Source organism: Arachis hypogaea, chromosome 14, assembly GCF_003086295.3.
Source record: "Arachis hypogaea cultivar Tifrunner chromosome 14, arahy.Tifrunner.gnm2.J5K5, whole genome shotgun sequence".
Classification (NCBI taxonomy): Eukaryota; Viridiplantae; Streptophyta; class Magnoliopsida; order Fabales; family Fabaceae; genus Arachis; species Arachis hypogaea.
Genome location: NC_092049.1, coordinates 83,913,999 through 83,986,087, shown reverse-complemented (window position 1 = coordinate 83,986,087; position 72,089 = coordinate 83,913,999). Strand labels below are relative to the sequence as shown.

Below are 72,089 nucleotides of genomic sequence, written 5' to 3'. Positions count from 1 at the left end.
TCACAAGCCCCTTTCCACCAAACACCACCATATGACCCTAACCTATATCCACCATACCAACCACCTTATGAGCCATATGAACCATATCTAGAACCATCCCAATTTCAACCCAATTACTTCCAGGAGCCACCACCTCCATATACACCATATCCATATCCATCTACCCAAGAGCCATATGATCCTAATCATGCAATCCAAGCGGAACAAGAATCAATGGATCATCTCAAGGAAGTAGCGGATCGATTTCATTCAACTCTATATCAACTAAATCAAGCACTACGTCGATTAGCTTCCCAACGCTCGGACACTCAAAGTGCTCCCATGGCTACATGTGAAGAATCAATAAAAGAGCGTAGCATAAAGGAGACACTAGAAACTCCAATGGACAATGAGGAACATGGCTTTGTATTGGAACAAGTGGAGGAAGCCATAATAGTTACAGAGGAAGAAGTGGTTGCAGACTTAGGAGATGCTGAACCTCCATGGGAAAGTCAGGTTATAGAACCTCCTTCCAAGGCAATTGAAATTGATGCTGAGGAGGGTGTACAACCTCCAAGGCATATCATAGTTAAAGACTTGGAAGAGGTTGGTCAAGAGATGGAGATTAAAGAAGAAGAAGCACAACCTCCCATGCCCATGGTGAGCAATGAAGAAGAGATTGAATTGGAAGAAAGCTACCAAGAAGAAGAGGTTGATATTGAAGAAACCTGCAAAGAGGTGGAAGTTGTCAGAGAAGAGCACAAGGGAGTGGAGCTTGCAAATTCGTTAGAAATACCTCCCCCTAAGTTGCCATCATCCTTCACAACATTCAAGTGGGTAAAATTCATATCCCTTAGCTTTCTAATTCCACTTGAATATGGGCTACTGGAGACGGATGGTCAACTTAGAGCTGTTTGTGGCATTAAGAGTAAGAGGAAGATGGTTAGTGGTTGGAGTTTTCAAGCAAGGTTCAACATGATTGTGTGCTCAAAGTTTAAATGCAAAGGTTGTCTAGAAAGTTGTTTGGCCGCTTTAGTGAGAATTCAGATTGCTTGCTACCCGGATGGAATCATAATGATAAAAAAGAAGACGGGTGCAAAAGCAAGATTTGGGACCCCGGAATTCATTCTGGCAATCAACACTCTTGGGGCCTTGTCACTTGCTTTATCTTACTTGAAGGCTTTCTGCGCCTAGTTTGGGACCCCGGAGGCCATTGGAATCACAAACATTGGTGGAGATTCCTGGATGAGTTCAAGCATAAGCCACCATAACAAAGGACTCCCCAAATGTCCAACTTAAGGATAATAACTAAAAGTGCTAGGTGGGAGACAACCCACCATGGTATGATCGTCCCTTTTTCAGTTTTAATTCTAGTCTGTTTTGTTTGTTTTTGAGTTTTGATTGGACCTAGAATCATGCATAAAATTCATATTAGCATTGCATTCTGCATACTACATTATTATTAAAAAAAAAAAAAACACACGCGACGCGTAAGCGTCGTCGACGCGTCCGCGTCACCAGTGCGTTGGGAAGAAAACAAGATTGAACAGAGAGTCACGCGAGAGCGTGGCTGGAGGCGTGCCTTTGGCACAAATTGATCCACGCGACCGCGTGTACCACGCGTCCGCGTCATGTGCAAAATAGCCTCCCACGCATCCGCGTCACCCATGCGAACGTGTCCTCCAACAAATCGACATAAAAGGGGGTGTATGGCAGAAAGTTATGATGAAGTGGGGCAGGAATGGTGCTAGCAGCACAAGCCCCACCACACGAACGCATCACCCACGCGTTCGCGTCCTTTTGGAAGTGTAGCCATTCACGCGATCGCGTCAACCACGCGATCGCGTCACCCAAATTTATGGCAAAATGAGTATCAAACAAAGAGTTGTGCGAACGTGAGGCTGCACTCGCGCCAATCGCACAAATCAAATCACGCGATCGCGTGACCCACACGTCCGCGTCACCTGACCTTATCGCGCACCACGCAACTGCGTCACACATGCGTCCGCGTCACATGCGGCGCACAGCTTATCCAGATCAGCCAAATATCTTATCTTTTCTTCCCCAATCCTAACTTCTTCTATCTTTTCTTCTTTCTTCTTTCTTTCTTACTTTATTTCTTTCACTTCTCATTCCTTTTCACCTTCATTCTATTTTACTTAATTTATTTGCATATTTCATTCATTGCATTTTAATTTTGTACATATTTTTATTTTTCTTTTCTAAATTTCTTATTTTACCATTGGTGTTAAATGTTCTTATTCAACTGTTGCATCTTTTCTTGAATTATTTTGGTGCTAAGTGACTTGTTTTACACTATGGGATGATATTAATTATCTGTCAATGCCAATCTTTTATGATACTTGCACTTCATTTGCATTGACATGAACTTATATTGATATTTTCATTACCCACACTCCTCCCCTTTGTTGTAAATTTTGCACCACTGGTATGCCATGTGCTTCTATTATTTTCTCACGTACATGTTGAAGCTTCCATGTAAATGAGACCCTTATCAGTTGGCATTAACCCACCCATACTTCATTTATCTTCTTATCTTTATTTCTGGGTTACTGTTCTTCTTTTTCTCTTCTTTCAGGCTGGCCACCGAAGACGGAAAAAGGGAGAAACTTCTAAAAGGAGAGACAAACAAGTCCATCTGTACAATCCTTGAAGAAAAGCATCAGTTGGAATAACCTATCCACCTGCACATCTCAGCATGCACCGAGGACGGTGAAATCTTTAAGTGTGGGGAGGTCGATACCGATCTCCATGGGTTAGTTACCTTCTTCTCAACACCAATGTTTTATTTTCTCTGTTAATTCATTGTCGCATTTGCATATTTAATTACATGTTTGTTTGATTTTATGCATTTAGTTACTACCTGGTTGAAGTAATATTTTCTTTTTCAAGAAATTTTTAAAGTATTTCACTAATTTAAATTGAAAAAAAAATTTTTTTTTGTGTTAAACTTGTTTGAAGTTGTATTTGGAACATGAATTATAGCTAAGAACACACAACCTGTGAGATTTTGAGCTTATTTACATGGTTACATTATTTAACCATAAAATTTTTATTCTTGTGTGTTTTCTTCTTTATGATTGCAATCTTTGCTTTGTTCCATTCTATATGTCCACTATTTAGTGTATTTACATGCTTGCATATGATTGAGGCTATTATTTGTTATTAGCTCACTTATCCCAAATAAGCCTACCTTTTACATCATCCTTGTTAGCCACTTTAAACTTTTTAACCCCCTTATATTTCATAACCACATTACTGACCTTAAGCAGAAAAATAAATTAATTATCCCAAATTGAATCTTTGGTTAGCTTAAGTTAGAGATTGTGCATCAACTAAGTGTGGGGAAACTGTGGGAACATGGGTTGATGAGGGAATGTATCATGTTTTTAATTTATTTGAATTTTGGGAATTCGGGAACCTAGTCATGTAAAACCAGAAAAAAAAATTAAAACTCCATGTGCATTAATAAGTTATGTTTGCTTTTATGATTCAAAAAAAAATCCAAAAAAAAATATATTCAATAAATAAGTGAATAAATAAGGGGACAAAATTACCCCAATGCTAAGTTGGCGAAAAATCAATGCACATGTGATAAAAATTAAAAGAAAAATTGGTACATGAGTATGGGAATTATACAAAAGTGGGAATTATGGGTAGCTAGGTATGATTTTAAAGTTACATAATGTGTGTGTTAGGTAAGAGCTTAGGTTAGTCAAAGATTCATATTCTAGCTCACTTGGCCATACATGCATCTTTACCTTTACCTCAGCCCCATTACAACCCTGAAAAGACCTCATGATGTTTTCATTGGTACATTAAATATTTGTTGATTGGTTAGATGAAGAACAAAGTTTAGAAAGCATGATTAGAGAAGAGTAGAGTGATTAACCCTAGATACTTGAGAGATTAGAGTGATATACACTACCAGTAAGGGTTCAGTGCTTAATTCTATGTTCCCTGCTTTCATGAGCTATCTTCTTACAAGTTTACTTGTCTTTTATTGTATGATTTAAATTAGTGAAACCTGATTTATGTTTGTCTTGAAAAGCTTATTTACTTTTAACCAAGTAGATAGAAATATTTTGCATGTAGTTGCATTCATAGGTTGCATCTCATACATTCTACCATTTCTCTTCACCCCTTTATAACTTCTCTTGAGCTTAACATGAGGACATGCTAATGTTTAAGTGTGGGGAGGTTGATAAATCACTATTTTATGGTTTATCTTGTGCTCAATTGAGTGGTTTTTATCAACTCTTTACCCACTTATTCATACTAATCGCATGTTTTACAATTCCTTCCTGATTTTGTGCCATGATTGAAAACATGTTTCCTGAGCCTTTAAATTACCAAATATTAATTCTCCCTTTATACCATTCGATGTCTTGATATGTATGTTAAGTATTTTTAGAGATTACAGAGCAGGAATGGCTTGGAGAATGGAAAGGAAGCATGCAAAAGTGGAAGGAATACAAGAAGTTGAAGGAACTGCAAAGCTGTCAACCTGACCCTCTTGCACTAAAACAATCATAACTTGAGCTACAGAGGTCCAAACAATGTGATTCCAGTTGCGTTAGAAAGCTAACGTCCGGGGCTTTGATTTGATATATAATATGCCATAGTTTCCCTGACACTAGGCAACGCGAATGTGTGCTCCACGCGGACGCGTCGCAGTGACGAAAATCAGCGTGGCAGATTTCTTCTCCAGCGATTTCTGGGCTGTTTTTGACCCATTTTTCGGCCCAGAAAATACAGAGTAGAGGATATAAAGTGGGAGAATCCATTCATTCATAAACATAAGCTCATAATTCACTTTTCATAATTTAGATGTAGTTTTTAGAGAGAGAGGTTCTCTCCTCTCTCTTAGGATTAGGATTAGGATTTATATTAGGATTTAGGATTTCAACTTCTTCTCAGGTTCAATATTCCTTTTATATTTTTATTTATTCTAATGCTTTTATTTGTATCTGACTCATGTTACCAATTTGGCTTATGAATTCTTCGTATTTAGATTTGAATGTTTTATTTAATATAATTTGAGGTATTTCAGATTTGACTTTGCTTTGCTTTATTTATATAAATGCTTTCGATTTATCCAAATTATTTTCATTCGAGTAGATTCTCTTCCCTTTTGGCTCTGGTTAAGTAATTGGTGACGCTTGAGTTATCAAATAAAGCAGTGGTTGAAATTGGCAGATTACTCTAAAGCTAGTCTTCCCACAGGGATTGACTAGGACTTGAGGATCAAACTAATTAGTCCACTTGACTTCCCTTTGCTTTAGTAAAGGTTAACTAAGTGGGGTTAAAATCCAATTCTCATCACAATTGATAAGGATAGGACTTCCAGTTCTTGTACCTTGCCAAGAGTTTTATTATTTATTTAAATTAATTCCTTACAATTTACTTTCTTGCCATTTACTATTCTTTCTTTTTATCTTATACATTAAAAACCCAAAATTCTACCTTTTTCATAGCTAATAATAAGTCACACCTCCCTGCAATTCCTTGAGAAGACGACCCGAGATTTAAATACTCGGTTATCAATTTTATTGGGTTTGCTTAAGTGACAAACAAAACTTTTGTAAGAAAGGAATTCTTGTCGGTCTAGAAGCTATACTTACAACGCGAATTTATTGGGAAAATTCTAGATCGCGCGAGAGTTCCGTTCTTCAAGATGCTCATGGGGACGGTTAAGTTTGGCGCCTCGGGTTCCGCCGGAGGGTAAAGATATCTCCCGTTGGGAACAACATTGCCATCCGCCGGGATCATGGCCCTTCTATCCTTGGTCTCCCGGGGAACACCGGCTGCGGTGACTAAGTCGGTCACTAGAGCGGGGAAAGGTAGGTTCCCCTTAGCGTGGATGCGGCCCATAGATTGGCGGATGAGATGGCGAATGTGCACCGGTCTCTCTGTGAGGACACACCAAACCAATAAGGCTAACTCGGCAGTGATAGATGAGCCATGGGTGCTTGGGAGCACATAGTGGGCTAGAATTTGGGCCCATGCTTGAGCCTCTCTAGTGAGAAAACATGCGGTGATGCCCTTGGGCTGGGGTCTCATCCTTCCTCGAATCCAGAATGATTCGGGTATAGCAATGATCTTGAGGATGGCATCCCAATTAAACGAATATTGGCACGGTGCCGACAAAATCTCTTGATAAGCGTCAATCCCTTCCGCTAATGGTCCGGTTTTAAGCACACTTTGAATAGCCTGCTCCGTGACGGAAACTTGCCTTCAGCACACAAATACCGATGTAAGGGAAGAGGAATGGTAGTTAGTGTAGAATTCTACCACCCAGGATAAGTTTGCTTCCCGTGGCTTCCTCAATAGGAACTCCCATTGCCGCCGTTCGATGCGGGGCATGATAAGCGGAATGACATGAGCCGGAGGGGCTAGTAGAGGCTCCGCATGATAGTTCCTTGGTTTGATCAAGGGGTAGACAAGTTCGCAATAGCGGTTGGGGAACTTGTTCGGATCCCTCGCCGGATTGTCCTTTTCCGAAACTTCAATGTTGGCAACGCTCCTTGTCTTATTGGGGAGGGACTTAGCTCTAGGTTCTTGTTGTGCTTTGCTAGTGGACCGTGAGGGTGCCTTCTTGGGCGCCTTTCTGTTGTCTCTTTTGATCACCATCTTAGAAAAGAGGGAAAGATGGTGAAATTAAGCTTAAAGAGGCACAAAGAAAGAATAATCATGCAAGTGATAAAGCATAAAAGATCAGTAGCTTAGACACATGACAGCTGCAACATGAGACTAAGGCTATAATGAAAATCTTGGCTAATCACTAGCATGTGACGCATGAGTGGTATAGGCATGCAAACAAGAAGCATGAGAAGCACACACTCTTAATCATCAATAACTAGAAGTGAGAGTTAGGGGATGAGCACGTAGGAATGAAATAAGAAACAGAGTAAGCTCAATGTACATATGAACAAGCAAGTGAAAGAGAAAGAACACTAAGATAGAAAACACTAAGTTAAAGTAACTCCAAGAAGTCATGTGGGTCTTTCATCAAATACTTGGTGTGCATCCCTTGTTTTGATAAAAATTGAGTAAGGGAGCCAATGTAACATCCCATAGAGCATCATCAATCATCATACCACACCACAAATTTCAAAATAAAGCAAGTAAATCAAACAAACTCATCAATGCAAGAGTAATTTCCACTTGTAACACCCATAAGAAAATGAAAAGAAAGAGAGAAAGAAAACATGAATGAAACTAACTAAGAAGAAGAGTAAGAAAATGTAACTAAGGGAAGGAAAAAGGAAAAAGGAAAAAAAACAAGCAAAAGTGGAAATGAAGAGTACCTTGAGAGGAGGAAGAGAGATGGGGTATGGAGGTGAGAGAAAAGAGGGAAAAGAGAGGTGTGGGTCCACCGGAGGTGGTAGTTGCCACCGGTGGTGGCAGAGAAGGGATGGTAGAGATGGTAAAAGAGGGTAGAAGTGAAGAGGAGGGATGGTGGTAAGAAGAGAGAAAGAAAATCGAAGAAGAGAGGCGCGCGCTAAAGCAATTGGTTCGCGGAACCGACGCGCGCGCGCCATGCACACGTGCGCGTGCATGGGCGAAAATCAGTAAGGGCGCGGACACGCACGGTGCGCGGACGCGCGAAGTAGCGAAATATAGGTGTGCGCACGAGCGCCAAGTGCGCATGCGCGTGCATGTGAGTTGTGCCCTTAGCATAGGTTGGGCACAACTTTGGCTCAACTCTCGAGAAAGAGTACCAGAAAATAAAATTTGATGATCGACGCGGGCGCGCATGGTGCGCTTGCGCGTCGATTTGCAATATGATAGAGGTGCGCGTGCGCGCCTGGTGCGCGTACGCATGAGTTGAGCTGGGCCAGTGGCATGGAATTGGCCCAACCAGGGCACAACTCTCGGGAGGAATGGCCCAGGGTCGCAAATCGCAGTAGTGACGTGTACGCGACTAGTGCGCGTACGCGTGCTTTTGCGCGAATGGCCATGGACGCGTACGCGCATTGTGCGTGCACGCGTGATGCAGGTTATGCCCAGGGCCCGAAGCTGGCTCAGAATTTGCACAACTCTCTAGAAGATGGCCCAGGAGCTGCGAAGACCTATGGACGCGTACGCGCACAGTGCGCGCACACGTGCCCCCCCCCCTCTTTTTTTTCTTTTTTTTTGAATGAACATGAAAGATGCCTGATTATTATGAATTTAATGGCCAATCTAGCCAAAGAGGCCAAAAACACCCAAAACTCAAAGTAAAACCTAAAGAAGGGGTGTTCTTCTACCAAACAATCAATTCATTCATTGAAAAATCAATGCAAGCCTTCATGAACAAATTATCCAGGGTATTCACAATTAATTCGAATCAATGAAGACTATATCTAAGCAATTGCAAACCAATCAAGAGTTTAAGAACTATATACAAAAGGGTAAAAAGGATAGATCTCACCATGGTGGGGTGTCTCCCACCTAGCACTTTTGTTTAATGTCCTTAAGATGAACTTCCACTAGCTCATTGCTTTTTGCCAAGAGGTGCATCTTCCAAAAGGATATACCTCAATCTCTTTGTTGCTCTTCATTTGCTCACCATGATACAACTTGAGACGGTGCCCATTGACCTTGAAGATAACCGAACTTGAGGGATGGCGCAAATGGTAAACCCCATAGGGTTCCGCTTTTACTACTTGATAAGGGCCTTCCCATTTCGACCTTAGTTTTTTGGGCAATAATCTCAATCTAGAAATGTAAAGAAGGACTAGATCACCGGCTTTAAATTCTTTGCCTCTTATGTTCCTATCATGTATGGCTTTCATTTTCTCCTTGTAAAGTCTAGAGTTCTCATAAGTTTCAAGCCTCAAACATTCCAACTCCGCTAGTTGTAGCTTCCTCTCAACTCCGGCTCCATCCAAACTTGGATTACACTCCTTGATGGCCCAATATGCCTTGTGCTCTACCTCAACCGGTAAGTGGCAAGCTTTGCCATATACCAACCGAAAGGGACTCATGCCAATTGACGTTTTGTATGCCGTTCGGTAGGCCCATAATGCATTGGTGAGCTTAGCACTCCAATCTTTCCTATTGGATTTCACAATCCTTTCCAAGATGCATTTAATTTCCCGATTGGAAACCTCGGCTTGACCGTTTGTTTGTGGGTGGTAGGCCGTGGCTACTTTATGCATGATGCTATATTTCTTCATGAGCCCTTCCATTCTTTTATTGCAAAAATGTGAACCTTGGTCGCTCACGATTGCTCGTGGTGATCCAAATCTACAAATGATATTGTTTCTCACAAAAGAAAGGACCACATTAGCATCATCCGTCTGGGTGGGTATCGCTTCCACCCATTTGGACACATATCAATTCCCCACACATTAAAAATCTCACAAAATAGCATGGTTTGTTGGGGGATTTCATCCTTCTTGGAGATGTTACCAAATCTAATGCATTGAGAACAAGATTTACAAAAATGAGAAGAGTCCTTGAAGAGAGTTGGCCACCAAAAGCCACAACCTAGGATTTTCCTTGCCGTTCTTTGAGGTCTAAAATGGCCTCCTCCTTCGGAGGAGTGGCAAGATTCCAAGATTGAGTGGAATTTGGTTTGTGGAATGTACCTCCGAATTACTTGTTCCGCCCCACATCTCCAAAGGTATGGGTCATCCCATACATAGTATTTGGATTCGCTTTTTAGCTTATCCCTTTGGTGTTTGGAGATATTTGGAGGGAAGGAGCGAGATACTAAGTAATTGGCGATTGGTGCATACCAAGGAATGGTTTCCGAGATTGCATGCAAGCCCTCAAAGGGAAAAGAATCATTGATAGGAGTAGTATCGCCTTTGGTATGTTCAAGGCGACTTAAATGGTCCCCCACTAGGTTTTGCGTACCACTCCTATCCTTGATTTTCAAGTCAAATTCTTGCAACAATAAAACCCATCTAATCAATCTCAGTTTAGATTCCTTCTTAGCCAACAAATACTTTAATGCCGCATGATCTGAGTACATTACCACCTTTGAACCGAGAAGATATGCTCGGAACTTGTCCAAGGCAAAAACAATGGCCAAAAGTTTTTTTTCGGTAGTAGTGTAGTTGGATTGGGCTCCATCTAGTGTTTTTGATGCATAGGCTATGACATATGGATTCTTACCCTCACGTTGTGCTAACGCGGCTCCCACGGCAAAGTTTGAAGCATCACACATTATTTTAAATGACCGACTCTAATTCGGCCCTCGCACAATGGGAGCTTGGGTCAATGCTACCTTGAGCTTGTTAAAATCCTCCATGCATTCCTTGCTTAAATCAAACTCAACATCTTTTTGTAACAACCTTGAGATAGGCAATGCTACCTTACTAAAATCCTTTATGAATCTTCGATAAAATCCTGCATGTCCAAGGAAAGAGCGGACCTCCCTCTCGGAAGAGGGGTAAGGCAAGCTAGATATGACATTAATCTTTGCTGGATCTACGGAAATGCCATCTTTGGAAACAATATGTCCTAAAACAATGCCTTGCTTGACCATGAAATGACACTTCTCAAAATTCAAGACAAGGTTGGTTTTAGTACATCTTTCCAAAACTTTTTCAAGATTATCCAAGCAATGATCAAAAGAATCACCATATACCGTGAAGTCATCCATGAATACCTCCATGCATTGCTCTAGAAAATCCGCAAAGATGCTCATCATGAACCTTTGGAAAGTTGCCAGTGCATTGCATAAACTGGATGGCATACGCTTGTAGGCATAAGTTCCAAATGGGCAAGTAAATGTTATTTTTTCTTGGTCCTCTAGAGTAATGTATATTTGGAAGTACCCCGAATAGCCATCTAGAAAGCAATAATAGGATTTACCGGATAATTGATCGAGCATTTGATCGATAAACGGGAGTGAAAAATGATCTATTCTAGTGGCCGAGTTCAACCTTCGGTAGTCTATGCATACTCGCCAAGAGTTTTGCATCCGTGTTGCTATGAGCCTCCCGCTTTCATTCTTGATTGTGGTTACCCCGGACTTCTTAGGAACAACTTGAACGGGACTCATCCATTCACTATCCGAAATAGGGTAGATGATGTCCGCCTCGAGTAACCGTGTTACCTCTTTCTTGACAACCTCCAAAATAGTAGGATTTAATCGCCATTGAGGTTGTCTCACGGGTCTAGCTTCTTCTTCCAAAAAGATCCGGTGCTCACACACTTGGGGACTTATCCCCATTAGATCCGCCAAACTCCACCCTATTGCCCTTTTGTTCTTCTTCAAAACACATAGTAATTTTTCTTCTTGTTGAGGATTTAGTTCCCTTACTATGATCACTGGGAACTTGTGGGCTTCATCAAGGTATGAGTACTTTAGGTGGGGCAGTAGTGGCTTCAATTCTAGCTTTTGTCCTTGGCTTGTCACTTGAACTTCTACACTTGGATCTTCACCATCTTCTTCAACCACATGTTTCTCTTCTAGCTTTGCACAATGCACTTCAGCCACAATGTTGTCAATTAGATCATACCAGAATATGGAATGGATCTCCGGTGGGTGCCTCATCGCTTTTTCTAGGCTAAAACTTACAACTCTCCCATCTATCTCAAATGAGTAGGTTCCCGAATGGGCATCCAACTTAAATCTAGAAGTCCTCAAAAACGGTCTCCCAAGTAGGATAGATGATGCCCTTTCAGATTCACTTGGTGGCATCTCAATGATATGGAAAGCAATTGGAAATATCAAACCCTTTTATGTCGACCAACACATCTTCCGTAATACCCGCCACGGTTATTATACTCTTGTCCGCCAAGACAAACCTAGCCGCCGACCGCTTCAAAGGTGGGAGCTTCAATAGATGATAAACAGAAAGGGGGAATAATGCTAACACATGCACCAAGGTCGCACATACAATCAAAGAATCGGACTCCATCAATGACACAAGAAACTAAACAAGAACCCGGATCAACACACTTTTCTGGAATGGATCCCATCAAAGCCGAAATGGAACTACCCAATGGAATGGTTTCCAACTCATGAATTCTATCTTTGTTCATACACAAGTCCTTAAGGAATTTTGCATATTTAGGCACTTGATGTATAGCTGGTGCGCAGAAATTGTGATTACACTTTGATTATGTAAAATTCATTGCTCTTTCTTTCCCTGGTAATGGCGCCAAAAACATGATGCCAATACCATGGTTCACAACTTCGCACAACTAACCAGCAAGTGCACTGGTTCGTCCAAGTAATACCTTACGTGAGTAAGGGTCGAATCCCACGGAGATTGTTGGTATGAAGCAAGCTATGGTCTCCTTGTAAATCTCAGTCAGGCAGATATAAAATAGTAATGGGGTTTTCGAAAATAATTAATAAAATAGGGATAGAAATACTTATGTAAATCATTGGTGAGAATTTCAGATAAGCGAATAGAGATGCTTTCATTCCTCTGAACCTCTGCTTTCCTGCTATCTTCATCCAATCAGTCTTACTCCTTTCCATGGCTGGCTTTATGTGATGCATCACCATTGTCAATGGCTACTTTCGGTCTTCTCTCGGGAAAATGATCCAAATGCCCTGTCACGGCATGGCTAATCGTCTGGAGGCATCACCCTTGTCAATGGTTACATCCTATCCTCTCAGTGAAAATGGTCAACGCACCCTGTCACGGCACGGCTATTCATCTGTTGGTTCTCAATCATGCTGGAATAGGATTTACTATCCTTTTGCGTCTGTCACTACGCCCAGCAATCGCGAGTTTGAAGCTCGTCACAGTCATTCAATCATTGAATCCTACTCGGAATACCATAGACAAGGTTTAGACTTTCCGGATTCTCTTGAATGCCGCCATCATTCTAGCTTACACCATGAAGATTCCGATTAAGAGATCTAAGAGATACTCATTCAATCTAATGTAGAACGGAAGTGGTTGTCAGGCACGCGTTCATAGGGAATGATGATGATTGTCACGTTCATCACATTCAGATTGAAGTGCGAATGAATATCTTGGAAGCGAAATAAGATGAATTGAATAGAAAACAGTAGTACTTTGCATTAATCTTTGAGGAACAGCAGAGCTCCACACCTTAATCTATGGAGTGTAGAAACTCTACCATTGAAAATACATAAGTGATAATGGAGTTCATTGGTCTCGGCCCCAGAGGGGAGCCGGAGTAACCAAGACTACGAATACAATGATAAAAAGTTCTATTTATAATAAACTAGTCACTAGGGTTTACAGAAGTAAGTAATTGATGCATAAATCCACTTCCGGGGCCCACTTGGTGTGTGCTTGGGCTGAGCTTGAGTGTTGCACATGTAGAGGTCATTCTTGGAGTTGAACACCAGCTTTTGTGCCATTTTGGGCGTTGAACTCCACTTTGCAACTTGTTTCTGGCGCTGGACGCCAGAATTGGGCAGAGAGCTGGCGTTGAACGCAAGTTTGCGTCGTCTAAACTTGGGCAAAGTATGGACTATTATACATTGCTGGAAATCCCTGGATGTCTACTTTCCAATGCAATTAGAAGCGCGCTATTTCGAGTTCTGTAGCTCCAGAAAATCCACTTTGAGTGCAGGGAGGTCAGAATCCAACAACATCAGCAGTCCTTCTTCAACCTCTGAATCTGATTTTTGCTCAAGTCCCTCAATTTCAGCCAGAAAATACCTGAAATCACAGAAAAACACACAAACTCATAGTAAAGTCCAGAAATGTGAATTTAACATAAAAACTAATGAAAACATCCCTAAAAGTAACTAGATCCTACTAAAAACATACTAAAAACAATGCCAAAAAGCGTATAAATTATCCGCTCATCACAACACCAAACTTAAATTGTTGCTTGTCCCCAAGCAACTGAAAATCAAATAGGATAAAAAGAAGAGAATATACTATAAATTCCAAACTATCAATGAAACATAGCTCCAATTAAATGAGCGGGACTTATAGCTTTTTGCCTCTTGAATAGTTTTGGCATCTCACTTTATCCATTGAAGTTCAGAATGATTGGCATCTATAGGAACTCAGAATTCAGATAGTGTTATTGATTCTCCTAGTTCAGTATGATGATTCTTGAACACAGCTATTTTATGAGTCTTGGCCGTGGCCCTAAGCACTTTGTTTTCCAGTATTACCACCGGATACATAAATGCCACAGACACATAATTGGTGAACCTTTTCAGATTGTGACTCAGCTTTGCTAAAGTCCCCAATTAGAGGTGTCCAGGGTTCTTAAGCACACTCTTCTTTTGCTTTGGACCTTGACTTTAACCGCTCAGTCTCAAGTTTTCACTTGACACCTACACGCCACATGCACAAGGTTAGGGACAGCTTGGTTTAGCCGCTTAGACCAGGATTTTATTCCTTTAGGCCCTCCTATCCACTGATGCTCAAAGCCTTGGGATCCTTTTTATCTACCCTTGCCTTTTGGTTTTAACGGTTCTTGGCTTTTTGCTCTTGCCTCTTGGTTTTAAGAGCTTTTGGCTTTTTCTGCTTGCTTTTTCTTTTTCTTTCTATTTTTTTTCGCCTAAATTTTTTTTCTTTTTTTTTTTTCTGCAAGCTTTGTTCTTTGCTGCTTTTTCTTGCTTCAAGAATCATTTTTATGATTTTTTAGATTATCAAATAACATGTCTCCTTGTCATCATTCTTTCAAGAGCCAACATATTTAACATTCTTAAACAACAACTTCAAAAGACATATGCACTGTTCAAGCATACATTCAGAAAACAAGAAGCATTGTCACCACATCAATATAATTAAACTAAGTTCAAGGATAAATTCAAAACTCATGTACTTCTTGTTCTTTTTAATTAAAACATTTTTCATTTAAGAGAGGTGATGGATTCATAGGACATTCATAACTTTAAGACATAGTTACTAACTACTAATGATCATGTAATGAAGACACAAACATAGATAAGCACATAGCATAGAAAACGAAAAACAGAAGAATTAAGAACAAGGAATGAATCCACCTTAGTGATGGTGGCGTTTCCTTCTTGAGGAACCAATGATGTCCTTGAGCTCTTCTATGTCCCTTCCTTGTCTTTGTTGCTCCTCCCTCATTGCTTTTTGATCTTCTCTACTTTTATGAAGGATGATGGAGTGCTCTTGATGTTCCACCCTTAATTGTCCCATGTTGGAACTTGATTCTCCTAGGAAGGTGTTGATTTGCTCCCAAAAATTCTGTGGAGGAAAGTGCATCCCTTGAGGTATCTCAGGGATTTCTTGCTGATGAGCTTCTTCATGTGCCTGTTGAGATCCATGAATGTGCTCTCTTGTTTGCTCCATCCTTTTCTTAGTGATGGGCTTGTGAGATGAATCTTTCCATCTTCCATGGCTCAGAGGTGGAAGCAATTGTCTTCCCTTTCCTCTTTCTTGAGGTTTCTCTGGCCTTAGGTGCCATTAATGGTAATGGAAAAACAAAAAGCTTATGCTTTTACCACACCAAACTTAGAATATTGCTCGCCCTCGAGCAAGAAAAGAAAGAATAGAAGAAGAAGAAGATATGGAGGAGATAGAGGGATGTGCGTATGGATGTGAGTGGTGAATGGAAAACAGAAGGGATGACCATGAATGGAGAGAAAGAGGGTGAGGTGGGTGGGGATCCTGTGAGATTCACAGATCCTGAGATGATTCTGTGGTGTCCACAGATCCTGAGGTGTCAAGGATTTACATCCCTGCACCAAATTAGGCACGCAAAATGCCCTTGCACACAACTCTGGGCGTTCAGCGCCAGATTGGTGCTTGTTCTGAGCGTTGAACGCCCATTTGTGGCCCATTTCTGGCGTTGAACGCCAGAACCATGCTTGTTCTGGGCGTTCAGCACCAGCTCCTCTCCAGGGTGCATTTCTGGCGTTCAAACGCCCAGATGCTGCCCATTTTGGGTGTTCAGCGCCTAGATACTGCCCATTTTGGGCGTTCAGCGCCCAGATACTACCCTGTTCTGGCGTTGAATGCCAGGCAGATGCTTCCTCCAGGGTGTGATTTTTCTTCTGCTATTTTTGATTCCGTTTTCAATTTTTATATTTACTTTGTGACTCCACATGATCATGAACCTATAAAGACATATAACTAAGAAAAATATAGTTAGATAAAAATTGGGTTGCCTCCCAACAAGTGCTTCTTTAATGTCAATAGCTTGACAGTGGGCTCTCATGGAGCCTCACAGATGTTCAGAGTATTGTTGAGACTCTCCAACACCAAACTTAGAGTTTGGATATAGGAGTTCAACACCAAACTTAGAGTTTGGTTGTGGCCTCCCAACACCAAACTTAGAGTCTGACTGTGGGGGCTTTGGTTGACTCTGCTTTGAGAGAAGCTTCTTCTGCTTCCTCTCCATGGATGCAGAGAGAGATCCTTGAGTTGTAAACACAAGGTTGTCCTCATTTATTTGAAGGATCAATTCTCCTCTGTCCACATCAATCACAGCTCTTGCTGTGGCCAGGAAAGGTCTTCCTAGGATGATGGATTCATCCTCTTCCTTTCCAGTATCCAGGACTATGAAATCAGCAGGGATGTATAGACTTTCAACCTTTACTAACACGTCCTCTACTTGTCCATAAGCCTGTTTTCATGAATTGTCTTCCATCTCTAATGAGATTTTAGCAGCTTGCACCCCATAGATTCCCAGTTTCTCTATTACAGAGAGGGGCATGAGGTTTATCCCTGAACCAAGATCGCACAGAGCCTTAAAGATCATAGTGCCTATGGTACAAGGTATTATGAACTTTCCAGGAGCCTGTCTCTTCTGAGGCAATGTCAGTTGATCCAGATCACTTAGTTCATTGGTGAACAAGGGAGGTTCATCTTCCCAAGTCTCAATACCAAATAATTTGGCATTTAGCTTCATGATTGCACCAAGGAACTTGGCAGTTTGCTCTTCAGTAACATCCTCATTCTCTTCAGAAGAGGAATATTCATCAGAGCTCATGAATGGCATAAGGAGGTTTAATGGAATCTCTATGGTCTCTAGATGAGTCTCATATTCCTTTGGTTCCTTAGAGGGAAACTCCTTATTGATCACTGGACGTCCCAGGAGGTCTTCCCCCTTGGGATTTACGTCCTCTCCTTCCTTTACAGGTTCGGCCATGGTGCTTATGTCAATGGCCTTGCACTCTCCTTTTGGATTCTCTTCTGTATTGCTTGGGAGAGTACTAGGAGGGATTTCAGTGATTCTTTTACTCAGCTGGCCCACTTGTGCTTTCAAATTTCTAATGGAAGATCTTGTTTCATTCATGAAACTCACAGTGGCCTTAGATAGATCAGAGAGTAAGTTTGCTAAATTAGAGGTACTTTGTTCAGAGTTCTCTGTCTGTTGCTGAGTGGATGATGGAAAAGGCTTGCTATTGCTAAACCTGTTTCTTCCACCATTATTAAAGCCTTGTTGAGGCTTTTGATCCTTCCATGAGAGATTTGGGTGATTTCTCCATGATGGATTATAGGTGTTTCCATATGGTTCACCCATGTAATTTACCTCTGCTATTGCAGGGTTCTCAGGATCATAAGCTTCTTCTTCAGAAGATGCCTCTTGAGTACTGTTGGATGCAGCTTGCATTCCATTCAGACTCTGAGAAATCATATTGACTTGCTGAGTCAATATTTTATTCTGAGCCAGTATGGCATTCAGAGTATCAATTTCAAGAACTCCCTTCTTCATAGGCGTCCCATTACTCACAAGATTCCTCTCAGAAGTGTACATGAACTGGTTATTAGCAACCATGTCAATGAGTTCTTGAGCTTCTGCAGGCATTTTCTTTAGGTGAATGGATCCACCTGCAGAAGTATCCAATGACATCTTTGATAGCTCAGATAAACCATCATAGAATATATCCAGGATGGTCCATTCTGAAAGCATGTCAGAAGGACACTTTTTGGTCAGCTGTTTGTATCTTTCCCAAGCTTCATAGAGGGATTCACCTTCTTTCTGTCTGAAGGTTTGAACATCCACTCTAAGCTTGCTCAGCTTTTGAGGAGGAAAGAACTTGGCTAAGAAAGCCGTGACCAGCTTGTCCCAAGAGTTTAGGCTATCTCTGGGTTGAGAGTCCAACCACACTCTAGCTCTGTCTCTTACAGCAAAAAGGAAAAGCATGAGCCTGTAGACTTCAGGATCTACTCCATTAGTCTTAATAGTATCACAGATCTGCAAAAATTCAGTTAAGAACTGAAAAGGATCTTCAGATGGAAGTCCATGGAACTTGCAGTTCTGCTGCATCAGAGAAACTAGCTGAGGTTTTAGCTCAAAATTGTTTGCTCCAATAGTAGGGATGGAGATGCTTCTTCCATGTAAATTGGAATTTGGTGCAGTAAAGTCACCAAGCATTCTCCTTGCATTACTGTTGTTGGGTTCGGCTGCCATCTCCTTTACTTGTTCGAAATTTTCAATAAGGTTGTCTCTGGATTGTTGTAATTTAGCTTCTCTTAGTTTTCTCTTCAGAGTCCTTTCAGGTTCTGGATCAGCTTCAACAAGAATGCCTTTTTCTTTATTCCTGCTCATAAGAAAGAGAAGAGAACAAGAAAAGAAGAGGAATCCTCTATGTCACAGTAAAGAGGTTCCTTATTGTTAGTAGAAGAAGAAAAGGAATAAGGGTGAAGAAGAATGAAGAATCCAAACACAAGGGTAAGGATAGTAGAGATGTGAGATGAGGAGATGTTAGTAGATGAATAAATAAATAGAAGGAGATGAGGAAGAAGGTGAATTTTTGAAAATTATTTTTGAAAAAGTGTTACTGATTTTCGAAAATAGTTTTTGAAAAAGGTTAGTAATTTTTCGAAAAGTTTAAAATCAAAAGTTAAAATAATTAATTAATTAAAAAGAATTTTTGAAAAAGAGGGAGATATTTTCGAAAATTAGAGAGAGAAAGTTAGTTAGGTGGTTTTGAAAAAGATAAGAAACAAACAAAAAGTTAGTTAGTTAGTTGAAACAAATTTTGAAAAGATAAGAAGTTAGGAAGTTAGAGAAGATATTTTGAAATCAAATTTTTGAAAAAGTTAAGATAAGAAGATATTTTTGAAAAGATATGATAGAAATTAGTTTTTGAAAAAGATTTGAATTTTTAAAATCACAATTAATGACTTGATTCACAAGAAATCACAAGATATGATTCTAGAACTTAAAGTTTGAATCTTTCTTAACAAGTAAATAACAAACTTGAAATTTTTGAATCAAAACATTAATTGATTATGTTATTTTCGAAAATTTGATATAAAAATAAGAAAAAAATTTTTGAAAAAAATTTTTGGAATTTTCGAAAATAACTAAGAAATTTGAAAAAGATTTGATTTTTGAAAAAGATTTTGAAAAAGATGAGATTTTTAAATTGAAAATTTGATTTGACTCATAAAAACAACTAGATTTTTAAAATTTTTTGAAAAATTCAAATCTAATTTCCAAATTTTTAAGAGAGAAAAAGGGAAAGATATTTTTTTTTATTTTTGAATTTTTAATGATGAGAGAGAAAAACAAGAAAAATGATGCAATGCATGAAATTTTTAGATTAAAACAATGAATGCATGCAAGAATGCTATGAATGTCAAGATGAACACCAAGAACACTTTGAATGCCAAGATGAACACCAAGAACATATTTTTGAAAAATTTTTTAATGCAAGGAAAACATGCAAGACACCAAACTTAGAATTCTTTAATGCTTAGACACTAAGAATTCAAGAATGCATATGAAAAACAAGAAAAGACACAAAACATGCAAATGCAAAGATCAAACAAGAAGACTTACCAAGAACAACTTGAAGATCATGAAGAACACTATGAATGCATGAGAATTTTCGAAAAATGCAAGATGCACACGCAATTGACACCAAACTTATAACATGATTCAAGACTCAAACAAGAAACACAAAATATTTTTTATTTTTATGATTTTATGATTTTTTTTAATTTTTTTAATTTTTTTTATTTTTATTTTAAATTTTTCAAAAATCATTTTGAAAAAGAAAAAATAAGGATTCAAAATTTTTCATATGAATTCCAGGAATCTTGTACTCTTTAGTCTAAAGCTCCAATCTGAGGGTTAGACATGGCTTAATAGCCAGTCAAGCTTTAGAATGGATTTACATCCATTGAGGTGATTAGTTGAAGACCAATCCCAAAGGAGTTTGGGTATGGCTTTTCAGCCAGATAGAATTCAACATGTTACCATGAAACTCTAGAATTCATTCTTGAAAGTTTTGAAGCCATAGAATAATTTATTTTTGAAAACATTATTTTTATTATATTTTTTTTTTCAAAAACACAGGAGAAAATTTTTAAAGATTTTTGAAAAATTTTTGAAAAGAAAAAAAAAGAAAATTACCTAATCTGAGCAACAAGATGAACCGTCAGTTGTCCAAACTCGAACAATCCCCGGCAACGGCGCCAAAAACTTGGTGCGCAGAAATTGTGATTACACTTTGATTATGTAAAATTCATTGCTCTTTCTTTCCCTGGTAATGGCGCCAAAAACATGATTCCAATACCATGGTTCACAACTTCGCACAACTAACCAGCAAGTGCACTGGGTCGTCCAAGTAATACCTTACGTGAGTAAGGGTCGAATCCCACGGAGATTGTTGGTATGAAGCAAGCTATGGTCTCCTTGTAAATCTCAGTCAGGCAGATATAAAATAGTAATGGGGTTTTCGAAAATAATTAATAAAATAGGGATAGAAATACTTATGTAAATCATTGGTGAGAATTTCAGATAAGCGAATAGAGATGCTTTCGTTCCTCTGAACCTCTGCTTTCCTGCTATCTTCATCCAATCAGTCTTACTCCTTTCCATGGCTGGCTTTATGTGATGCATCACCATTGTCAATGGCTACTTTCGGTCTTCTCTCGGGAAAATGATCCAAATGCCCTGTCACGGCACGGCTAATCGTCTGGAGGCATCACCCTTGTCAATGGTTACATCCTATCCTCTCAGTGAAAATGGTCAACGCACCCTGTCACGGCACGGCTATTCATCTGTCGGTTCTCAATCATGCTGGAATAGGATTTACTATCATTTTGCGTCTGTCACTACGCCCAGCAATCGCGAGTTTGAAGCTCGTCACAGTCATTCAATCATTGAATCCTACTCGGAATACCATAGACAAGGTTTAGACTTTCCGGATTCTCTTGAATGCCGCCATCATTCTAGCTTACACCATGAAGATTCCGATTAAGAGATCTAAGAGATACTCATTCAATCTAATGTAGAACGGAAGTGGTTGTCAGGCACGCGTTCATAGGGAATGATGATGATTGTCACGTTCATCACATTCAGATTGAAGTGCGAATGAATATCTTGGAAGCGAAATAAGATGAATTGAATAGAAAACAGTAGTACTTTGCATTAATCTTTGAGGAACTGCAGAGCTCCACACCTTAATCTATGGAGTGTAGAAACTCTACCGTTGAAAATACATAAGTGATAATGGAGTTCATTGGTCTCGGCCCCAGAGGGGAGCCGGAGTAACCAAGACTACGAATACAATGATAAAAAGTTCTATTTATAATAAACTAGTCACTAGGGTTTACAGAAGTAAGTAATTGATGCATAAATCCACTTCCGGGGCCCACTTGGTGTGTGCTTGGGCTGAGCTTGAGTGTTGCACATATAGAGGTCATTCTTGGAGTTGAACGCCAGCTTTTGTGCCATTTTGGGCATTGAACTCCACTTTGCAACTTGTTTCTGGCGCTGGACGCCAGAATTGGGCAGAGAGCTGGCGTTGAACGCCAGGTTGTGTCATCTAAACTTGGGTAAAGTATGGACTATTATACATGGCTGGAAATTCCTGGATGTCTACTTTCCAATGCAATTGGAAGCGTGCCATTTCGAGTTCTGTAGCTCCAGAAAATCCACTTTGAGTGCAGGGAGGTCAGAATCCAACAGCATCAGCAGTCCTTCTTCAACCTCTGAATCTGATTTTTGCTCAAGTCCCTCAATTTCAGCCAGAAAATACCTGAAATCACAGAAAAACACACAAACTCATAGTAAAGTCCAGAAATGTGAATTTAACATAAAAACTAATGAAAACATCCCTAAAAGTAACTAGATCCTACTAAAAACATACTAAAAACAATGCCAAAAAGCGTATAAATTATCCGCTCATCAATAGCATCAAAGAGGGGGATAGTTACCTCTACTTTCTTGAACATCTTTACCATTGTTGGGTCAAGTTCCACACGCTTCTTAGCCTTTCTTGCCAATGTAGGAAATGGGATTGGTTGAGCCACTTCTTCCAAGATTTGCTCCTTTCTAGGGACTTCACTCCTTGGTGGAGGGTCTTCATCTTCAACTATTACATGTGACTCCTCCTCCTCTTCAATTTCTTCTATCTCAACTCCATCTTTTTCTTGAGCGAATTTCATTGGACTAGGTGCCTTTGAATCCCTCTCCTTCAATTGAGTTTTGGACCTCAAGGTCACAGCGTTGATGCCACCCTTGGGGTTGGGTAGAGGTTGAGAGGGTATGGCACTAGAGGTTGAGGCTTGAGGAGTGGGAGTAGAAGGTGGCTCCATGCGAGTAATGAGAGCTTGGAGGGTAGAAGTAAGACCATTAAGACTTGAGTTGAGTGTGTTTTGGAGTTCTTTTTGTCCTTGGAGTATGGACCGGAGTGTGTCATCTTGATTTAGAGATGTGGAGGGATAAGTGATTTGTGGTGCTTGGGGTTGGTTGGGTGGAAGTGGTTGTCTATGAGGTGGTATGTAGGTTTGATAGTTCCTTCCTTGATTTGGTTGTTGGTTTGGAGGGTTTTGTGAATAGCGGTTTTATGGATTGTTGTTGTTCCACCTTTGGTTGCCCCCATTGTCCATTCCTCCTTGACTAGAGTTGTTACTCCCTTGGTTATGGTATCCTTGATTAGCACGTTCATAGTAGGGGCGATCATAAAAGTTATGGGTAGCCGCTAGAGTGTTATCTTCTTGGAGACTTGGACATTCGTCCGTGTAGTGGGAGTAGCATGAGCAAATGCCACACACTTTTTGGGGGACCAATTGTTGACATTATTGGTTTTGAGGAGGTAGTGGTTGTTGTTGGGATGGAGGTTGTCGTTGATTCACTTGGAGTTGTTTTAGAAGGCTTGTCATCTCACACAAGGTCTTAGTAAGGGTAGCAGTCTCACCACTAGAGGAAACTTCATTCACGGTCTTTGGACGGTTGACTCTCCGTCTAGCATGTTGAGTGGACTCGGCTAAGTCGATAATGAGTTGCCATGCCTCCTCCACCGTCCTATACTTTGACAAAGAACCATTGCTTGAAGCATCCAACAAATTCTTATCTTGCTCCCTCATGACTTGGCACACATAGCTAAGCAAGACTTGAGTGTCAATCATGTGGTTGGGACATGAATCAAGTAATTTATGAAACCGTTCCCAATATTCATAAAAGTTTCCATCTCGCCTTGTACAATACATGAGATCTCCTTCCTTAGCTTGTCCGTCATTTCTACGGGCATGAATTTATCAAGGAATTCTCTTCTAAGCAAGTCCCAATCGGACACAACATCACTAGGTAAGGTATAGAACCACTCCTTGGCTCTTCCCTCAAGATAAAAAGGGAAGGCAAACAACCATATAGCCACTTCATCAGATCCTTCCCGCCTAGTAGTCGAGCATACACCATGAAAGTCCTTGAGGTGTCTAATTGGATCTTGTGCGGGAAGTCTATGGAACTTTGGTAAGAGATTGATGAGAGCGGTCTTGAGTTCAAATTTTGCATTCAAGTTGAGATAAAGCACATGTAGAGGTTGGAAAACAAAATCCGGTGCACCCGCTTCCTTGAGAGTAACTCTCCTTGGAGCGGCCATGTTGTCAAAACCTAGATCAAAAGAAGAACTATTAGTAGTATCAACGGAAGAGTAATTAGTGCCTTCGTTGGATGACGATGATGCGGTTGGTGAATCGGTAAAAACTTTTTCACCTTCCTCAAAGGCTAACCGCCTCTGAGCTTGCCTAATATGAAGTAAAATTCTTTCAATTTTCGAATTAAATGGTGCTAAGCTCGAATTTGGTAGTGAACGCGTCATACAATGAAGGAGAGAAGAAGCTCATTACATCAATTGGTATCTAAGCAAAATCTAATCTTATGTAACAATCAAACAAACAATCAATCAAGAGAGAAGTGCAAATATTCACATATTAACATATTTACACTAACCAATAGAATGGCACACATAAGTAACTCCCTGGCAACGTCGCCATTTTTTTGATGAACGGAAATACTCTCATGCCGGTTAGAAACTAGCAATGAATTCGATCGTGAGTATAGTCTAACCAACACGCGAATACCGCATCAAACAATTCTAAAATCTATAACCGAGAGTATTGATCCCGGGTCGTTCTCCCTAGGAATTGCCTTAGAATGCGCATCATTGATTAGGAAAGATTTTATGGTTTTGAGAGTGGGTGTAAGAATTCAAGCTACCAAAGCAAACAACAATTAATTGAGATAAAAGCCTTGGCCAAGGATAAGCATTGGAAGTTCCATCATTATAGTTTCCTTCAATTAAGATAAGAATTGATTATTGCTTCACTTAGTTAACCCCCTAACAATGGAGGAAAGTCAAGTGAGAGTAACTAACTTGAGTCACAAGTCCTAGTCTCACCCTAAGGAAGTCTAGCTTTAGTGCACTCCAAGTCAATTAGCAACTTTTCAATTCATAATCTACAATTGATATCTACTATTCAAGTGTCTCCAATAACTCAACCCCTAAGCCAAGTAAGAGAAATCTACTCCATAGCTAAGGTTGTCATTATCACAAACAATTAGTAGGCAATTATAGAAAACATGATTCAATTGAGAGAAAAGAATTGAATTAAAGCTATCTAATCCAAACAATCATCAACAATCAAGGAATTGAATGAAATTGCACAATTCATTAATCCAAATTCAAAGTAACAAAGTGAACCAAATCTAGATTTAAGAAATTGAATCAAAAGAGCATCAATTAAGAGTAGAAGAAGAGTAGATCTACAACTTGTACCAAAGAAAAAGTAAATTAGCAATGGATCTCACCAAGAAATCAAAGGAGAATTACAATGGAAGAAGTGAAATCCTAGAGAGAAGTTGGAGTTTCTCTCTCTAAAATAAAATATAACTAACTCCCTAAAATATCTAGAATTATGACTCATTCCTTCTCCCACTTCTCATTCTTGGTCTTCTTAAGCTTTTCCCTGCAAAATCTGCTCCAAAACAGGGCCTAGGAACCCCTTGAAATCACTGGACACGTGTTCTATTTAAAAAATCATGTACGCACATCGACGCGTACATGCACTGCACGCGTACGCGTCCCTGGGGTCTTCTGCGATCTGCGCGCAGGCGTAAGGTGCGCGCGAGCGTCATAGGGAATATGGGCTAGCCATATAAGCGCGCCGGCTCCTCGCTCGGCTCCACTGCGCTGGCTCTGGATGAGCGGATCCACGCATACGTGTACAGTGCGCGTGCGCGTGCATGTCCAAACTCCAATTCTTTAATTTGTTCCATGCTCCTTCCATTCATGTATGCTTCCTTCATTCCTCTTAGCCATTTTTGCCCTGTAACTTCTGAAATCACTTAACAAACGGATCAAGGCATCTAATAGTAATGGAAGAGGATTACAATATATCAATTTTGATGCAAAAGAAGCATATTTTCATCTAAGAGGCAAAATGGGACAAGGAACACAAAATCACGCAGTTTTATATGAATAAGTGTGGAAGATCATTGATAAAACCCATAGATTCTATGCATGATAAACCCTAAAAACGGGGTTTATCAGTCATCAACCAAACAAAATGCATCAAAGCTTTGCCATAATCATAAGATAATGCATTATTTATTGCAATAAGTAATTCTTGCATCAATCTCATGAGAATGCTCATAATTAACAATGTTTGATTAAATCAAGACATGCATATATTTCTCATCCAATTGCTTACTTATTGCCTAAGAAAGTGCATGAAACCAAATAACAACTAATGAAAATGGCTTGTGAAACTAGCCTAAGATGCCTAGGCATCAATCATTCTACTATACATATTTAACTTGGTATAGATATATAATTATCTTTTTGAGTGAATTATTTTGTGACATGTAGACTTTTTGTCCCCTTTTAACGAACAATTTGGTAAATCACATTTGACTTGAGTGTTTAGTTAAAACAGGTGAGCCATTAGTGAGTTTTGGATTCTCGGTTCATCGCTGACGGACCTTTCTGCTGTAATTGGGTTCTTTTGGACCTTTTGTATTATAAAAGAATAAATTTAATAAAATGATATGAAATTATTTTTTTGAAGCTTTAATGGACCTATATGGACCAATGAAAGAAATAGTGAGAGTATTGATGTGTGGTTGTACTGAGGACAATAGCCAAAAAACAGCAACCTCCTACTCACTCAATTCTCATTCTCCTTAGAGTCTCAAACTAAGCTCTTTTTTTTTTTTATCATGGGTTAGGGTTGGAAAAGACCGATCAGACCCAAAAATATACACATATACCACCCATTAATTCAAACATTACCGATACACCCACTTTCCCCTCTCATAATTGAATTGAACCTAATCCTTATGAAGAATGTCCCTGACACTATATTGATTAGACTCAGCCATCACAGGGTATTGTACTGTCGAAGGGTCTTGTTTGCTGCTACTATGGAGTCAGTTGATTGAGACGTTGTGGTTGGAGTGGATACACGTGGTACAATTGGGCGGGGGACGCCGTGAGAATGTTGTTGCTGCTCCACTGCCTCTTCACCGCCAGTTACTGCGCCTTGGCCTTGGTGTAGCAGTCGCAGATCCTTGCCCATTGCCGGCGACATCTTTATTGCTTGACTTTGTTGGTTCTCTCTCCAATCGAGTCTGCTTCTGACAGTGTTTGCCAAAGAGAATACGATGCTATTTCTTTGAACTGTTGGCCCTTCTTGCTGAAGCATCGCCCATCGTTCTGCTCGCCGTCCATGACCACCAGCGTCTTTTTCCTCGAGCTTGTTGTCTGTTGTCTTTTCTTCGTTTGCTCAGCCATGCTTCCTCTATCATCGCGATCAGTTGCTTTTATTGTCGTCTGGCCATTGCCGTGCTCGAAGTCTCGAACTGATGAGCGGATATTTTATACACTTTTTAGCACTATTTTCTTAGTATTTTTAGTATGTTTTGTTAAGTTTTATTATGTAAAGTAGGTTTTAGTGCAAAAATTACTTTTTGGATGCTACTTTGAGTCTTTGTGGTTTTACTATGATTTTTGGTGATTTTTGGATGAATCTTGCACGTTTTGGAAAAGTCTAATTCAGAGGCAAAGAAAGGACTGCAGATGTTGTCAACTCCTGACCTCCGTGCATTCAAACAAGCATTTTTGGAGCTACCAAGGTCCAATTGATGCGTTCTTAATGGCTTTGGAAAGCTAACTTCTAGGACTTTCAATCAACACATAATAGTCTATATTTGTTTTTGGATATTAAGGTCCAAAACGGGCGTTGAACGCCCAAAATACCCCCTTTCTGGCATTCAACACCCCAAAGGGAGCAAGCTTGGCATTTGGACGCCCAAAAGGGATCAAACTCGATGTCTAACGCCCCAAGAGGAGTACTAGGACGTTGATTCACCCCAAGCTCAGCCCAAATACTCACCAAATGAGCCCGTAAGTGGATTTTCGCACCCTTTAGCTTAGTTTATCATATTTTTGTAATTTTTAATTATGAGTAACATATTTTAGGTCTAGTATTTTATTAGAAATAAGAGACTTCTTTTCTCCTGAGGATTATGCCTCACAGGAGGGGAGAAGCACAGACACATTACTACTATTATTTTCTGTAAACTTTGAGCAACTAAACCTCCTAGGTAAAGGTTAGGAGCTCTGCTGATTCTCGTGGATTAATAATATTAATGTTTCTATTTCAATCTATGTTTGATTCCCTTCTAAGATGTATCTTCGTTCTTCAAACTAATGAAACCAGGTGGAACGAGAGTATGACCCGCTTTCTACATGGATTCTTGCGAGTCTCTAGCAAGATAGCATTGAATCACAAGCTTGATTATACATCTCATAGATGGCTAATTCACGACTTCGATGGGGACATGGGAACATCTGTTCAGCCGAGGTATAGGGCGATAAGGGCCTTTGTGGTATAGACTAGAATCATAAAGCTTCATTCTCAGATCCGGAAGATCCGACCTTGTCTGTGGCGTTTTGAGTAGGATCACCAGGGATTGAATTGCTAGAACTTCACCCTCGTTCGGATTGGATGACCATTAGTATCGGCGTATGATCTGAAGTAGAGAAGATTAATGACCATTAGCCCCAGTGTTAATCACTTACAATTTGCCATGGAATGATTCATCCATTGTTGGAGTAGACAGTAAGAAAAGTTGATTCAGAAAGAAGAAGCATCTCCGAAGCCTCAACCAATTTTTTATCACTGTTTTCACACCAATTCAGTCATTCTTTCCATATTCTATTTTTATACATTTTTCACAGCCACTATCTTTTCTATCCGCCTAACTAAGATTTCCAAGATAGCCATTGCAAGCTGAATGCATCAATCTCCGTGGGATTCGACCCTCACTCACCTGAGGTATTACTTAGACGACCCGGTGCACTTGCCGATTCATCTGTGCAAAGTTTACGGAGTTCAATTTTGCGCACCACAAAACCCTTTCCACAATCACCAGTGGCAGCTCCTTTCTCGATCTCCGAGTCTGTCGTCTAGGTGTACCTCTGCTGAGTAGAGCTTCTGCCGCCGTCTGTCGCCTCGTCACCGTTCTCTATCACTCTGAACCACCTTGGGTCATAACAATAATTATTAAGTACACATCAATTTGAGATAATAAATTAAAAAATGGGGTCAATAAAAATTGTTGGGTATATACATATGTTCCCAGAAATCAGAACCCCAACTCTCCATGTTCTTTTTCGGATTGCCAAAACCACATATAAAATACAAGCATTGAAATATCCATTCGCCCGTTCAACAAAAGTGTCTAGTAGGCATCCATTAATGGGCCAAATACGAGCTCATTAACCCCTCACGTCATTCTCATCCCGGCTTGCCCCTTAGTCAACATCTAGCTAACATACCCCCTGCAGCACCCTCTGCAAGCTGCTTCCCCTACTATCAGCATAAATCCATGTGCCTGCATGACATTCATTCTAAGAGAATATATGTACAAAAGCATCTGTATACTATAATTGTCCTTGAGAAAAAGCTTTTTCATTTGCTTGTAATAATTATAAAAATTTACTTGGCAACACATATATAATTTGAAATTTTTGAAAAGTCATCTACCTTATCAATAGTCCACTCAGAAAAAGCTATTTCTTTTGCTAGTAATACTTATGCTAATTCAATTATATTAGCAAAATATATAATTTGAAAATTCCAAAGAGTCTTTAATGACATTGCCTAATTGCTAGAATATTATTGAGTCTGATAAGGAAATAAAAACCAAGAATAAAAGACATAACAAAAATGAGGATTTTTTAAATAAATAAAATAAATATTTTAATTAGTGAAATAAGTAATTTGGAGAGGTTTTACTGATTTTTGTAATATGTCTTATCTTGTTTATACTGTAAACAAGATAAGGCACAAACCCAGGTCCACGTATCATGTGTGTACATGTATTATGTGAAAAAGAACAAACTCCACGTATTACATTTACACTGTAAATGAGATACATGCTAACTTAAAACTTTGACATTGTAAACGAGATATAGTACGACAAAAATTAATCAGCTATAAAAGGATCATAAAACCATTAGTATTCTCCACAAACATCTTAATCCTTCTTCTCTTCCATTTTTTTTTGAAAAATTTAGTAAAAATGTCTAGTGGTAGTGGTTTTTTTATTGTGACGGTTTATCCCAAATATCACATGAGAAACAGTGATAGTGAGGTTATATATGAGTGTGAAAATCCTATGCTACTGCGCACTTGGAGAGAAAATTCTTTGTCCGAGTTAAAGAGTCTGATATTGATGCACGTCGGTGGCGGGGAGAGAAAAGAGGTTGAAAGAGTTGGGTATAGGATGCAAGCACCGATGAGAGGTGGTGTATTTTGGTTTCGTCTATTCTGGCTCGATGGCAATGAGTATGTGCGCCTAATATTTGATGCCCACGGGAGAATCATGGTTGAACAAGTGATGGAGCTTTCTATGGAGGTTCGTGATGTTAGTAGTGGTGGTTTTGACAGTTTGAATTTTTTTAGGATGACCCACCTCTTGCACCACGACCTTTGCACTGTGCCAGTCCAATGGTAGACATGGACGTTGACGGTAAGGAGTCCGATGAAGAATATGTTGCTGATAGCCACAAAAGTAGTTCCTTTAACAATGATGATGAGGATGAGTTCATACCAGAGACTCCTGTTGGTGATAAGTTCGATACCTTTTGCCTACTCCGAAACCAATTATGGAATTATCAGCTGTACCTAGCCACTACCATACTTTGGATTTGGACGCGATGCACAAGGTAACTCCATTTTCCAACATGGGGGTAGATGATTATAACATCGATGAAGGCGTGGAGTTTAAGGTTGGTCACAGATTTAGAAGCAGAGAGGCTAGTGCGCAAAATTTGAACTCGCACAACTTCACCAGTAAGTGCACCGGGTCATCCAAGTAATACCTCGGGTGAGTGTGGGTCGATCCCACGAGAATTGTTGGATTGAGCAAGCAAAGTTATCTTGCAGAACTTACTCAGACAATTAGAAAAGAGAGTTCTTATTGTAGGCACAAAAAACAAAATAATAAAGAGAGCAGTACAAAATTGGTGTAGAAACAATAATGAGAAGTCAGTTAAGGCTTTGGAGATGTTTATCCTTCTGGATTTGTACCTCTTACCGACTATATTAACAATGAATGATTCATTCTATGGCAAAGCTGTAAGTGATTAAATCCAGGGTCAGTGGTCAATTAATCTCCTCTAATCCATATCAAACGCCAGGGTCAGTGGTCATTTAATTTGAACGAGGATAAAGCTTACACAATTCAAACTCTCTTGATCCTACTTAAAGTACCACAGACAAGGTCAAATCTTTTGGATCGGAGAATGAAGCTCAGTATTCTAGCCTTAGCGCTGCAGAAACCTCCATCATCCAAAGCTAACAGGATTTTATGTCACATATCTAATTAGCCCAGGCAATTTGCAGTTTAGGTGATGTATTCTCAAGCTGTAGCTCAATACTATCCGGTCAGGGACTCACAAGAACTCATGTAGAATAAGGGATCATACTTCCGTTCCACCCCAAATTCATTTAGATGAAGAACGATAATACATCATAGAATGGAATCAAACATATATTAAAGAAAAAGTAATAATATTAATCCATAGGAATAATCAGAGCTCCTAACCTTAACATAGGAGGTTTAGTTGCTCATAACTTTACAGAAAATAAAAAAGATCTGTCTGATGATGAATGTCTATAACCTAAGTGATCTCCTATTTAAATAGTAAATGCTAACCCTAAAAGATGTTAATTTAATTTAAGAATTACAAAAATAAAATAAGAAAAGTCTAAGGAGTGCTAAAATCCACTTTGGGCCCCACTTTGGTTGTGTGCTTCGGTCTAGGCTTGGCGTTCAACTTGGAGAATGGGAGTTGAACGCCCATTAGTGGGTGAACTCGCTGCCCTCTGCTCCCTAGCTGGCGTTAAACGCCAGTTTTGGGCGTTCAACTTGGGAGGTTGGTTTTTCTTGGGCGTTGAACTCCAGATGTGGACATTCAACACCAGTTTTGGCAATTGTTCTGGAAGAGAAGTATAGACTATTGTATATTTCTAGAAAACTCTAGAAGTTTTCTTTCCAAAGTCGTTGAGACTACATCAATTAGACTTCTGTAGCTCAAGATATGCTCGTTGGAATAGGCGGAGGTCAGGATTTGACAGCATCTGCTATCCTTTCTTCGTCTCTGAACAAGACTTTGCCAATGTCGCCCAAAAATCTCCAAAAATCATAGAAAAAAAACAAAAACTCAAAGTAGCATCCAAAAGCTGAATTTTGCACTAAAACATACTAAAACTTAATAAAATATAACTAAAACCACTATGAAAATGCTATGAAAAAAGGTATAAGATATTCACTTATCAGAGGTAATACTACAAGGCGTGAAGAACTACAGCATTTGAAGAAGTGCTGAGTACCGAGTTTGTCGAGTCGAATTAGTTAAAATACCATGTGCGTTGTCGGCAATTTACTGATGGTTGTCCTTGGAGTCTCTGTGTCACCCTACGATAGAATCTCGGATATTGGTAAATGTTATAGTCTTTTAGTGGATGATCATATTTGTCATCCTTGTTTTGGTTGGAATATCATTCGATTATATTGCAAATCATTAGGGAGGTACGTAAAATTGGCAGATCGCACACGTGTTTAGCCCCCATCATGTCTCAAGATCATTAACAGTTGGACAACAACCTCATATATAGAATCACCATGCACCTCATATAGTACAGTCCATTAGTTACCATCCCTATTCTACAAGGTACAGTGAGATAGAGCTATCACTTCAAACCATCATACAGGAAGGTTTAGATGGCAAAGCTAAAAGCAATTGCATAGATATATGGTGATTGGGAGGAGTCATACAATAAGGTGCCACGATTTCTCCAAGCATTGCAGAGTTGTTGTCCTAGCACGGTATGTGATCTCAATGCAGTACTGTACTATGATGGTTACTTGATGGTGTGCGACTGCTCCTAGTTTGATAAGTTGTTCTGGGCATACCCTCCCTCTATTGAAGCTTTGAAGCATTGTAAGCCCTTCGTCTTCGTTGATGGCATGCACTTGTATGGAAAATATGGGGGTGTGTTGTTAATTGTAGTTGCAAAAGACAGTAACAGTAACATCCCTCCTGTGGCATTTGCAATTGTGGAGTTTGAGACTAGAAATCATGGTCGTTTTTCCATACCAACCTGAAACACCATGTGACACAACAAGAAGAGATTTTGATTATATTTGATAGATCCAAGCGATCAAGGAAGCACTTAGAGCCAATGAGAGCCTTTGGAAGCCTCTTAAAGCGTTCCATGCGTATTGTGTCAAGCACATGGCTACAAACTTCATGTTTCATTTCAAGTATTCTGAGAGCAAGCAATATCTCATTAATGCTGCTTATAGTCCTAGTAAGGCTAGGTACGAGTGGTACATCGATGCTTTAAGGACGCTATCGCGTGAGATGGCAGACTGGGCCGCTAGATTTAATAAGACTGGGCACATGACAACCAATCTCTCCAAGTGCATCAACGCAATTTTCAAGGGTACACAATATTTACCAATTTCAGCTATCGTAAGATGCACATATGAGAGACTGCAACAATTGTTTGTCCATAAGAGGGCAGGGAGGCACATGCTCAAATGGCAGTGGGTAATCAGTTTTCCAATGAACACTTCCTCTCCTAAGCGTGGCACGCTTGTTATTAATATGGCACGCTCTTGCAAAAGTTCTTTTGTAAGGCGTGGCATGCTTGCTCACATCGTAGCACATTCCCTGGCAAAAATTGGATTCATGCGTATGCACAAGGCGTGCATATGCACAACTTGGCAAACTTTCACAATTCATGCGTACTCATGGGACTTACGTACGCACAATCTAAATTTCTCTTCTTGGGCATGGCACGCACTGCTCCAGCGTGGGATGCCTTCCTTCAATGTGTGGCATGCCTGGTTATCTCAGATAGAACGTGGCACGACCTTGCATTGCTTGCTAGGGTGTTGCACGCCAGTGCAATTTGTGTCCAGGGAATGTCACGCATATGCTCAGCGTGGGATGCCCATTCTACTTTGGAGGACTTGTGCATACGCACAAAAAGGCACTTACTGATATTTGTGTATACGCATGAGGCATGCGTACGTACAACACTTTGCTCTTTTGAGAAGCTTTGTGTTGTTGCTCCTTTGATCCTCCATGCTTTGCTACATGATTTTCTGATCTTTAAATCATGTATTACCTTAAAAACACTTTTCAAAATGTTTAGAATAAAAGGATATTTGAAATTAATGAGATTGAGAGAAGATTACTTAAACTTAAGAGAATATAAGAAACACATAAGAAATACATCATAAAAACTACTAAAGATGTGGACGCAATAGCAGGAGATTATTGAAGATTCTCATAAGAACATTGGCAAAAATAGAGAACCACTCAAGTCAGAGAACAAGCAGAAATAGAGAAGCATTGAAAGCAGAGAAGGGATACAAGCTATGACGTGGCATGTGGGGATGCAATGTCTCACGCTGGGCCAACCTCCATAGGCGCCAGCTTCCTCCTCAACGAAGACATTGCACATGGGGAGCTCACATCCAACGACACATTGGGCCAAAGGCCAGTGGCCTTATCCTTCCTCCATGGAAGAAGTCGCACTTGGGGGCTCACGTCACACGTCCCTCTTCACCTAGCTCGCAAACGTCCCACTTGTGGAACTCACGTCGCACATCCCTCTTCACCAAAATTCCCACGTCGCACACTAAGGGCAAGCCAACATCTCAAGCTTGTAGACGTCGCCAATAGAGGAGCCAATGTCCCATGTTGGGCCTAGAGGCAACAATCCCCAAGCCTTTAGGATCAATGATGTCACACACACGCTACAAGTCCACGTCCCATGTTGGTTCCTTGCATGCATGGACGTCTTACGTTGAGGTCCTGACGTTGCACGCCTAGCTCCCTCCACACACGGGCACGTCGAACATCACCATGCCCACATCCTACGTTGGGCTTGTGCCCAGCAGATCCCCTTCCAGGACATACGAAGATGTCCCACGTGAAGCCTCCAACGTCTCATGTTAGGCCTCCTTGCTTCATGAAAGATGTCCCACGTTGAAGGAGGTCCAGCCATGCCCCTTTATCCATGTCCCACTTGCCTCACTTGGCTCACACACCAAGGTCCTTAGGAGGTTCACCGAAAGCCCAAAAATGTTAATGAATGAAGTTACTAAAGCCTGGTCCTTAATCACATGGAGAATGAATTTTTGATTAAAAGTTAATTAGAAAAAGATATTATTTGATTCTATTTTAATTAAGTTTGATTGTTATATTTTGATTTGTTTTAATTTAGGTGTATTTAAGGGTTTAGAAAATCCTGAATTGAGAACCTAGTTACTCCCCTACACTTTTGAATTCTGAATTTGTGATTTAAATTATGAGCAACTAATCTCCTCTGTTAAGGTTAGAAACTCTGCTAATTCTTATGGATTAATGTTGTTACTTTTCTATTCTTGATTTATTCATTGATATTTTCTTAAGAAACAAACTTTCTTTTTTCATCACAAGGATTTAAATAAATTAAACAATAGTTTGAATTTGAATTGAATTCTATATTCATCTTGGAAAAGTGATTTTTATAATTAAGCTTGAAAACTTCTTCTCATGGTTCTCTGGGTATTGAAACTAGCTTGATACATGACATCAAATCAACTAGGGTTAAGGTTTAAGAATTGTGTGGTTTTTGAATCAGTGAACGTGCTTAATCTCTTTTCTTAAATGTTGACTAAGGAATTAGTAATTAATTAGGTTAAAGAGAATTTTAATCACCAAGGAATTTGTGTTTAGTTAATTAAGGTTCACCGTGAGATACTTCTTTGCATAATTAAGATAGAAAGTGAAAAGCATTTATCTTGAAAGTCTTAGCATCTATAAAAGCTTAACGTTTTACTTATATTACTTTTTCTACTCATTCACTGCTACTTTTATTTCTATTGCTGTTTTAGTATTGAATTCGTTACAATTCATGTTTTTTATTGTCTAACTAGAATAATCAATTAACCATTGCTTACTCAGTCCATTAATCATTGTGGGAATGATAACCCACTCACCATGGTATTAGTTGATAAGATTTGGTACACTTGTCAAGTTGTGATTTTGCAAAATTTCGTATCAAATTTTTTACGCCATTGCCGGGCATTAATTGAGATTAACAACAAACCAGTTAATTGATTACCTAGATTAGACCTTTTCTTTATTTTTGTTATTTACCTCACTGGGAATTCCCTTCACTTTGACTTAGGAAATTCTACCTTTTCTTGGTGTTTTTATGTTTTTGCAGGACAATAAAAAAGGGGAGCCTTTCCAGTTCGATCCTGAAATTGAACTAACCTTCTAGCGATTGAGAAAGAAAGCTAGAAACAAGAGGGTAGTAGAAGAAATTGAAGAAGAACTAGAGAGCAACATGGAAAATAATAGAAACAACAATCTTAATGTCAATGCTAGGAGGGCTTTAGGATCTTTCACCAAGCCCACAATGGGGAATTGTGGGAGCAGTATAGTAGCACCCGCTATAAAGGCAAACAGCTTTGAATTGAAGCCTCAACTCATCACCTTGGTGCAAGAAAATTGCCAATTTAATGAGAGTCCTCAAGAAGATCCTAATTTTCACATCTCCAGCTTCTTGCAAATTTGTGACATAGTCAAATCTAATGGAGTTTCTCCTCAAGCCTACCGATTGAGGTTGTTCACATTGTCTCGAAGGGACCGAGCCAAGTAGTGGCTCAAAACCCAACCAAAGGAGAGCATAGCAACATGAGATAATTTGGTAATAAGTTCTTAACTAAATTCTTTCCACCGCAGAGGTTGGAAAATCTGAGACATGATATCCAAACTTTCATGTAGAAAGATGGAGAATCCCTTTATGAAGCCTGGGAGAAGTACAAAGAGATGTTTAGAAAGTGTTCTCTGGATATATTTGCTAATTGGGTGAAACTTCAGATTTTCCATGATGGAATTACTTCTACTTCAAGAAATTAATTGGACTCCTCATCTGGAGGATCTTTGCACATGAAGACAACTGAAGAAGCCTTGGAATTAATTGAAATAGTGGCCAACAATCAATATTTTTATTCCACTGAAAGAACCATGAAGAGAGGAGTGATGGAACTAGACACATTGGACATTATTCTAGCATAAAACAAGGCTATGTCTCAGCATCAGTGCACTCACTAAATAACTTGGACACATGCAAGTCTTCGCAGTGGGAACACAGGGTATCACCTATGACATGGGAGGAGAAGTCCATCAAAGTAAAGTTTCTAAGTCATTTAATCATGATCAACCCTCTGTTGAACAAGTGAATTATATGGGAAATGCCTTTATGCCACACAATGACGCATTCTGTAAGGCTTACAACGCTGGATGGAGGAACCACCCTAACTTTGGATGGAAAAATCAAAACCAAAGAACCAATAACTTTAACAACTTCAATAATCCTCACCAACCACAAACACCTCCCACACAACCCTCTCAAAACCCATAAAAGACCACTCCTCTAGAGAATGCCTTAGAAAAACTCACTAAACACACCTCCACATTCATCTAACAAACCTCTAGCTTCATGCAAGAAACTAGAGCCAACTTCAAAAATCAAGAAGCTTCCATCCGAAACTTTAAAGAGCAAGTGGGCCAACTTGCCAAGTAATTTGCTGAGAAACCCACAACTTATTTTTCCAGTTACACCATTCCAAATCCAAGAGAAGATGCAAGGTCATTAATTTGAGAAGTGAAAAGGTGGTGGGTAAAGAAGCCACTAACAGTAACAAGCAAATTGAGCAAGACATAGAGGAAGCCCATCATGAGGAAACACATGTTCTTGTATCTCCAATTATAACTCCATAAGAAAAAGCTCTTGAGAAGCCAAAAGTGCAAGAATGCAAGCCTAGAATCCCATTCTCTCAAAGGCTACAAAAGGAGACCAAGGATAAGAAAATTGCCAATCAATATTTCCTTTGTTGAGGCCTTGGAACAAATGCCATTGTATGCTAAATTTATGAAGAGTTAATGGCAAAGAAGAGAAATTGGAAGGAAGATGAAACACTGGTTATCACAAAAGAATGTAGTGCAATAATACGAAAGAATTTGCCCCAGAAATGGAAAGATCGTGGGAGTTTTCTCATACCTTGCACAATTGGTGAAATCACTATTGAAAAAGCTCTCTGTAACTTGAGGCAAGCATTAATTTGATGTCTCTCTCTCTCTCTCTAATAAAAAAGATGCAAATTGAGGTGGTCAAACCTACAAAAATCTCACTCCAACTTGTTGACCATTGTATCAAATTTTTATACGGAGTAGTTGAAAACTTGTTAGTTAAACTGGGAAAATTTATCTTCCCTGCTGACTTTGTTATTATATACATGGAGGAGGATATTAATGCTTCCATAATATTGGGAAGGTCATTCCTTTCTAATAGGAGAGAACTAATTGATGTGCAAAAAATAGAGCTAACCTTTAGAGTTCATGATGAGCACATAGTGTTCAATGTATTCAAAGCCATGCAACATCCTAGTGATTCAGAGGATTGCATAAAGATTGACTTACTTGATCCATTGATACATGAAGTTCTTAAAGAGGAGCTACTTAACAGTGTATTAGAGTGCTCTCAACCTCCACACATGGAAGGGAGAGAAGACCTAACAACTTGCATGCAAGCCATGCAAGCATGCATGCACATTCCAGAGGAGGGAATTAATCACCCTCTAACACCTCCATGCATGCAAGTTCCTTCACCTGGGAAGGAGGCAAAAGATGGACCACCAAAGGTTAAATTAAAGCCCTTGCCTCCAACCCTCAAGTATACATTCCTTGGCCGCAAGGGTACACTTCCAATGACAATTAGTGCCTCTTTAAGTAAGTTGGAAGAAGAAGAATTGATCAAAGTCCTACAAGCTCACACGATAGCCTTAGGATGCACTATCCATGATCTTAAGGGGATAAGTCTGATGTGAGAAAATTTGATGGTATAGAATTTCACAATAAATTCTCGTTGCAAGTATAGTTTCTAAACAACAAACAGTCCTCAATCAAAAATTTGTTTATCACAAGTACAAACCCAATAAAAATAACCGAGAGTATTAATCCCGGGTCGTCCTCCCTAGGAATTACAATGAAGTGCTTTATTATTGTCTATGAAGGAATATTTTGGGGTTTTTGTAATAAGGGGCAAGAAATGTAAATAGCAAAAAAATAAGCTAAATACTAAGAAAGCTTTTGGCAAGGGGTGAGAATTAGAAGTCCTATCTTCATTATCATCATTAATTGTGACAAGAATTGTTCATTGCTCCCACTTAGTCAACCTCTAACTATGAAGGAAAGTCAAGTGGATGAAATTAGCTCATGTCTAGAAGTCCTTGTCAAATCCTAAGGAAAGACTAACTTTAGTGACATTCAAGTCAATTAGCAACTTTCAATTATCAATCAACAAAAGAGTTTGATAACTCAAGAGTCTCCAATTACTCAAACCAAGCCACGAGGAGAAAAATCTACTCTAAAATCCAACCAAGCATTTTATCAAACACTTAGAAGGCATAAAAGAAAAGCATAATAAAATAACAAGAAATATAAAATCTAAAACTACCAAATGTGAGGAAATAACAAGAACAAAGCAACTAAACAATAAAGGAACATAAAACATAAATTGCATTAATTGAAATCAAAGGGAATAAAAGTGCATGAACATGAGAATAACAAAATAAAGGAAATAATAAATAAAGCTAAGAGAGCAAAGATGTAGGAACAAGAAATGGTAAAGAAAACTAAATCAAAGCAAGAATTAAAAGCTAGATCTAAGAGAAATTAATCCTAAGAACCCTAATCTAATTCTAGAGAGAAGAGAAAGCTTCTCTCTCTAGAAACCTAGCTTAAAAAATGATGAAAACTCCACTATGACTACTTGGTTCCTTCCCCCTTCAATCCTTGGGTTCAATAGCATCAGAAATTAGTTGAATTGGGCCCAAAATGCTTCAGAAATCGCTGGCCACGAGTTGCCTTAAGTGAGTCACGCTGATCCTGCGATGTGTGCACGTAAAACGATGCATAAACATCGAAAAACGCAATACAACTATGGCAAATTTTATATCATTTTGAAGCTCCAGATATTAGCTTTCCAACACAACTAGAACCGTCTCATTTGGACTTCTGTAACTCAAGTTATGATCGATTTAGTACGAAGAGGTCAGGATTGACAGCTTAGCAATTCCTTCATTTCTTCATGAGTTCTCCCACTTTGCATGCTTTTTCTTCAGTCCTTCAATCAAATCTTTGCCCTCTAATCCTGAAATCACTTAACAAACATATCAAGGCATCAAATGGAATTAAAGTGAATTAAATTTAGCTATTTTACGGCCTAAAAAGCATGTTTTCACACTTAAGCACAAATTTAGGGAGAATTACAAAACCATGCTATTTCATTGAATAAATGTGAGAAACGTTGATAAAATTCCCTAAATTAAGCACAAGATAAACCACAAAATTGGAATTTATCAAAGTCCCACTATGTGCATGCATAAAATCTAGCTTGAAGAAGGCTGTAAACCAGTGGTGCAAGCACAGATGAGACTCAATCCTGTCATGAAGGAGGTGGTTCAAAAAGAAGTCATGAAGTTGTAAGAAGCGGGAATTATTTATTCGATTTTTGATAATCCTTGGGTGAGTCCGGTTCAAGTTGTTCCCAAGAAAGGCAGAGTAGCACTGATCACCAATGAAAAGAATGAGCTCATTCCCACAAGAACCATCATAGGATGGCGCATGTGCATTAACTGTAGGAAGCTTAACACCGCCACTTGGAAAGATCACTTTTCCTTGCCTTTTATTGATCAGATGTTTGAAAGATTGGAAGGACATGCATTTTATTATTTCATGGATGGCTATTCGGGGTATAACCAGATTGCAATGGATCTTGTGGATCAAGAGAAGATGTAACACCCTAAAATTTAGCACCTTATGATGGCACTAAAATTTCAGGCATTACCTACCTCTAAACATTTTTATTTAGTACTACATTTATCTAATATTGAGCCTTTGTGAAATACAACCAGATTTTTAATTAAGAAATAAAAAAGTCTTTACTTTAAACCACTTAATCACATAAGAATATATTCACATAACATTATATACATAGATTTATTCAAAAATTCTCAAATACAAGTCCTACCCCTCTAAAAACCCAAACAATAAACAACAAGGGGAAAAATAAAATCTAAGACTAAACCTAATACAGAAAATACGAAGACATATATACATAAAGCTCTGTAGTTCAGTCACAACTTTGCACCAAGGATTCTTGAACCTGTCACTGAAAAAGAAAATCTGTAGGGGAGTGAGAACATCGTCTTCATAGGTTCTCAGAAGGGAAAGTGAATTTCATGAGAGTAAAGAAATAAAATGCAAATAATTTCTTTATAAATTTAAAATAAATACTTTTATTTAACCTTTAGAATTCTTTATGACTTACTTTAAAAACTTTAGTCAGTTTCTTAAAATTATGTTACTTTAAACAAATCCTAGTCACATTACTTAGTTTTGAGTTACATTGATCTCAATTACAAAAATCAGTTCATAGTCACTTCAAATTCATTAGCTATTCCTCAATTAAACAAATAAGATAGTTCACACATTAATTCTCAGTTACCTTAATCTTTGACATATTCAGGAACCAACAAACACAAGCAGACACACAATACAAACATACTAACAATTCACAAATAAATCAATTAGCAAGGAATTAATAAATAACACCACACAACAACACATGAACACTCAAGCAATTCACACAAATGCATATGACGAATGTCTTTCCTATAGCGGCCATGAGCTCATGCGTCGGTTGTCTACCCACAACCCAACGTTACCCAGGGCGAACCACGAATATGGTTTCTCCACTGAATCAATCAGCACAGGTATCACATGGCGCAAACCCATGTTAGTCAGATACCAAAGCCACACTGGTTTACCCGTGTCAGTCAGGCTAAAATCATAATCATATAATTGCTATAGCATATGTGCATTTAGTGAATAATATGGTACCATATGGGCGAACTCATATCAGTCAGATACCACTTGCTTTTAAAGTGGATGTCCCCACTTAGCCATTGGCACAAAGGCCCAATCAAACAACCGATTCTCATATATAATTATCATTTTTTCATCGTTCATAGTTTCTTAATTATCTTTCTCAATCATGGTTTCTCATTCTTTTTTTTTCTTCTTGTCATACCTCCACATCACCAAATAATCAATCATACCTCCACATCACCACATAATTATTCACATTTCCACATTATCGTATAATCATTCACACCTCCGCATCACCAGAAAGGTACATTTTCAGCCATTCATCATTCATAACATCAAAATGTTTAGTTTATAACTATTCAAACTTCTTTAACATTTAATCAAGATAAAATTCCTCTTTTTATTATTTAAAACCTTTTCTTACCCTTCTTAAGCATTCTTTCAAGATACTTTCAAGTACTTTAATTTTAATCTTAACACTTTAAAAGAATACCCATTTTTTTATTTTATAAACAATTAATAACCATCATCAAACAGGCCTTAATATTCATTTCCAGTTATCGAATATCAAATCTATCAATTAAGTATCTAAGACACAATTCACATAATTCATTTTAATTAAACCTTTATATTTTTATTAAATTCTTATATTTTTATGAAAATTCGGACATAATTTTCCTTAAAAATGGACTTAAACCACTCTTACGGGTTTCCTCTTTCTCAACAATTCACCAGCCTTTCATCAGTAATTACCATAACAACATATTTCCAATAATTAGTTTATCATAATTTAATTTAACAACTAACACTCTACTACCAATTACAAATTAGAATTTTTGGCGATTTCGAAGTAATTAGAAAACCATTAACAATCACAGCCTCAAACCGAAATCAATCTCATTAGTTAATCACTCGCAACAATGAAACTAGTCACAATCATAGCCATAATCCAAACTCAATTCATTAATTATCAAAACGATAGTTTTTCAATAATTAACTCATCTTATTTCAATTTAACATATAACACCAAATTAATCACCATTCACAGCCACAATTCAACCAATTCTCATCAATTAGTCATACAAAACATTTATAAATTATTTGCAATTACTCAATAAGTTTTTTGGGGATTCTTAAATTGAAAACTTTTAATTTTAAAACGAACCCCATACCTCGAATAGTCGAAATCCACTAAGCCAAATGCGTCTAAAAACCCTTTTTCTTGGCCTGAAATCAGCGGCATCGAATCTGACCTTTTCACGCAATAGCGACAGCCATAGAAGCATCATAAAACAATAGTAACTCAACTCTGAGACATTAATGTCATGAAAATCTCTGTCATATATAACAGAATAGCGACTATAAGGGTTTCAGAGTAAGGCAATGTAACACCCTAGCTACTAGAATGTCACACTTCCGGCTGCGCCACTTTGATAGATCAAGTATTATGACAACTCTTAACATATTTACTACTACTAAAATAGGAGCCTGTTTAAAACTTAAAACTGTATTTTTCAAAAGACCTTTTAGTTGAAAACGTAAATACATAGTTACAAACCAGAGACAAACTTACAAGTCATACACATATATACATAGTATTAATTTTACAAGTCTTGCATATCATAATTCCTATCCCTCTTACAAAAATTGTAAAGATAAGGACGAGGAAAAAATAACTAAAACAACACAATACATCGCATACAGAAAAATGAAATAAACTCTTCCGAACTTCATCGTTCACATCATGAAAAGGAAAACTTGTAAGGAAGTGAGAACATCGTTCTCCCTTATTCTCACTATAGGGTTAGAGAATTGCTATAATAAGAAACGTAATATAAAACTATTTTCATAATACAGTGATCGTTGCTCGTCTTATGAATCCTTTTAAAAACCAACTATTAATAATCCAAACATTTTAAAAAACCTTTAGTTAATTGCCCAAAATCTGAAATTCATATTTGAATTTGTCGAAACTCTAATTAAACACATTATCTCATACCATATCACGACAAGTACCAAAAAGTAATGTCATCAAACTTACACTGACCCATCCAATCATAGCCTCCGGCCCAAATATAACCAAATCACATCACGGCCTCTGGTCCAACACAAAATCAATTAACACCCAATTCACCAAAATTCGATCCAACAATCACAAACGCAAATAATGAGGTTCATAGACAATCAAGAACAATTACATCAGGTATAGCAATTAGCAGTTACATAGAATTATTTGCATAAGCAAACCAAGTACAATATGCCCACCCAAATAATGTCACATAAATGTATATGATGCATGTCTTTCCTACTGGCCTTGAGCTCACGTGTTGGTTACTTTTCCAGAACCCGGAACATCTGGTAGCTAACCCGGATATTGTCCTGTTGAAAACCGGTGAGTGATACACCACCACGAACCCCACCTGGCGGGCGGTACACCACCACGAACCCCACCATTGTGAGCGGTACACTACCATGAACCTCGCAAGATCTTTAATTGGAAAACAACACACACATGTGGGCAGTAAACCACCATGAACCCCACACAATATTCTCTTTTAAACGGTACACCACCACGAACCCCACATATGTCTCAACACTGGGCAACCGGTAAACTACCATGAACCTTGACAAGTCAAGTTCAAAACAATTTTATTTTCAGATTCATTACGAATCATTCATTCATATCCATTCATAATCATTCAAAATAATTTATTAAGGCCAAATTCATCATATACATATCACATTATGCTCATTTTATTTTTATTTAAAACCAACACCACTCCTTATAACCTTTTCCAAAACCTCCAAAATCACTTTACTTAAAACAAGTTCTCCTTTCACACAAAACCCAGTTCTTACTTAGGTAAGATTTTTCTCCAAATCAACTTCAAAACTATTTCATATTTAAACCTCTTTCAAAAGACTAAAAGAATCATCTATTAACTAAACTGCATAGCAGAGTCTCGAGGCTTTAAGGAGGACGACAAGAAATCTCTTTCTTTAAAATTATTACATTCCTTGAATCATAATTCCTTAAAATATAGTTCTGTAAACAAACTCAAAACATAAAACTTTTCTTAATAAATAAAAACTCAAAACCAAATTACTTAAAATGAAACCACTCTGTTTAAATCAAAATCGAAACATAATTCTTTTCTAAACACTTGCATTCAATATAATACTTTTCTTAAAAGGAAATAAAGCTCAATCATAATTCTCTTTTCAACAATTCAATTCAAAAAATAATTCGTTATTTTCTTATATAATTCGAGTAAAATGACATGATTCTTAAATTCATAATTTTCTAAATAACATTTCAAAAAGGTCTCAGATTTTATAAAAATTTCGGCAGCACCTCCCCTAAAATTTGGACTTTGCCACCCTTTTCGGGTCCCAACCAAACCATTTCCAAATCAAAACAACCCAAAATCAAATTGTTTACAACAATCAAACTTATTTCAAAACTTTAAAGAAATAGATTCAGCAACCGTCTGTTTAACAAAATCCAACAATAATTCAATTAAACAAACAATCACTATCATCCAAAAATAGCCAGTCGATGCATAAGACCATACAATCACTAAAAAAGTGTAATTCTCTCATCAATATCTAATTATAACAATTCCAAATATAAATTTAAGTTTTTAGAAAGAAACCCCTACCTCGATAAGTCGAAACTATAACCCAAATGTGCCAACTGAACTCTTTTCCCTCAGCTAAAAATCAACAGCAACTTCAATTCCAGCTCCACAGACTTTCGCAATAGCATAAATAGCTTTAAAACACAACATGCAACATTGGTTACTAACTCCTAAAACCATTCATATTTCAAAGACTTTAATACACATAACCAAACACTAACGCGGGGTTCCCGAACAGAGATACTCATTATAATAAGGAAAACGAAACAATAGCGGTTTCTGAACCTGTTTTGTGGCAGCCCCGGTAGCCATTGCAAGCAACAGCGGTGACAAGAACTCCGGTGATGGCGACTGAAACCAACATGCAGTGATTGTAATATATCCAAAAACTCAAAAGAAACAAAAACCAAACTCGAAACCCTTACCGGCAGTGGATCTCAATGGCGGCAGCGGCGTTCTCCGGTGGTAGAAGCTCGACCATCCACCTCCAGGAGTGGCGATGGAGGACGCGACGGTGGCTGGAAGCAGTGGCGGTGGTGGTGGCAAAACCGGCTTCTCCCCCTCACGTGTGCGCACTCCCATCGGTCGGTCTCTCTCTTCGCGCATTCTTTCTCTTCGGCTTCAATGGTGATGACGGCAGCTCCCAGCGGACCAGCGGCAACGGTGACGAGGCTCGGGCTGGACGGATCGGCGGCGACGGGTCAGACACGTGTCTCCTCTCCCCGCGGCTATTTCCTTCGTACGCCTTCTTCCTCTCTCTTCCCTCTGTTCTTCATGCTCTGTCCCTCCTCGGTGCGACACGGCGGCAGTGACGCCCGCCGGCACCGTCCTTCCTCTTCCTCCCTTCCTTCCCTTTCCCTCGGCTCCCCTCTCCACTCTTCCCTTTCTTTATTTCTTTCTTTCTTTTTTTTTATTTTTTCTTTTTCTTTTGTTTGTTTGTTTCTTTCTTTGCTTCGTTGGGTGAGGAAGGTGGGGTGGCAGTGGTAGAGAGCCAGGGTTTATGTATGTTAATGTTAAATTAGGGTTTTTGGGTAGTTTAGGAAATTTAAATAAATATAGGGTAATAATGTAATTTTATAAAATAAATAAAAAGATAGAATAATAATAAAAATATCAAATTAAATATAAGTATCCATCAATAAAAATACCTCTTTATTACCAATCTTTAATTAATTTTCAATTAAATACGAATTTAATAAAAATTAGAGATAAGTAAATTAATTCTTCTTTATTTACAAATAAGGTTAAAAATATTCACTATTTTTTCAATTATAAGAACTCTATTTAATAATTAAGAATTTACTCAACTTATATATAAAAATATCTAAAAATATAATCTTAAATAAATATAATAGATCATAAATAATTTATTAATAACTTCTCAAAATTTGGGGTCTTACAGACAACCTACTGTACTTAGAGAAGAACCCAAACAACAGAGTGGATGTAGCTCTGGTGATGTCATTTGGTGGGTAGAATGGTGGCAGGAAGCTCCGGCAGTGACGCAGCAGCGTTGAGACAGTGTACCGGACCTTCCTTTTCGCATGCAACATCACCAACATCACCATCACTTCCTCTCTTCTGGTCAGACCTAACGGTGATGGCAGTGGCTCAACAATGATGGCAGTAGGGGTGGCAAAAACAGCTCACCAACATCGCATTTCTCCTACTTCACGAGCTCTTCGGTAGCGGTTACAGCTCAACGACGATGACAGAGCTTTAGTGATGGCGTCAGGCTCCACGAAAGGTAGCAATGGCAAAGGAAACCACCGCACTTCACTCTCTCCACCGTCGCATTCTCTCTCTTCGGGTTCAACGATGATGGCTACGATGATGGCAAAAGTTTGGTGGCGGCGGAGCTTTGGCGACAGCACCCAGGCGTGACGGCGGTGGCAATAGGACGCGGCACGGCGGTGATGACTGGGTGCTATTTCCTCCTCCTCTTCTCTTCTTCCTCCTTCCCCTATGCTCTCTCGGATCTCTCTCTTTTTTCCGTCGATTCCCCATTTTCCCCCTTTTCTGATTTCTCTCTGAGTTTTGTGGTGTGGGGGGTTAGAGTTTTAATTTGGAAAATAGGTATAATGCGTACTAATAGTATAGTAATTTTACAAAATCTTTGGAATAATATAATAATTAGTGATTAAAATATAATACCGTAAAATTATTTTAGAAACACAAAATTTTATTTATCAATAAATTTAAATAACTATTTACAATTTGGAATCTAAAATAATCTAATTAATCATCTTATATAAAATATAAATTTAAATCCAAAACATAAATTACTTCAATTAAATTGTATAATTTTCATCGTTTTTCAAGTACTCAAATTTTAATTTTATGTAAAATATCTATTTACGATAAATTATATAAAAGATATTAATTAACATAAATTGAAAATATTCATAAAATAAATTTAATTATTCTTAATAAGTTAGTTTCTAAATATAAGGAGCTCAAATTAATAAAATAAATTATAACCTTTTTCCTATTTAGATTTTCAAAGATGCGGGTCGTTACAGAAGATGGCATTCACTTGTTCGTTTGGTGTCTTTACCTACCGTCGCATGCCTTTTGGGCTTTGCAATGTCCCTCCATTTTTCAAAGGTGCATGCTTTCTATTTTTACTGACATGGTTGAAAAATTCATTAATGTATTTATAGATGACTTCTCTATTTTTGGTGATTCTTTTAATGCATGTTTACACCATCTAGCCTTAGTTTTGAAACGATACCAAAAAACTTTATTTTGAACTGAAAAAATGTCATTTTATGGTTACTGAAGGTATTATTCTTGGGCACCGGATTTCAAACAAAGGCATAGAAGTTGACAAGACTAAGGTGAAGGTAATTGAGAAATTACCACCACCAGTAAGTGTGAAAGCCATAAGAAGTTTCCTAGGCCATGCTTGATTTTATAGAAGATTCATAAAGGACTTCTCAAAGATTGCAAAGCCTCTGAGAAATCTTTTAGTAAGTGATGTTCCTTTTGTTTTTGATAAAGATTGTCTGCATGCTTTTGAAACTCTTAAGGCTAAGCTTGTCTCTGCATCCATCATTGTTCCACCAAATTAGACTTTACCTTTTGAACTTATGTGTGATGCAAGTGGTTTTGCAATAGGTGCAGCTTTGGAGCAAAGACAAGACAAGGTCTTACGTGTTATTTACTATGCTAGCCATGTCTTTAATGATGCACAAAAGAATTACACCACAACAGAGAAAGAACTTTTAGCAGTTATTTTTGCTTTTGATAAGTTTATATCCTATTTAATTGGTTCAAAGTAATAGTCTACACTAATCACTCTGCTCTTAAGTTTTTTTTTGACCAAATAGGATGCTAAACCAAGGCTTATTAGATGGGTACTCCTCTTACAAGAATTTGATATTGAAATAAGAGACCAAAAGGGTTTTGAGAATTAAGTGGTTGACCACCTTTCAAGGATTGAGCCTATAAAACCCCCTGATGATCCAATCCCAATGAATGAAGGCTTCCCTAATGAGCAACTACTTGTCATATACAAGGCACCTTGATTTGCGGATATGGAAAACTATAAGGTCAGAAAGATCATCCCAAAGGAGTTCAATTGGCACCAAAGAAAAAAGCTACAACATGATGCTCGTTACTTCTTATGCAATGACCCATATTTGTTCAAGCAGTGCTCGAATGGCATAATCCGAAGATGCATCCCAGATAAAGAGACTCAAGAGGTCTTGTGGCACTGTTGTAGTTCTGAGTATGGTGGCCACTTTGGTGGAGATAGAACTACTCTAAAAGTTTTCCAATGTGGCTTATATTGGCCAACCATCTTCAAAGAAGCAAGGAAATTTGTTGAGAAGTGTGATCATTGCCAAAGAATAGGGACCCTCTCTAAGAGAAATAAAATGCCACAAAACTTTATTCTGGAGGTGGAATTGTCTGATGTATTGGGAATTGACTTCATGGGACCTTTCTCACCTTCATACTCAAACAATTACATCTTAATGGCTGTGGATTATGTTTCTAAATGGGTGAAGGCAGTGGCATTACCAACTAATGATGTTAAAGTGGTGCTTAACTTTCTCAAGAAAAATATATTCAAATAGGTTCTGTGTTCCTAGAACCTTAATCAGTGATGGAGGAAGCCACTTTTGCAATAAGTAGCTCGATAGTTTTCTCCTAAAGTATGGAGTGAAGCGCAAGGTGGCTACTCCATACCATCCTCAGACAAGTGGCCAAGTAAAAGTCTCCAACAGAGAGCTTAAGAGAATTTTGGAGAAAACTATGGGAGCTTTAAGGAAAGACTTGACCAAGAAGATAGATGATGCTCTATGAACATATAGAATAGCCTTCAAGACCCTTTTAGCATGTCATCTTACCAGCTTATTTATGGAAAATCTTGTCACTTGCCAGTGAAATTGGAGCATAAAGCATGTTGGTCTACCAAGTTCTTGAATTTTGATGCTAAAGCTCTGGGATAGAATGCCAAGAAGCTCTTGATGAGTTTAGAGTTGAAGATTATGAGAATGCCAAGCTCTACAAGGAGAAAACAAAGATGTGACATGATAAGAGGATCTATGCTAATGCATGGGTCACCAAAAACCATGATCAAAGTGTGAACCCGGACCCAAAGAATTGGCTTACAATGGTCCGGGAGAAATACTTAGATTTCAGTCCGGAAAATGTAAGGTTGGCATTCAACTTGCCAATGATGCAAGGAGATGCATGCCCCTACACTAGAAGGGTCAACTTTGATCAAAGATTGGACCAAGTCCTCATGGACATATGTGTGGAAGGAGCTCAGTGGAAAAGAGACTCCAAAGGCAAGCCGGTTCAATTGAGAAGGCATGACCTTAAACCCGTAGCTAGAGGATGGTTGGAATTCATCCAACACTCTATCATTCCTATTAGCAACCGATCCAAAGTGACTATAGATCGGGCTATCATAATCCATAGCATCATGATTGGAGAGAAAGTAGAAGTTCATGAGGTCATATCTCTAGAACTCTACAAAGTGGCTGACAAAACCTCCACTTTGGCAAGGTTAGCCTTTCCTCATCTCATCTGTCACCTATGCAATTTAGCTGGAGTTGTCATAGGAGAAGACATCCTTATTGAAGAGGACAAGCCCATCACTAAAAAGAGGATGGAGCAAATAAGAGAGCCTACTTATGGACATCAACAAGAGTATTAGGAAGTCCCTCATCAAGAAATCTCTGAGATGCTTCAAGGGATGCATTTTCCTCCACACAACTATTGGAAGCAAATCAACACCTCCTTAGGAGATTTGAGTTCCAATATGGAGCAACTAAAAATGGAGCACCAAGAGCACTCCATTATTCTCCATGAAATTAGAGAGGATCAAATAGCCATGGGATTTGGATCCTCTAAAGTTTGAATTTTACTTTAGAGAATAAAGTATGATCTCTTACCATTGATTTCATAGGTGGGACCAATAATAAATATGAAAGAGAAATTATTCAAGGATAGAAGATCACACTTTACTCTCTAAAGTGAAATTCAAACTTTAGAGGATCCAAATCCATAGCCATGAGGGAAGAGCAACAAAGGCAAGGAAGAGACATAGAGGAGCTCAAGCGTTCCATTAGATCTTCAAGAGGAAGAACTAGCCGCCATCACTGATGTGCAAATAATTTATACGCTTTTTGGCATTGTTTTTAGGTAGTTTTTAATATATTTTAGTCACTTTTTATTATATTTTTATTAGTTTTTAAATAAAAATCACATTTCTAGAATTTACTATGAGTTTGTGTGTTTTTCTGTGATTTCAGATAATTTCTGGCTGAAATTGAGGGAGCTGAGCAAAAATTTGATTCAGGCTGAAAAAGGACTGCTGATGTTGTTGGATTCTGACCTCTCTGCACTCGGAATGGATTTTCTGGAGCTACAAGAGTCCAATTGACGCACTCTCAATTGCGATGGAAAGTAGACATCCAAGGCTTTCCAGAAATATATAATAGTCCATACTTTTCTCAAGGATAGACGATGTAAACTGGCGTTCAACGCCAGTTCCATGTTGCAGTCTGGCGTTAAACGCCAGAAACAGGTTACAAGTTGGAGTTGAACGCCCAAAACAGGTTACAACCTGGCGTTTAACTCCAGAAACAGCCCAGGCACGTGTAAATCTTAAGTCTCAGCCCCAGCACACACCAAGTGGGCCCCAGAAGTGGATTTCTGCACCATCTATCTTAGTTTATTCATTTTCTGTAAACCTAGGTTACTAGTTTAGTATTTAAACAACTTTTAGAGATTTATTTTGGAACTCATGACATTTTAGATCTGAACTTTGTACTTTTTGACGGCATGAGTCTCTAAACTCCATTGTTGGGGGTGAGGAGCTCTGCAGCGTCTCGATGAATTAATGCAATTATTTCTGTTTTCCACTCAAACACGCTTGTTGCTATCTAAGATGTTCATTCGCGCTTCACTATGAAGAAGGTGATGATTCGTGACACTCATCACCTTCCTCAATCCATGAATGTTTGCTTGACAACCACCTCCGTTCTACATCAGATTGAATGAGTATCTCTTAGATTTCTTAATCAGAATCTTCGTGGTATAAGCTAGAATTGATGGCGGCATTCATGAGAATCCGAAAAGTCTAAACCTTATCTGTGGTATTCCGAGTAGGATTCAAGGATTGAATGGCTGTGACGAGCTTCAAACTCACGATTGTTGAGCGTAGTGACAGACGCAAAAGGATCAATGGATCTTATTCTGACATGATCGAGAACCAACAGATGATTAGCCGTGCTGTCACAAAGCATTTGGACCATTTTCACTGAGAGGATGGGAAGTAGCCATTGACAACGGTGACACCCTACATACAGCTTGCCATGGAAGGAGCCTTGCGTGTGTGAAGAGGAGTACAAGAGAAAAGCTGAAATTCAGATGACAAAGCATCTCCAAAACTCCAACATATTCTCCATTATTGCACAATAAGTATTTATTTTATGCCTTTTTACTTTTCACAATTGAACTTACAAAACACTGTTGTTGGTATCCCGACTAAGAATAATAAGATAACCATAGCTTGCTACAAGCCAATAATCTCCATGGGATTCGACCCTAACTCACGTAAGATATTACTTGGATGACCCAGTGCACTTGCTGGTTAGTTGTGCGAAGCTGTGAGAAATAGTCCATTAATATTGGCATACACAATTTCGTGCACCAAGTTTTTGGCGCCGTTGCCGGGGATTGTTCGAGTTTGAACAACTAACGGTTCATCTTGTTGCTTAGATTAGGAAAATTTTGTCTTTTGGGTCAGAGTCTTTTATTATTGTTCTTGTTAAAATTTCAGAATCCTTATTTCCTTTTTCTTAATTATTTTCGAAAATTTTTAAAACCAATAACTTCATGATTTAGTCTTCTGTTTGAGTTTAGTTTCATGTTTTAAGTTTGGTGTCAACTGCATGTTTTTATTTTCCTTTAAATTTTCGAATTGCATGTTATTTGTTCTTCCTTGATCTTCAAGTTGTTGTTATCAATTTTTCTTGTTTGATCTTTAGTTTTCTTGTTCTGTGTCTTTTCTTGTTTTTCTTGTGCTTTTTCAAAATATCAGTTTTCAAAAAAAAATATATATATATTATATTATTTATTATATACCTTATTAAAACACGTTAAATTTATAGCTCAATTGGCTAGAGCGTGGTGCTTATGTTCTTAGTAATTGGCTATCTTCTTTTTAAAACTTTTTCAAAAATAATTTTTCTTTGAATAAATCTTGTGCCAAACTTTAAGTTTGGTGTTCTTCTGTTAACTTTTCTTTAGTTTTCAAAAATTTTATTTTGGTTTTCTAAAAATTTTAAGTTTGGTGTTCTTTCTTCATGTTCTTGTGTTCTTGTGAGTCTTCAAAGTGTTCTTGAGTCTTCCTTGTGTTTTGATCTTAAAATTTTTAAGTTTGGTGTTCCTTGGTGTTTTCCCTCCAAAATTTTCGAAAACAAGGAGCATTAGATCTAAAAATTTTAAGTTGTGTGTCTTTTGTGTGTTTTTCTCTTTCATCATAAAATTCAAAAATAAAAAAAAAATCTTTTCTAACTATTTTTAAGCAAATATTTTGAAATTTTTTTTTAAAAATTCAGATTTCAATTTCAAAATTTTATCTTATCTTAGTTTTAAAAATTTCAAAATTAAAATCTTTTCAAAATTTAAATCTTTTTCAAATCCTTATCTTATATTGTTGATTTTTTCGAAAATTCAAAATTCAATTTTCAAATTTCAACTTTCAAATTTCAATTTTCAAATTTCAATTTTCAAATTTTCAAATTTCAAATTTCAAAATTTCAAAATTTAATTTTCAGATTTAAAATTTAAATTTCAAAACTTTTCAATTTAAATTTCTTATCTTCTCTTACCTAGCTTATCTTATCTTTTCTAATCTCAAATCCTAAAATCAAATCTTTTTCACATCTTTTCTTTCTTTTAATTATTTTATTTTATTTTCTTACAAGTATCTTTAATTTTAAGACATATCTTTTTCAAAACTTCCTAACCAAATTCTCCTTCTTCATTTTTTTTTGAAAATCCTCACCCACATCTTTTTCAAATCTTTTTAATTAATTAATTTAGTTTTCAATTTTCTTTTATTTTTCTTCAAATTTTCGAAATTATAGTCAATTTTTCATTTATTTTATTTTATTTTAATCTCGGTTTTCAAAAAAAAAATTGCAATCCACATCATCTCCTTTTCTCCATCATGGATCTAGGTGGAAATGAACAGTCCAGAAGGACTCTGGGGTCATATGCTAACCCCATTACTGCTTCATATGGGAGTAGTATATGTATACCCTCCATCGGAGTCAGTAGTTTTGAGTTGAATCCTCAGCTCATTATCATGGTGCAGCAAAATTGCCAGTATTCCGGTCTTCAACAGGAAGAACCTACAGAGTTTCTGGCACAGTTTTTACAAATTGCTAACACAGTACATGATAAGGAAGTAGATCAGGATGTCTAAAGATTATTACTATTTCCATTTGCTGTAAAAGACCAAGCTAAGAGGTGGTTAAATAACCAACCTAAAGCTAGCATAAGGACATAGAAACAGCTATCAGAAAAATTCCTGAATCAATATTTCCCTCCAAAACGGATGACACAGCTAAGGCTGAACATCCAAGGCTTTAAACAAGGAGATAATGAATCTCTTTATGATGTCTTGGAGAGATACAGAGAGATGCTAAGAAAAAGCCCCTCTGAAATGTTTTCAGAGTGGGTGCAGTTAGACATCTTCTATTATGGGCTTACAGAGAAAGCTCAGATGTCTTTGGACCACTCAGTTGGTGGATCTATACACATGAGTAGTGCACGAATTGTAAATCACACTTTTTACAACTCGTACCACTAACCAGCAAGTGCACTGGGTCGTCCAAGTAATACCTTACGTGAGTAAGGGTCGATCCCACGGAGATTGTTGGCTTGAAGCAATCTATGGTTACCTTGTAACTCTTAGTCAGGAAAACAATAAAACAATTCACTTATCAAATTTGATTGCAAGGAATAAAAGAGCATGACATAAATACTTATTATGCAGTAATGGAGAATATGTTGGAGCTTTGGAGATGCTTTGTCTTCTGAATTTTAGCTTTTCTCTTGTATTCCTGTTCCCTCATGCATGAAAAAGTGCAAAGTTCCTTCCATGGCAAGCTCTATGTAAGGTGTCACCGTTGTCAATGGCTACTTCCCATCTCTTCAGTGAAAATGGTCCAAATGCTCTGTCACAGCACGGCTAATCATCTGGAGGTTCTCGATCATACTGGAATAGGATTTACTATCCTTTTGCGTCTGTCACTACGCCCAGCACTCGCGAGTTTGAAGCCCGTCATAGTCATCCAATCCCAGAATCCTACTCGGAATACCACAGACAAGGTTTAGACTTTTCGGATTCTCATGAATGGCGCCATCAATCTAGCTTATACCACGAAGATTCTGATTAAGGAATCTAAGAGATAATCATTCATTCTAATGTAGAATGGAGGTGGTTGTCAAACACATGTTCATGGATTGAGGAAGGTGATGAGTATCACGGATCATCACCCTCTCCATAGTTAAGCGCGAATGAGTATCTTAGAGAGAAACACGCATGTTTGAATGGAAAACATAAGTACTTGCATTAATTCATCGAGACGCTGCAGAGCTCCTCACCCCCAACAATGGAGTTTAGAGACTCATGCTGCCAAAAGGTACAAATTTCTGATCTAAAATGTCATGAGATACAAAATAAATCTCTAAAAGTTGTTTAAATACTAAACTAGTAACCTAGGTTTACAGAAAATGAGTAAACTATGATAGATAGTGCAGAAATCCACTTCTGGGGCCCACTTGGTGTGTGCTGGGACTGAGACTAAAGCTTCTCACGTGCCTGGGCTGTTTTGGGCGTTCAACGCTAGGTTGTAACCTGTTTTTGGCGTTGAACTCCAACTTGTAACTTGTTTCTGGCGCTGGACGCCAGACTACAACATGGAACTGGCGTTGAATGCCAGTTTACGTCATCTATTATTGAGCAAAGTATGGACTATTATATATTGATGGAAAGCCCTGGATGTCTACTTTCCAACGCAATTGGAAGCGCATCAACTGGACTTCTGTAGCTCCAGAAATTCCATTCCGAGTGCAGAGAGGTCAGGATCCAACAGCATCAGCAGTCCTTTTTCAGCCTGAATCAGATTTTTGCTCAGCTCCCTCAATTTCAGCCAGAAAAAAGCTGAAATTACAGAAAAGCACACAAACTCATAGTAAAGTCTAGAAATATGAATTTTGCCTAGAAACTAATGAAAATAAACTAAAAACTAACTAAAACATACTAAAAACTATATGAAATTAGCCCCAAAAAGCGTATAAAATATCCACTCATCACAACACTAAACTTAAACTGTTGCTTGTCCCCAAGCAACTAGACAAATAAAATAGAATACAAATGAATCAAGAAGCAATAATATCTCAGAGTTTTGAGTGAAGCTCAGATTCTAATTAGATAAGCGGGACTAGTAGCTTTTTGCTTCCGAACAGTTTTGGCATCTCACTTTATCCATTGAAGCTCAGAATGATTGGCATCTATTTGAACTTAGAATTCAGATAGTGTTATTGATTCTCCTAGTTCAGTATGTTGATTCTTGAACACAGCTACTTTATGAGTCTTGCCCGTGCCCTAAGCACTTTGTTTTCCAGTATTACCACCGGATACATAAATGCCACAGACACATAATTGGGTGAACCTTTTCAGATTGTGACTCAGCTTTGCTAAAGTCCCCAATTAGAGGTGTTCAGGGTTCTTAAGCACACTCTTCTTTTTGCTTTGGACCTTGACTTTAACCGCTCAGTCTCAAGTTTTCACTTGACACCTTCACGCCACAAGCATATGGTTAGGGACAGCTTGGTTTAGCCGCTTAGGCCAGGATTTGATTCCTTTAGGCCCTCCTATCCACTGATGCTCAAAGCCTTAGATCCTTTTTATTACCCTTGCCTTTTGGTTTTAAGGGCTATTGGCTTTTTGCTCTTGCCTTTTGGTTTTAAGAGCTTTGGCTTTTTCTGCTTGCTTTTTCTTTTTCTTTCTCTCTTTTTTTCCTGCAAGCTTTTGTATTCACTGCTTTTTCTTGCTTCAAGAATCATTTTTATAAATTTTCAGATTATCAATAACATGTCTCATGTTCATCATTCTTCAAGAGCCAACATATTTAACATTCTTAAACTTCAAATTCAAAAGACATATGCACTGTTCAAGCATTCATTCAGAAGACAAAATCATTGCCACCACATGTAACTAATTAGAATTTTTCTTATTAAAAACTCGAAAAAAATTATTGCCTCCTTATTCTAAAGAAAATCTGCTATTTTATTCATGTTTAATGATGATGAGAAAAATAAGTTATAGCTTAATTGGAGATAAAATCAAAATATAGATACTAATTACTACTATAACTTCTAAGGTAAAACTCAAATAAAAACAGTTATCACAGGGTTAAGGTTAAGATCAGAACTCAACAACCTTGAAGTTGGGAAGTGGATGCCTCTTTAGTCTGTGGAGTGCTTGGCCCTTCAAGAGATAGTTTCTGACGCTTTAATTCCTTCAATTCACGCCCTTGCACTTCTTGTTCTCTGAGCAGTTTGCAGAGCATGCTGTTTTGATTTTGCTGTTCTTCTTTTATTTGGTCCATAGCTTCTTGCAACTTAGTAACAGATGATTCAAGATGTTCCCAGTATTCAAATTGAGGGAGTTCTGGTAGGAATTCTTGCGCCCTCCTCTTGATGGAATCATCCTGCACTTGTTGTTTTTCCATTGTGATTTTAGTGATTGGCTGCTCCACTGAGATATACTCTGTTATTCCCATCTTCACCTGTTATTCCCATCTTCACTCCAGCATCTTTGTAGAGCATAGAGATTAGGCTTGGATAAACCAACCTGGCATCCTTGGAGTTCTTGTTTGCAAGTATGTAGAATTCAGATGGGATCAGTTGATGAACTTCTACTTCTTTTCCCAACATAATGCAATGGATCATCACTGCTCTTCTAACATTGACTTCAGAACGGTTGCTGGTGGACAATATAGAACGCCCAATGAAGTCCAGCCATCCTCTGGCGACTGGTTTGAGATCTTCTCTCTTGAGTTGATTTGGGACACCCTTCGTGCTGGTGGTCCACCTGGCTCCAGGGATGCATATATCCTCTAGAATCTTATCCAAGCCCTTGTTTGTTCTCATCATTCTCCTATTGAAGGAGTCTGGGTCATCTTTCAGCTGAGGTAGCTTAAAGATCTCCCTGATTTTGTCAGGGTGGATGTGAATAATCTTTCCTATGACCACAGTCCTATAGTCATAGAGGGCAGTTCCAGATATTCTTTGCCTGTCTGTTTGCCACAGATTAGCATAGAATTCCTGAACCATATTCCTTCCCACTTTCGTTTCAGGATTAGCTAGGACTTTCCAGTTCCTATTTCGAATCTGCTCTTGGATCTCCGGATATTCATCTTCTTTCAGATTGAACTTGACTTCCGGGATCACTGATCTTAGACCCATTATTTTGTAGTAATGGTCTGAATGTTCTTTGGTTAAGAACCTCCCTTGATTCCAAAGTTGTTTTGGAACACTCTCTTTCTTGCCTCTTGGGGTGGGTTGTTTTCCTTTAGGAGCCATGATCTTAGTGGGTATGGTTTAGTGATCACGGATAAACACACCAAACTTAGAGGTTTGCTTGTCCTCAAGCAAAAGAAAAGAAAGGAGAGGGATAGAAGGAGACCTAGTGTCAAATGGTGGATGAGAGGAGGGAGGCCGAATGTGTTTTTAAAAGGGAGGGGGTGGGTTTTCGAAAATAAAGAGAAAGATAAGATAGAAGATATGATTCAAAAAGAGATAAGTATGATAAGAAAAGATATAATTTAAAATTGAAAAGATATGAAAGATATTTGAAAAAGATAAATCTGGATTTTGGAAAAAAGATAATGTGGAGATTTGAAAAAGATATTGATTAGTTGAAAAGATTTTAGAATGAAAAGATATAGATTTGTTTTAAAAATTTGAAAAAGAGTTGAATTGGATTGAAAAAAAAGGGATTTGTGCTTATGGATTAAGATACATTTGATATTTTTAAAGTAGGGTTTTTAGAAATTAGGGATTTTAGAAATCAGGGTTTGTAACATGTTTATGCAAGAAATCATGAATTGAAACATGAAAATTAAAATTAAAATGAAAAATATGAAGTAAAAACGAATTTACCTCCTCCCCACCATCCTGGCATTTGAACGCCCAAACGCTGCATGTTTTGGGCGTTCAACGCCCAAATGCTGCTTCTCCTGGGCGTTCAACGCCCAGCTGTTGCTTCTTTCTGGCGTTGAACGCCAGGAACTCCTTTGTCACTGGGCGTTTTTCTGAACGCCCAGGACTCTGTAAATCTGGCATTAAACGCCCAGAAGGAGCTTCTTTCTGGCGTTCAACGCCCAAAAGATGCTTCTTTCTGGCGTTTAACGCCCAGATGGCTATCCTTACTGGCGTTCAACGCCCAGTGGATGCTTCTTTTGGGCGTTGAACGCCCAAAACAGACTTTTACTGGTGTTTTCTTGCCAGTGAGCTCTTTTTCTCTGTTTTGTGTGCAGAATCCTTCTGTAACCCTGTGAACTTATACAATTGACTCTTTACCTTAGTATCAATGAATTTTATATAAACAAATAAGATCAAGAATAGGGCAAAATGCTTAGAGGAAGTGATGCCCCATGGCTGGGTTGCCTCCCAGCGAGCGCTTCTTTATTGTCTTTAGCTGGACCTTGCTGAGTTTTTAATCTAGCCTCAGCCTTGAGCACTCTTGCTCAACATTGCCTTCAAGATAGTGCTTGATTCTCTGTCCATTAACAATGAACTTCTTATCAGAATCAATATCTTGAAGCTCCACATAACCATATGGTGATACACTTGTAATCACATATGGTCCCCTCTACCGGGACTTCAGTTTCCCGAGGAATAGCCTGAGCCTAGAGTTAAACAACAAAACCTTTTGTCCTGGTTCAAAGATTCTAGATGACAGCTTTCTGTCATGCCACCTTTTTTACTTTTCTTTATAAAGCTTGGCATTTTCGAAAGCAGTGAATCTGAATTCCTTTAGCTCATTCAGCTGGAGCAATCTTTTTTCTCCAGCAAGTTTGGCATGAAAGTTTAGGAATCTGGTTGCCCAGTAGGCCTTATGTTCCAGTTCCACGGGCAGGTGACAAGCCTTACCATACACAAGTTGGTACGGAGAGGTCCCTATAGGAGTCTTGAATGCTGTTCTGTAAGCCCACAGAGCATCATCCAAGCTTCGTGCCCAATCCTTTCTACGGGTACTTACAGTCCGTTCCAGGATTCTTTTTAGTTCTCTGTTAGAAACTTCAGCTTGCCCATTTGTCTGTGGATGATATGGAGTCGCCACCTTATGGCGAATCCCATACCGGACCATGGCAGAGTAAAGCTGTTTGTTGCAAAAGTGAGTGCCCCCATCACTGATTAGTACCCTAGGGACACCAAATCTGCTGAATATATGTTTCTGGAGGAACTTGTACTGTTTTAGTATCATTGGTGGGTGTGGCAATGGCCTCTACCCATTTTGATACATAGTCAACTGCCACCAGAATATACGTGTTTGAGTATGATGGTGGGAAAGGCCCCATGAAATCAATTCCCCATACATCAAACAACTCAATTTCCAAGATTCCTTGTTGAGGCATGGCGTAACTGTGAGGTAAATTACCAGCTCTCTGGCAACTGTCACAGTTACATACAAACTCTCGGGAATCTCTGTAAAGTGTAGGCCAGTAGAAACCACATTGGAGGACCTTGGTGGCTGTTCGCTCACCTCCGAAATGACCTCCATATTGTGACCCATGGCAATGCCATAAGATCTTTGGTGCTTCTTCTTTAGGCACACACCTACGGATTATGCCGTCTGCACATCTCTTAAGAGATAGGGTTCATCCCATAAGTAGTACTTTGCATCAGTAATTAATTTTTTCTTTTGTTTCCTGCTGTACTCCTTGGGAATGAACCTTGCAACTTTGTAGTTTGCAATGTCTGCAAACCATGGTGTTTTTTGAATGGCAAACAAATGCTCATCCGGAAAGGTCTCAGAGATTTCAAGAGAGGGGAAGGACGTCCCTTCTACTGGCTCAATCCGGGATAGATGATCAGCCACTTGGTTCTCTGTCCCGTTTCTGTCTCTTATTTCTATATCAAACTCTTGCAGAAGCAACACCCATCTTATGAGCCTGGGTTTTGAATCCTGCTTCGTGAGTGGATATTTAAGAGCAGCATGGTCAGTATACACAATCACTTTTGATCCTACTAAGTATGATCTAAACTTGTCAATGGCATAAACCACTGCAAGCAATTCTTTTTCTGTGGTTGTGTAATTTTTCTGGGCATCATTCAAAACACGGCTAGCATAATAAATGACATGCAGAAGCTTGTCATGCCTCTGCCTCAGTACTGCACCAATGGCGTGATCACTGGCATCACACATTAATTCGAATGGTAATGTCCAGTCTGGTGCAGAGATAACGGGTGCTATGACCAGCTTAGCTTTCAGAGTTTCAAATGCCTGCAGGCACTCCGTGTCAAACACAAATGGCATGTCAGCAGCTAGCAGGTTGCTTAGAGGTTTTGCAATTTTTGAAAAATCCTTTATAAACCTCCTGTAGAATCCTGCATGCCCCAGAAAGCTTCTGATTGCCTTAACATTGGCAGGTGGTGGTAATTTTTCAATTACCTTTATTTTGGTTTAATCCACCTCTATTCCCTTGTTTGAAATTTTATGCCCAAGGACAATCCCTTCAGTCACCATAAAGTGATATTTTTCCCAGTTTAAAACTAGGTTGGTCTCTTGGCATCTTTTCAGAACAAGTGCTAAATGGTCAAGACAGGAGCTGAATGAGTCTCCATATACTGAGAAGTCATCCATGAAGACTTCCAGAAATTTTTCCACCATATCAGAGAAAATAGAGAGCATGCATCTCTGAAAGGTTGCAGGTGCATTGCACAGCCCAAATGGCATCCTTCTGTAAGCAAACACTCCAGATGGACATGTGAATGCTGTTTTCTCTTGATCCTGGGGATCTACTGCAATTTGGTTGTAGCCTGAATAGCCATCCAAAAAGCAGTAATAATCATGACCTGCTAGTCTCTCTAGCATCTGGTCTATGAATGGTAAAGGAAAGTGATCCTTTGTGGTGGCTGTATTGAGCCTTCTGTAGTCAATACACATGCGCCACCCTGTAACTGTTCTTGTAGGAACCAGTTCATTTTTTTCATTATGAATCACTGTCATGCCTCCCTTTTTTGGGACAACTTGGACAGGGCTCACCCAGGGGCTATCTAAAATAGGATAAATAATCCCAGCCTCCAGTAGTTTGGTGACCTCTTTCTGCACCACTTCCTTCATGGCTGGATTTAGCCGCCTCTGTGGTTGAACCACTGGCTTAGCATCATCCTCCAATAAGATCTTGTGCATGCATCTAGCTTGGCTTATGCCCTTAAGGTCACCTATGGACCACCCAAGAGCTGTCTTGTGTGTCCTTAGCACTTGAATCAGTGCTTCCTCTTCCTGTGGATTTAAAGCAGAGCTTATGATAACTGGAAAAGTATCACCTTCTCCCAGAAATGCATATTTCAGAGATGGTGGTAATGGTTTGAGCTCAGGTTTAGGAGGTTTTTCCTCTTCCTGAGGAAATTTCAGAGGCTCTTTCAATTCCTCTGAATCCTCTAGATCAAGTGGAACATCTTTAAAGATGTTTTCCAGCTCTGATTCGAGACTCTCAGCCATGTTGGTCTCCTCCACCAGAGAGTCAATAAGATCAACTTTCATGCATTCTTTTGGTGTGTCTGGATGCTGCATGGCATTGACAGCATTCAACTTAAACTCATCCTCATTGACTCTCAGGGTGACTTCCCCCTTTTGGACATCAATGAGAGTTCGTCCAGTTGCTAGGAAGGGTCTTCCTAGAATGAGAGTATCACTCTTGTGCTCCTCCATTTTCAGCACTACAAAGTCAGTGGGAAAGGCGAATGGCCCAACCCTGACAATCATGTCCTCAATCACGCCTGTTGGGTATTTAATGGAGCCATCAGCAAGTTGGAGACATATCCGGGTTGGTTTAACTTCTTCAGTTAAACCAAGCTTTCTGATGGTGGATGCAGGTATTAAGTTGATGCTTGCCCCAAGATCACATAGGGCTGTCTTGGTGCAATTACCCTCTAATATGCATGGTATCAGAAAGCTTCCGGGATCTTTAAGCTTTTCAGGAAAGCTTTTCAGAATGACTGTACTGCATTCTTCAGTGAGGAGAACTCTTTTAGTTTCTCTCCAAGCCTTCTTATGACTCAAGATCTCTTTCATGAACTTGGCATAAGAAGGTATTTGCTCAAGTGCCTCTGCAAACGGAATCTTTATTTCAAGAGTCCTGAGATAATCTGCAAAGTGAGCAAATTGCTTATCCTGCTCCTCTTGGCGGAGTTTTTGAGCATAAGGTATCTTGGCTTTATATTCCTCAACTTTGGTTGCTGCAGGTTTATTTCCTACAGAAGTGGTTGAAGAAGCCTTTTTAGAGGGGTTGTCATCAGCACTTGTGTATGTCTGATCCCTCTGATGCCAGGGCATTTTGGCCAGTTTCACTGACCTTTTCTTTACTGTTTTTAGGGTAGTTTCATGCATTTCCTTAGGAAATAAGCTAGTTTTGGGTAGATATTCACTTACATCTTGAATCAAGCATACATTGTGCATTTTACATGATTTCATGAGGATTTTGCATGAATTTAAGGACAAATTGGATGTTGCATTTCCCATGACTTAGCCTAGAACTTTGATGCACTTTATTACTTAATTTCAGGACAAAGGAAGCAAAGAAGAACCACATTAGTGGCTCCGTTAGTTGCACTAACGTTAACACTAACGTGGAATGGGAGTAACTTGCAAAGTTAATGAGAAAAGTGATTGCCAATAACGCTCTCGAAGCCATCATTGCCCACGTTAAGAAATAGAGCCAACGTTAGTGACACTTAACATTATCACTAACGTTGAACCAAGATCATGAGTGGCCACGTTAGAGTCCATGTTAACCTAGTTAACGTGGCCTCTAACGTTAAGAAGGAAGGGGGGGAGCCAACATTAGTGACACTCAACATTGTCACTAACTTGGCCAAAGCACATTAAGCCACGTTAAATCCCACGTTAACCTAGTTAACGTGGAAGCTAACGTGAAGGAACAAAGTGGTCGACAACGTTAGTGACACCCAACATTGTCACTAACGTTGGAAGAACACAAGCCCCCAATGAGCCACGTTGACTCCCACGTTAACCTAGTTAACATGGAAGCTAACGTGAAGAAAGAAGGTGATCACCAACGTTAGTGACACCCAACATTGTCACTAACGTTGGAAGGAGCCACATATGCCACCATGAGCCATGTTAACTCCCACGTTAACTTAGTTAACGTGGAAGCTAACGTGGATAAGGGAAGGATGAGCCAACGTTAGTGACACTCAACTTTGTATAAGCTAACTTCCTGAGCCAAAGCCCCTGCCCACTTCATACTTTCTCTCTGCAAGTAAAAGCTAAGCCCAATGAAGAAGAGAACTGCTTCTAACTCAAGATCCAAAGGCCCAAGACTTGAAGAATCAACTAGAAGAACAGAAGAGTAGTATATATAGGAGTATCTTTGAAATATTTTGGAGAGTTGGAAATTATAGGGAGACTCTTAGCATAGAACTACTCTCTGTATTTACTTTCTCTGCACTTCTAAGTTTTCATCATGTATTCTCCATCTTTGTTTTCATTTTCCAGAGCTATGAACAACTAAACCCCTGTCATTGGATTAGGGAGCTCTGTTATAATTTGATGGATCAATACTAGTTTTCATTATTCTTCTTCTATCTTTTCTCTTGATTTTACTTGAAAGATTTCGATCTTCATCCAATTGAGTAGTTATCTTGAAAAAGAAGCTATTCATACTTGGATCTCTTCTGAACCTTGAAAGAGGAATGAAGAGATCAAGCTAGAAATGCTTTCTCATGCTGGACCAAATTGGGTTTTGATGGATATGTGACTATAATCCTCTCAACACTTGGTTTGGGAAATGCATGTGGTATAATCAATGACCATACTTCATCTCTTCTCATGAGCAATTGACCAAGGAATTGGCTATTGATCAAGATTTGAGAGATTGAATTACAAGAAATTGTAATTCAATCACTTAAGATTACCAAGGAGATCAATGAGTGCATTGATTGAGGAAGAGATGAAAATGAAATTGATCTGGAGAATGCAACATCTCCTAAGCCCAATGAACTTCCCATTTCTGATCTTACCCATTCTCTTTAATTTCTGTTATTTACTTTAATGAGCAATTCCCCCATTCCCATTTACAATTCTGCAATTTACCTTCCGTCATTTACTTTCAGATCTATAATTCTAGCATTTACTTTCCTGTCAATTACCTTCCCGCCATTTTATTTTCTGCAATTCTCAACTCAAATTCTGGATTCGCTCAACTAGAATAGTCCTCTAATTAAAGTTGCTTGATCAATCAATCCTTGTGGGATTCGACCTCACTCTATTGTGAGTTTTTACTTGACGACAAATTCGGTACACTTGCCGAAGGGAATTTGTTGTGAGACAAGTTTTCCGTGCATCAAGTTTATGGCGCCGTTGCCGGGGATTGATTGTGCATCAATAATGATTAGATTGGAGTATAACTAGATTGAGCATTTTATTTTTGTTTGATTTAAATTTCTGTTTGAGTCATTTACTTGCTGTTTTAGATAACTTCTTCCCTTCCCCCTTACTTTTTCTTTGTTATTTACTATTCATCTCACTAACCCACTAACTGTTTGATATATTGCATCACTCATACTAACAGTAATTCTGACAGATATACTTTCTGCACATATTCTCTTTGCTTGTACTTGTTGGTTGTATGACAGGGAGAAGAAGCGGGGCTTCAACTTCCTTTGATTCTGAACCTGAGAGAACCTTCCTTAGACTAAGGAGGGAGGCAAGAGAAAAACGTGTAGTTGGTGGTGATGAAGAGGAGGAACACTTTGAGGAATACTTTGAACCAAACATGGAAGAAAACATGGAAAACCATCATGAAGAAGAGGCTCACAACCATGGCAGAGGAGGTGGAGCAAATCATGCTGGGGAGGATAGAAGAGTTTTAGGCTCTTACATCAATCCAAACCCAGGAAACTGTGGAAGTAGCATTCAAAAGCCAACCATCCATGCCAAGAATTTTGAACTGAAGCCACAGCTCATCACCCTTGTTCAGAACAACTGTTCGTTCGGAGGGAGTGTCCAAGAGGACCCCAATCAATATCTAACCACCTTCCTGAGAATATGTGACACAGTGAAGTCTAATGGTGTTCATCCTGACGCCTATAGACTGCTCTTATTTCCATTCTCACTCAGGAATAAGGCAGCTAAGTGGCTGGAGTCTTTCCCAAGGGAGAGCTTGACAACTTGGGAAGACGTGGTGAATAAATTCTTAGCAAGATTTTACCCTCCTCAACGAATCAATAGGCTGAGAGCTGAGGTCCAAACTTTCAGGCAACAAGATGGTGAGACTCTATATGAAGCATGGGAGAGGTTTAAAGACTTAACAAGGAGGTGCCCACCAGATATGTTCAACGAATGGGTGCAGCTGCACATTTTCTATGAAGGGCTCTCTTATGAGTCAAAGAAGGCCGTAGACCATTCATCCGGAGGATCTTTGAACAAGAAGAAGACTATTGAGGAAGCCATAGATGTCATTGAAACAGTAGCAGAGAACGACTACTTCTACGCTTCCGAAAGAGGGAACACAGGAGGAGTAATGGAGCTAAACAATGTAGATGCTCTACTAGCCCAAAACAAGCTCATTACCCAGCAGCTAGCTGACCTCACCAAGAAGATGGAGAGGAACCAAGTAGCAGCAGTCTCTACTTCATCAACAACCCAAGAAGGAGTGAATGAAGAAGCAGAGGGTAGTCAGGAGCAAGCCAACTGGCAAAACCATGATCCATACTCCAAGACCTACAACCCTGGATGGAGGAATCACCCAAACTTTGGGTGGGGAAATCAACAAGACCAAAGCCTTGATCAAAGACGCCCAAATCCAAACAATGCAGCTACCCAACACTTCACATCTAGACCATATCAACACCCCCATAACAACACCTCCCCACATTCATATCAAGGCCAGAATAACCCTACTCAGCCTGACCTGTCATCATTTGATGAAAGAATCTCAAGGATTGAGAATCTACTTGAAGGCCTAAGCAAGGAGATTCAAGACAACAAGGTCTTCAAGGAGGAAGTGCGAGCCAGTTTCAAGAACCAGGGAGACACAATCAAGAGGTTGGAATCTCAAGTAGGATATCTCTCTGAGCAAATTCCCAAACCCACAGATGGATTCCCAAGTGACACAGAGAAGAATCCGAGAGGTGAAACAAAGAAGGTAAGATGGGAAGATTGTAAGATGGTCACTATAAGTGATAAGGAGACTGAGGACAAGCCAAGCAAGTTGTCAGAACAACCTGAAGATACCTCAGTAGAGGAGGTGGAAAAAGATTACCAAGAACCAGAAATCTCAAAACAGGAGTTGCTGAGACTCTATGCACCTTTTCCCCAACTGCTCAAGGGAGCTGTGGAGAGGAGAATATACTCAAGATTTCTTGACTTATTTGCATCTCTGCATGTGAACATACCATTCATCAAGACTATCCAACAAATGCCTACATTCATCAAGTACATGAAGGAGTTACTTCCCAGGAAAAGCTCACTCAAGGGAGGCCAAACTATAGTGATGAACAAGGAGTGCAGTGCCCTCATTCAACTGCAGTTGCCTACAAAAAGAAAAGATCCAGGGAGTTTTCATGTCCCCTGTGCCATAGGAGAAACAATATTTGATAGAGCACTCTGCGATTTGGGAGCAAGCATCAACTATGCCTCTATCCCTGGTGAAGAGGCTGCAGATCAATGAGATATTGCCCACAGATGTAGTCATCAGGCTGGCTGACAAAACTCAAAAACAAGCAAGAGGGGTGGTGGAAAACGTGTTGTTAAAGGTGGGGAAATACTTTCTTCCCACAGACTTTGTCATCTTGGACATGGAAGAGAGTCACACTCACCCAATCATATTGGGAAGACCATTCCTAGCTACAGCTAGAGCACTCATAGACGTGGAGCGAGGGGAGCTAATATTGAGGATCCATGATGAACAACTCAGCTTCAATGTCTTCAAACTCTCCCAAGAAACTGACCAAGAAAACAAAGAACCAAGCAATGATCATAACGGGATGCTGACAGAGGAAACAAGCACTGAGGCACCACCAACACATCTGAGAACCCCACTGAATGATGAACAAGGCAAACAACAATCGTCACAGCTCAAGGAGAAGCTGGAGGAACCTAAACCACCAGAGGCATGTGAAGACAACAACAAAATTCACTTAAAAGAAGAAGTCGCCAAGAACAGGGAAGCATCAAAAGGGACAAAAAAGAAGGTACCAAGGGGGTGGAGGAACAAGAAGATCCCTACGGAAGGCCTCTCTCCAGGAGATAAAGTGATTTCAGCTTACTTCCCAGAATTCCCCCCTAATCTCCCCACTGTACCATCTCAGTTACCTAAGGTCTTCACTATCAACAGAGTTCTTTCCTTGGAACATGTAGAGATCATTGATACAACCAATAGATATAAGTCCAAGGCAAGAGGGGAGGACTTGAAGCATTCACCCTGATGAAGGAGAAACGTCAAGCTAGTGACGCTAAAGAAGTGCTTTATGGGAGACAACCCATGTTTTATTAGCTTTTACTAGTGAATAAGTCAATATTCATAAATTCCAACCCAAACTTGGTGAAGTCCTTATATTGCAGTATATAGTGAAGAACAAGTTTGGTGTTCAAAGCATACCAAGAAAGCATGAATGCAACAGAGAGCATTCTAGTCTTGGAGCTTTGAACAGAACTTTTCATCACAATGCTTCAAACTAAGTTTGGTGTCACCCCATGGTGCCACCAAAATGCATAAAGGGATACACAGTTAGTTAGTTAGTTAGAGTTCATGAATAAACAATCTAATCTTTTCTTCTCTTTATTATTTTAGCTGTAAAAATCTAAATTGATTTTTTTATGATATTTCTTACTTTTCTTATTTGATCTTTATAGGGAAAGGAAAGGAGCATTGAAAGAGATTGATTGGACAATTTAATGGAAAAGGTTCGGCCACTTCATGAAGAGGGCACTACATACGTACCTCAAGGGGGAATGCATTGGGAATGGTTGCCATGCAACATTGGAGGAAGAACAAACTTGGAAAGCGAACCAACTCCATCATAAAGTTGAGAATCCTCGTGCTTACTCCATATAAAACCCCATCCATTCATCATACACCAATCCCATCAATCCACACCTTTCATCTCTTCATCACTTCTCTATATAAGTGAATCAAATCCACACCATCTCCACATTCGAAATTCATACCCCTTGCACCTTACTTTCTAGCAACCAATTCTTCAACTCCCCACTCTCTAAATCCCACATCTCTTCCCTTCACTACACCTTTTTTTTTGCTTTAACTTCATTCATGGCATCATCAAGCTCCAAGATACAGAAGAGGAAGGAACCAACGGAGAACATTCCCTTCGACGAGAAGAGATTCAAGACTGCCTTCCATGAACGAGAATTTGAGCGGATAAAGCTCAAAAAGATACTGCCCGAGTTAACCTTCCAAATCAATGAAGACGAATGCCCACAAATTCGGGAGAAGATTGAAGAAAGAGGGTGGCAATTGCTCACCAATCCAGAGGGGAAGATCAATGCAAACCTCATCAAAGAGTTCTATGCAAATGTGGTCAGAGAAGACAAAACCAGAGCCCCAACCTTCAAAAGCTATGTAAGGGGAAAGGAGGTAGACTTCAGCCCAAATGCTATAATAAGAACTCTTCACCTGAAATCACCACACTTTGATGAGCCTAGCTATCATGCAAGGATAAGTAAAAGCCAAGACAATGATGAGCTCACCGAGATAGTGACTGACATCTGTGTTATAGCTGCTGACTGGGAGAGGTATGGAGATGGGAGATCCCGGTTCATCAAGAGGGGAGACCTTAGCCCAGAAGCCAAGGGGTGGTTTGAACTCGTGAAGAGGTCTATTATCCCAGTTGCAAATAATTTAGAGGTAAATATTAATCGAGCAACTATGGTACATTGCCTAGTACAAGGTGGAGAAATCAACGTGCATGAACTTATAGCTGAGGGAATTCAAGATTCAGCTGAGAAGCTTGAATCAGGTGCCAGGCTTTGGTACCCCAGCACCATTCTCCGATTGTGCACAAAGGCCAAGGTGGTCTTTGAGGATAGTAATCCAGACTGGGTTAACCCAGGGAGGCTAATGACAACCCAGCGTATGGCCTATACTACACCTGCTCAGCAACAAAGAAGGCCACAAATAGGGAAACTAAAAGCAAAGGAAGGAGCTCACCAAGAGGAGTCTCATCAGGAAGAATATCAACAGGGAGAGCATCCTTACCCAGCATATTTGAATATGAATCACCTTCTAAGAGCTATTGAAGATTTGGGGATGAGACATATGGAAGGACAAGAGCAAATATTGAACTGGATGAGCCAACAAGAAGAGTGGAAGAAACAACAAATGGAGCAGCAATAGGAACAATACTCCCAGCTCACTCAAACCATCCACCAAGTTACCGAGAGGCAAGAACGTCAAGATAAGTATTTGCAGGAACTCAATCAGCGACAACTAGCCCAGATGAAAGCATTCAATGAGTTCACTGTACTTAATGAAGGACGGCAACTACATCGGGAGGAGTTCAACGTCAACACTCAAGCTAAGTTGAACTACATGTCCAGTAATATGCATCATCTACACTATGCTATCCCTACATATGATGAGGTCCAAAAAGATTTTGTAGAACAAGAAGAGAGAAAAGTGAAACAGCAAAAGGAAACACTCAAGAAGAAGATGGAAGATGGTGGTTTCTGGAAGAAGCTGCTTGAAAAAGGCAAGGGAAGTGGGAGCACAAGCAATCAAGAAGGAGAGCATGGACATCCACAAGAGTAAAAGGTGGTGGAGTTTTTTTTTTGGTCCATCTTTCTCTATGCTTTAAATAAGGAAGATCTTGTATGAAATAGAACTTGCTTCCATTTCAGTTTAAACATTTCTAAATTCTTTCTTTTAAGTTCTTGTTGAAGAGGTTTATGATATCTAGTCCTTATGTCACTGCATTTTTACTTTGCTTACTTGTATGTTTGTCCTTTTAAATCAAATAAAAAGAGAATGAGTGCTTTTAAAGACCAGAGAAGAGTTCATACTAGGGAGTAAGTCCATGAGTTTGTGGTGTGGTCATAAGTTAGCTAAGTTGGTTCAACTATAAGGTGGGAAGACAACTATCTGTCATGAATACTATGCTTGAGACACACCCCATGAGACTAGATAAATAAGAAGATCCTAATAAGAAAAAGGGAAAGAACAATCAAAGTTGAGAAATAAAAGAATAAAATAGTAAGCAATAAGGCTAGGCACCAATGGTTTTAATCTTGAAGCATGTGTCTGTGGTGCTCCTGTGTGAGGGATCTACTTGGATGAATAAGCTCTTAGGGGTGCCTTATCACTTGGTAACTTGGGTTAACAAACCCGGGATTATCAGCTGAAAGTCCACTATCAAGAGTAACCCTCACCACAGAGCATTTAGTAACCCAAAGAGGTGCTGGACACCAAGGTCTCAAGAAAAGAAAATAAATAAACTATGTGCCTGTGGTGTGTATGTATGGGGGATAGACTTGAGCAAGTAAGTCCTTAGGGGTGCTTCAACACCTAGCACCTTGAACCAACTGGTTCGGGAGTGTTGGCTGAAAGCTTATTTTAAAGAATTGCCCCCTTACAGAGCACTTAGCTTAAGAACAAAAATAAGCCCTCAAATAACAACAAAAGGATCAATGAATAAAAGTCTCATGGGATGCAATAACAAGTGAGTATTCTAGGATATGATAAAGGTCTGAAAGCCAGAAATGAGCCTAAGTTGCTATGCATGAAACCACCATAAAACCAGGACATGACTTCCACAAGAATGACTCATGTCTCTTGGCATTTCTTTCATCATTCTCTTGTTCCAGTACTTGCTTGGGACAAGCAAGCTTTAAGTTTGGTGTTGTGATGCCAGGGCATTTTGGCTAGTTTCACTGACCTTTTCTTTACTGTTTTTAGGGTAGTTTCATACATTTCCTTAGGAAATAAGCTAGTTTTGGGTAGATATTCACTTACATCTTGATTCAAGCATACATTGTGCATTTTACATGATTTCATGAG

The 72,089-nt window shown here is 39.0% G+C and overlaps 2 non-coding genes across 2 annotated transcripts; both read right to left on the bottom strand.

Moving 5' to 3' along the window:
- Positions 1-36,442: 36,442 nt before the first annotated feature.
- LOC112745672 (small nucleolar RNA R71) lies at positions 36,443-36,549 on the bottom strand. Its single transcript, XR_003173588.1, has one exon. It is a non-coding gene; the product is annotated as a small nucleolar RNA R71 (small nucleolar RNA).
- A 29,753-nt stretch (positions 36,550-66,302) lies between these two features.
- Positions 66,303-66,409, bottom strand: LOC112745282 (small nucleolar RNA R71). The gene has a single exon (XR_003173219.1). It is a non-coding gene; the product is annotated as a small nucleolar RNA R71 (small nucleolar RNA).
- Between the last annotated feature and the right edge of the window lie 5,680 nt (positions 66,410-72,089).